The 72,089-nt window shown below is 39.5% G+C and overlaps 1 non-coding gene and 2 gene segments (V, D, J or C); 1 reads left to right on the top strand and 2 right to left on the bottom strand.

The window, feature by feature from the left end:
* Positions 1–15,990: 15,990 nt before the first annotated feature.
* On the bottom strand, positions 15,991–16,490 carry LOC131906343 (immunoglobulin kappa variable 1-39-like). The segment is given in 2 exon segments: positions 15,991–16,313; positions 16,436–16,490. Coding segments are annotated over 2 exon segments (378 nt in total).
* A 5,519-nt stretch (positions 16,491–22,009) lies between these two features.
* Positions 22,010–22,070, top strand: LOC131907545 (small nucleolar RNA SNORD49). Its single transcript, XR_009378449.1, has one exon. It is a non-coding gene; the product is annotated as a small nucleolar RNA SNORD49 (small nucleolar RNA).
* A 9,416-nt stretch (positions 22,071–31,486) lies between these two features.
* On the bottom strand, positions 31,487–32,236 carry LOC131906342 (immunoglobulin kappa variable 2-28-like). The segment is given in 2 exon segments: positions 31,487–31,818; positions 32,188–32,236. Coding segments are annotated over 2 exon segments (381 nt in total).
* Positions 32,237–72,089: the final 39,853 nt, after the last annotated feature.

Genomic DNA, 72,089 nt, shown 5'->3' with positions numbered 1-72,089 from the left:
GAGAACTGTGCAAAAAGCTCTGTGAGCAAGATCTAGGCATTATTCCCAGCACTCCTATTAGAAGTCCTCAGTCAAGGTTTCTCCTGGGGAGTTAGCCTAGCCTTGCAGATTCAGTTGAGGCAGCTCAAGTCCCCTCCTCCTGCACCAAGGCTGAGCAGTGTCTCAGCATAGGCCCTAGGTTCCAAAAAGCCAGCTCATGCACCAAGGACAGGTCCCGGTCTCATGGCCTGGGGGCCTCCTAAACAGGAGGAGGTGGGAATGGGGAATCCATGGCTGATATGCAAAATTAAATTAATTATAAAATAAAAAAAATATTAAAAAAAATAAGTCCTCAGTCACAACACTGAATGTCAACAAACCCTGGAAGTTTCCTGGGCTGCCGGACTGAGGTTCCCACCACTTCACTGCGAACTGGTGACTTTTCCAGACCACCATGAGTGGAGACTGGTTCTGAGGGGTGTTCAGGTCCTGACTGTCTAGGTGGGTCTTCTTCTCCCAGTTCCAGATCAAGTAGTTCCCTGAGTTCAATACAGAATACTCAGTTGTGTTTTTTATCTTAGCCATTCTGACAGGCATAAGACAAACTCAGGAGAGTTTTGATTTGCCATTCCCTGATGGTTTAAGACAGTGAATATATATTTATGTGATTCTTGGTAATTTGAGATTCCTCTCTTGAGAATTCTCTGTTTAGAATTATACCACAGTTTTTAAATTGGATTATTTAGTTTGTTGATGTTTAGTTTGATGAGTTGTTTATATAATTTGGATATCAACCCTCTGTCAGATGTGGGGTTGATGAAGTTGTTTTCCAATTCTGTAACTACTGTTTTGTTCTTTTGACAGTGTCCTTTGCTTTACAGAAGCTTTTCAGTTTCATAACATCATATTTGTTAATTGTCTATCTTAGTGCCTGTGATATTGCCCCTAATTTTAGTGGAATTGCTTTAAGTTCCTCTCCATTTAGTTTGATGTTGGCTATAGGCTTGCTGAAAGTTACCTTTATTATATTTTAGGTATATACGTTGTATCCTATATCTGTCCAATAATTTTATCATGAAGGGGTGCTGGGTTTGTCAAAGGCTTTTTCACCATCTACTGAAATAATTATGTGGATTTTTTCTTTAGTTTGTTTATGTGATGTATTACATTGACAGATTTTCATATGTTGAACCATCCCTGCATCTCTGGGATGAAGCTACTTGATCATGGTGGATCATCTTTTTCATGTGTTCTTGGATTTGGCCTGGGAGTACTTTACTGAGTATTTTTGCATTAATGTTCAGAAGGGAAATTGATCTGTAATTCTTTGTTGAGTCTTTGTGTGGTTTAGGTATCATGGTGACTGTGGCCTCATAAAATGAATTTGGTTATCTTCTTTCTGTTTATATTTTGTTGAATAATTTGAGAAGTACTGGTATTAACAATTCTTTGAAATTCTTGTAGAATTCTTTGCTAAAACCATCTGGGTCTGGGCTTTTTCTGGTTGAGAGGCTTCTAATGATTGCTTCTATTTCCTTGGGAATTACAGGTCTATTTAATTTGTTTATCTGATCTTGATTTAACTCCAGTGAATGGTATCTATTGAGAAAAATGTGCATTTCTTTTAGATTTTCCAATTTTGTGGAGTATAATTTTTTGAAATGTGACCTAATGTTTCTCTGGATTTCCTTAGTGTCTGTGGTTATGTTTCCCTTTTCATTTCTGATTTTGTTAATTTGAATATTCTCTCTCTGCCTTCTAGTTAGTTTGGATAAAAGCTTGCTTTTCTTGTTGATCTTTTCAAAGAACCAACTCTTTGTTCCATTGATTCTCTGTATTGTTCTCTTTGTTTCTATATTATTGACTTTGTCCTTTGAGTTTGATTATCTTCTGACATCTACTCTTCTCGGGTGTGTCTGCTTCTTTTTGTTCTAGATTTTTCAGGAGTGCTGTTAAATCACTAATGTGAGATCTCACTAATTTCTTTATAAATACCCTTATTGCTATAAACATTCATCTTAGCAATGCTTTCATTGTGTCCCATAAGTTTGGGTAGGGTTGCATTAATTTTCATTGAATTCTAGGAAGTCTTTAATTTATGTCTTAGTTCTTCCTTGCCCTAATGGTAATTCAGTAGGGAGTTGTTCAGTTTCCACAGTTTGTAGGCTTTCTGTTGTGTCTGTTGTTGTTTAAATCCAGCTTTAAACCATGGTAGTCTGATAAGATACAGGGGGTTATTTAAGTGTTTTTTTTTTTTTTTTTGTATCTTAGGCATGTGAGACCACCTATAGCTAATGAGTAAGACAAGCAAGAAAAGGTGATATTAAAAACCCAGTGGAGAGAAAGGAAGCAATATCTTGGGTAGCCTGGCACTTTGGTGGTCAGAGATCCATGCTTCTCAGATGCATGACCCTGGACAGGCAGGCATATATTCACCAGCAAAAGTGAATGAGGCAGTGCTCTGGATCTGCAAGCCTGGCTTTTACTCATACAAGAATGGAGCAACACTAATATTCCTGCTGGCTCTACAAAGAACAACAACTCTGTGTTCTGGGGCATAAAGAAAGCCATTGGAGAAGGAGTACACACTACATCCCCAACTGCAGTCTAGGTGATGATTCCACAAATGTTATAGACAAGCAATTGAGTCATTCAGTTGATATGATTGTGTTCAGAAAGCTAAACAAGAAAATACCTTCTCGTATTTGAAAACAATGGTTCTGAATGTAAACACAGTGAGGATGAAGCCTGGACCCTTCTTCTTTGCCTGAGTCAGAGAAAAAAAGTAGCAAAAAGGGCAAAGCTGTTCCTATGTCCAAGAGGGCCTTCCTTGCAGTGGTATGGCCAGGGACTGTAAAAATGGTACAGTGATCTGTACAGTCCAACATAGGTCCCTAGAGGATTAAATAGAAACAGAAATTCATTCTTTTAGCATTTAGGAGGCTTGAAAGTCTAAAATCAATCACTAACAGGTGTTCATTATATTAGTATTTCAGACTTCCTAGTTGGACAAGTCCATGTATGGCTTTCATAGAACTTTCCCTGAAACCTCTGATCAGGGATAGAAAGCTCCTTGTTGCCTCTTTTGTTGAGAACACTAATATTATGGGTTAGTTGACACCTGTAGCATCCAACATAAACTTTATTTCTTTCTTAAATGAATTTTCCCATTGAAGATAAAGATTCACTCTATAAATAAGGAGGCACAAATTAGTCCTCAAGATAAGTTTCTGGGAATCCATAGAAACCAGAGAGTTGTAAATTAAGCCAGAGCTTCTACCCTACACTGGAGTACAAAACATAAAACGAGTCTTTGATAACTGAGATTCCTAAGTATCCTTTCACATGGCTCTGATCAGACTGCAGACCCTGTTCAGTGTCACAAGCTTAAGTGGTGACAACTTGACACTGTCACTTCAGTAGCCTAACATGGCTTCTCTGCTAATCATGGGGTTTGTCTGCCATCTTCAGGTCTTTCAATGGCATGGCCATGTCATAAAATAATTACATTATTCTCCCTTCCCTTTTCTCCCTCCAAATCCTCTCATGTAACTCCTTGTTCATTTTCAAATCCAGGGCCTCTTTTTCATTAATTGTTGTTACATACACACGTGTGTATGTGAATATATAAGTGCAATCTGCACAATCTGTATAATGTTCCCTGTATATATGTTTTTAGACATAACAATTTCAATTTATTGTTAGATATCAATTGGTGTGTTCTTCCCTGGGGAAGACTATTTCTCCCACAGTGAATATTCCTTAATTGCCTGTGATTCTCACCCCACATCATGCAAGCTTCACGTTGCAACAAAGAAAGACCATAACAGAAAACCACGACCAATCAAAATGCAGAATTGTGAAGGAATACATCTACAATACAATCCCCACATTCAAGATTCAGGGATCATTGCATAGAAATTGGTGGAAAGATTATAAGAGCCAGAGGATTACGGAGTTTAATGACAGACGATGCCTCCTAGTAATGTAAGGAGCCACCCACATAAAGTCTCACCAAAACGATTTTTCCTAATCATTGGCAAAAAAGGGTCAATAACAATAGACATGCTAATCTGAATGGGAGAAATCCCATGAGGCTTCAAACATACACTGTTCTGTTTTTGAAAGAGCATTCCTTAGGAACTAGAGGGCAAATTTTCAGGGGTGGGGGTCAGGGAAGTTATCAATGCTTCTTGTGCTATATCTGTCAGTGAAGCCTCATCTGTTTCACCCAGACAACTTTGCAGCAGCCAACTTTGAGAACCACAGTTGCTGAACTAGTTAGGAGATCATTTGAAGTTACCTAGGATTGTAGAAAACACCTGGTGGGTTGGTGGTCTGAACTGAGAATAATCAAAATAAGCTTTTAAACTATCACTGCTCCATAGACTCTCCCTCAGTGAAGGTGTTTCTACGTAAGCTCTGCAATACAACAGCCATTAATCAGAAGTTGCACATTAATCAGAAGTTGCACTATACTTGAAGTATAGCAAGTGAAACTGCAGATTATAGTTTATACTTTAATCAAAATTCAAATTCATATTGTCTTGTGTGGCTAGTGTTAACCTCATGGAAGAACATTTCTTTAGCATAAGTAGTTTCATAAGGTTTACCTCATAGTCACTGCTATTAGGTATTAGGAATCAGCAGAGGGAGCTTCAGGCTCCATCACATTCAGACCAACCGTCATTGAGCTGGGAAGGATGCTGCTCCATCTTGTGGACACTTAATAAACTTTTAGGCCAGCTTATCTTGTTCTCTGAGTGAACCACTGCAAGTGGGCTTTTCTGTCAGTGACCTTTTTTCTTACATTGACCTTTCAGGTGAAGGGGATTATTGCAACAAGGATATCTCAAATAAGGGTCTTTTCTTCTAGAAGGAGGGTCTCCATATCAGAATCTCATGTACAAAATTTGCACTGTGTTAGTATAAGTTGTATAGCAACCCTTTGCTTTAGTCACATCACCAAAATTTTAATATTTTTTTTTAATTTTTCATGTGTTATGCTATTTTATAGCTTCCCTTCTGATTTTGTCTTCAGCACCATTTTATAAAAAATGTGTTCATTTTTTTCTGTTGTATTTATTGGCTTTGCCTGTGTCCTTCTGTTTTGATTTATAATTACATACCATTCTTCCATCGAAGAATATTTGAATAGTTCAGGTCCTAAATTACATGCTGTACAACATGAAGACATGAGTTTGACCCCAAGAACATGAACACATGTAAAAATATTGCAAGCAGAGTAGCAAGTGATTGTAATCTCAGCCCTTGAGAGACAGAGAAAGGCATATCAGGTGCCTCACTGGCCATCCAATCTGGCTTACTCAGAAAGCTCCAGGCAAAGGGGAGTCCCTGTTTCAAAAATAGAAGACAAAAGAAAAATAAGTAAAGTGCTTCTGAGAATAAGCTCTCAATATGCACACACATATTAACAAGACCCTTCACAACCACATGCACATGAATAGAAGACAATTTGAGTGCTGTAAGCCTTTTAAATTATTTTATTACTCTCCTTTTTGTGACTGACACAAATTGTATTCTAGAGTATATCCCATGAGCTCATGAAAAAAATAAATAACTCTACTCTTGCAGATGTCTTACCATTCAGTGCTTCCTGTCCTTTCTATTTTGGAAGGACTCTCTTCCTTCTCCTATTACTTATATTATAGAGAAAATGTAAAAGCAGACAGGTGGTACTTGAGATGAAGAATAGCACACCTACTCACCCATTCTAGATTCTTACCTATAAATTATTCTGAGCTGTTTAGTTGGTTTGTGTTTGGAGGTTTTGTTTTTGTTTTGTTTTGTTTTTTAATGCAAATTTAGAGAATTTGCTATGATGTTCTCCAGAGAAAGAACACATGTGGCAGTTTTTTCACTCCATGCAGAGAGGTTTTTGTTAGGGCTATATCACTGTGAGAGGAAGCTCTACACTTTGTAGACTGGAATGAACACCCACATCCTCAGCCACTACTCTACTGGTTTTCAGTGTTAATTGTATTCCTCACCCACTGCAACTGAACTTGTCTGGGACTCCAGAAAACCAATTCGAAATCTTATAGATCAGGAGCCGAGGAGACTGGCCTGGCCTCTGCACATACCAATTCAAGTAATTGTTTCCGTTATCATGTAGCAGACTCTTACTAAACTCTCAGGAATTGGAAGCTGACTCTCTGGGAGTGACAGGTATGGAGCATGCAGTCTGAGTCATCACAGTATTCCCACTGGCTCCTGAAAAGAAAGGTTATGTACAAACTTAATCATATTTTCAAATGATTTTTCCTTCATTCATTTCATTCTAATCATGTTTGTGATTTTAATTCATAATCTAAAAATGTTCAACATACAATACCCATGTAGAGAGAACATAGAGAATCTTTAGAAATCACCTGGACCATCTGCTTTGATACTTGTCACAAGAGCACCGGTTCTCCTCCCTTCACCCTCTAAACCTCACAAGCCCATTCCTGAAGAGTAAGACTGGCAATCTCACACAAGGACAGAACATGCGTCCACATCAGGAGGACCCCAGAAATCCCCATCCCTTCACATTTCTTCTTTATCCTTGTTTCTCTCCTTACCAGATAATTAGAGCACAAGCAGCCCCAGTACCTGAGCAGGGCACCTCATTTTGAGAACTTGAGATGACAAACCTTGAGTAGTCAATGCAGATAGACTAGCTTTGGTCTTGGACTTGCAAGGATGTCCTCCCTAAGGAGCAATATGCAAATCCTGTCATTGGTATAGCTGTGTGAAAAGTAACAAGAACAGGGAAAATCCCATTCTTTTTTGTTTTAATTAAGAATTTTTTTATTCATTTTACATACCAATCAAAGATCCCTGTCTTCCCTCCTCCCACCTCTCTAGCCTCCCCCTCCTAACCCACCTCCATTTCCTCTTACAAGAAGATAAGGCCTCCCATGGGGAGGTGCATTTAGTAGAGGTGCATGCAAGCCCCAAAGCTGTGTGAGGTGTCCCATAATAGATAATGGGCTCCAAAAAGCCTGCTCATGCACCAGGGATGGATTGTGATGCTACTACCAGGGGGCCCCTTAAGCAGATCAAGCTACACAACTATCTCACCATGCAGAGAGCCTAGTCCAGTCCCACACAGGCTCCACAGCTTTTGATCTAACTTTTATGAGTTCCCATTAGTTTGGTTTGGTTGTTTCTGTAGGTTTCCCCATCATGATCTTGATACCCTTACTCATAGAGTCCCTCCTCTTTCTCTTCTACTGGAGCTTGGCCTGGTGTTTGGATAAGGATCTCTGCATCTGCTTCCATCAGTCACTGGAGAAAGGGTCTATGACGATGGTTAGGGTATTCACCGATCTGATTACTAGGGTAAGCCCGTTCAGGAGCCCTCTCCACTATTGCTAGTAGTCTAAGCTGGGCTCATCTTTAGGGATTCCTGGCAACTTATCTAGCATCCAGGTTCTCCCTATCCCCATGATATCTCCCTCTATCATGGTATCTCTTTCATCACTCTCCCACTCCATCCCTGTTACAGCTCGACCATCCTGTTCCCTTATGTTCTCATCCAACATCCCTTACCCTCCATTGCCCACTCATCACCCCCAGTTTACTCATGGAGATCTCATCTATTTCCCATTCTCAGGATGGTCCATGCATCCCTTTTTGGGTTCTCCTTGTTAGCTAGATTCTCTGGAGCTGTGGGTTGTAGCATAGGAGACTACTTCCTACATACAACACCAGTAGCACAGACACTGAGAGCTATAATTAATAAATGGGATCTCCTGAAACTAAGAAGCTTCTGTAAGGCAAAGGTCACAGTAAGTAAGACAAAATGACAGCGTACAGAATGGGAAAAGATCTTTACCAACCCCACATCTGACGGAGGGCTGATCTCCAAAATATACAAATAATTCAAGAAACTAGACATGAAAATAATGAACAATCTAATTTAGATAGGGCTACAGAGGTAAACAGAGAATTCTCAACCAAAAAAATCTCAAATGGCTGAAAGACATTTAAGGAATTGCTCAATATCCTTAGTCATCAGGGAAATGCAAATCAAAATGACCCTGAGATACTATCTTACACCTGTCAGAATGGCTAGGATAAAAAAACACTGAAGACAGCTTATGTTGGAGAGGATGTAGAGCAAGCGGAGCACTCCTCCACTGTTGGTGGGAGTGCAAATTTATACAGCGACTTTGGAAATCAGTATGGTGTTTTCTCAGAAAATTGGGAATCAATCTTTCTCAAGACCCAGCTATACCACTCTTGGAGATATACCCAAGGAGTGCTAAACCATATCAGAAGAACGCATGCTCAACTATGTTCATAGCATCATTATTCATATTATCCAGAACCTGGAAACAACCTAGATGCCCCTCAACTGAAGAATGGATTAAGAAAATATGGTACATATATACAATGGAGTAGTACTCAGCAGTGAAAAACAATGATATCATGAAATTAGCAGGCAAATGGATGGAACTAGAAAATATTATCCTGAGTGAGGTAACCCAGACTCAGGAGGACAAACATGGTATGTACTCTCTCAGAAGTGAGTACTAGTTGTAAAGCAAAGGATAACCAGACTACAACCCACAGCTCCAGAAAATCCCACTCTTAAGAATTAAGTAACAAGTTTTTACCTGACCCCTAGGAAGCTGCAAGGATGATCCCAGCTGAGAGTGCTAGAAATAGTGGATATGAAGCTTGAACTAGACATGTCCTTTGACAAGACTGGTGCCTAGCCCAGTTGTCATCAGAGAGGCTTCATCCAGCAGCTGATAGAAACAGATACAGACCCACAGCCAAACATTAAGTGGAGCTTCGGAAATTTTTCAGAAAAGGGAGAGAAAGGATTGTGGGAGCCAGATGGGTCAAGGGCCTCACAAGAAAACCCATAGAATCAACTAACATAGTCTCATAAGGCCTCACAGAGACTGACAACCGGGGAGCTTACATGGGACTGACCTAGGCACTTTGCATATATGTTACAGTTGTGTCTTGGTCCTTTTGTGGGACTCTTAACAGTAGGAGCAGGGGCTATCTCTGACTTATTTCCTAGTTTCCGGGATCCTACTGGTCTTAGTGGGTGACGTTCCTGAACTTTAACACATGAGAAGGTAGTTAGTTTTACTGCAACTTGCTATATCATGCTTTGTTGTTTTCCGTAGGAGAGACATGCCCTTTCCTGAACAGAAAGGGAAGAGGAGTGGATTGGGGTTGGGAACAGAGTCAGGTAGTAGGAGATACTAGGAGGAGAGGAGTGAGAGGAAACTGCAGCCACGATGTAAATTAAACAGATTTTAAAAAGAGAGAGAGAGAAAGAGAGAGAAAGAAGCCACATAAAATGTCTATTTGTAGTTAAATGGATACAGTCTGTGTTGCCTACAGCAAAGGGCAGATGGACTCCACTGAAAAAGGCTGGATCTGCATGAATGGAGACACAAAGGATCTGCAAGACTTAGGCATGTCAAGATAGCATCACAAACCTATATTTCATGCAGGTGTGTGTTCTGTTCAGAGTTTTGAAAGAGAAAGGGCAGCTTGCTTGTCTTCTTCCAGGCTCTTCTAGAGAAGACTTAACATCTGCCTCAGTAGTATTAATGCTCAAGGGTTTTACTTATCAACATCAGGTATTTAAGCTAGTTGAAGGAGAATCTATGAATGATAATTAAGACATTAAAATATATAAGGACTAGAAAAACGAAAGTAAGTAAGGTGAATAAGACCTTGTAGCACAAATTTTAAAGGGTCTTATTAATAAAGACATACCTGGAGCCAGGAATTGGGGTGAACACTGAATAACCAGAGAAACAGAACAGGCCACAGCTACCTCACCTTGCCAATTCCTCAGCTGACCTGTGTCCTCAGATTAGAAGCCTCTGAGTCCTTATCCAAATGGATCTCAGCTGAACTGCTTCTCAAAAGCCTGAAAGCTTAAGCAGTCTCTAGTTCCTGGTCCTCATGCCTTATATACCTTTCTGCTTTCTGCCCTCACTTCCTGGGATTAAAGGCTCACTTTGTGAGATTAAAGGCATGAGTCACCATGCCTGGTGGTTTCCAGTGTGGCCTTGAACTCACAGAGATCCAGACGGATTTCTGCCTCTGGAATGCTAGGATTAAAGGCATGTGTGCCACCCTAAAGGCCTCTATATCTAGTGGCTGTTCTGTTCTCTGACCCCAGATAAGTTTATTAGGGTCACACAATATTTTGGGGAACACAATACCACCACAAAACCTTGTCCTTTATAGCTAAACTTAATGACCATCTCTAAGCTGAGATGAAAGAGGAAGAAAATTTTTTTCTATAAAAATCTAAATGTGAAAACTTTTTGCAACAATATACACAATCTATTACTAATGAATATGCTATTGTACAGCTTTATTGTGTGTATAGGCAATATAAATCAAAGTGTTAAGAATTCTCTATGATGGGGACATCAAGGTGGCTCACTTGCCACCAAGCTTCACTACCTGAGTTTGATCATCACAAACTATAATACCAACTATCCCAATTTGTCCTCTGATCATACTTGTACCATGGCAGGCATGTGAACATATGCTTAGACACATACAATAAAGAAATAAATTTCTTTGTTAAATAATGAGTTATGGATAATGAGATGTAATATACTAGAAATAATGACACTGAATGCTACACATACCATTGAAAAAGCAATGCCAAGCCAAAGTACTGGGTGATAATAAGACTATTATGATACCACATATTGTATTCTTCTCAAGATATCAATGAACAAAAATTATTTGATGGCAGTAAATCAAGAACAGAAGGCTTTAGTTTGCAAACATGTGAACAGGTGTTTACAAATCAATAACAACACACTCAAGGAAACAACTGAGCATAAACATTATCTTTGTACTGCTCTCCTTTCAGAGAGAAATGGGGAAATGAAACCCCCATGTCTGCATACCCCTAACATCTTCAGAAAATGTTCAGTTGTAAAACATAAATAAACAAAACCTTTGCAGTATAAATTATGGCAAGTCAATCGGAAATGAATACTGTTGATATTAAGTTGAAATGTTACTAAATAAACAAAAGACAACAGGAAGTTACAATGAAGATTTAGAAGACTACAAAATGTCAATGCAATAAGCTAGAGTACTGTCAAGGATATGGAATTTTTAATACACATTTTAAATGTCTTTAAGATTCAAAGCAAATCTCCAACAAACCATTCGAAAAAATGGCACAGTTGATGTGAGTAGTAAGGAACCTTGCTTCATGCAGCTCAGTGCTCTGGCTGCCTCCTTCAGAGAGGAGAGCTTGTGGTGGTTTAGAAAAAAAAAATGGCCCCCAAAGGGAGTGGCACTATTAGGAGGTGTGGCTTTGCTGGAGTAGGTGTGGTCTTATTGGAGGAAGTTTGTCATTTGGAGGCAGGCTTTGATGTCTCATATATGCTCAAGATATTGCCCAGTGTTTCAGTTCACTTCCTGTTGCCTTCTGATCAAGATGTAGCCAGCACAATGTTTGCCTACACGCTGCCATGCTCTCTGCCATGATGATAATGGACTGAACCTCTGAACTGAATTGTAAGCTGCCACCACAATTAAATCTTTTTCTTTTTTATTGTTTAAAAGATTTTTTTTTTATTTTACATGCCAACCACAATTCCCCCTCCCTCCCCTCCTTTGCTTATCTGCCAACCTCCCCCCCCAACCCCACCTCTCATCCACTCCTCAGAAAGGGTAAGGTCTTTCATGGGGAGTCAACTAAGCCTGGCATACCAAGTTGAGGCAGGACAAGGCCACTCCCCCCTGTATTGAGGCTGAGCAAGGTATCCCTCCATAGGGAATGGGCTGCCAGAAGCCTGTTCATGCACTAGGGATAAATCCTGGATGCACTGCCAGTGGACTCACAAACTGCCTAAGCCAAACAACTAGGGACTAGTTTGGTACCATGCTGGTTCTCCAGCTGTCAGTTCAGAGTCAGTGAGTTCCAAATAGATCAGGTCAACTGTCTCTGTCAGATTCCTCATCATGATCTTGACCCCTTTGCTCATGTAATCTCTTCTCCCTCTCTTTGACTGGACTCTGGGAGCTCCGCACAGTGCTTAGCTGTGGATCTCTGCATCTGCTTCTATCAGTTACTGGATGAAGGTTCTATGTTGAAAATTAGGGTAGTCATCAATCTGATTACAAAGGAAAGCTAGTTCAGGCACCCTCTCCACTATTGCTTAGAGTCTTAGCTGGGGTCAATTTCCCTAGCAACAGGTTTCTCCCTAACCCCATAATGGTTCCCTCTGTCAATATATCTCTTTTCTAGCTCTCCCTCTCTGTCCAAAAAAATGGTACAGGCATAACTGGATGGTGGCATGTAAAAGAATGCAAATAGATCCATATCTATCACCCTGCACAAAACTCAAGTCCAAGTGGATCAAAGATCTCAACATAAATTCAGTTACACTGAATCTGAAAGAAGAGAATGTGGGAAGTAGCCTTGAATGCACTGGCACAGGAGATCACTTCTTAAATATACAACTGGTAGCACAGACGCTGAGAGATATAATTAATAAATGGGACCTACTGAAACTGAGAAGCTCCTATAAGGCAAAGGACATGGTATATAAGACAAAACAACAGCCTACATAATGGGAAAAGATCTTTACTAACCACACATCTGACAGAGGGCTGCTCTCTAAAATACATAAAGAATTCAAGAAACTATAAATCAAAATACCAAATAATTCAATTAACAAAAATGAGCTACAGATCTAAACAGAGAATTCTCAACAGAAGAATCTCAAATGGCCGAAATATACCCAAAGAATTATTCAACATCCTTAACCATCAGGGAGATGCAAGTCAAAATGACTCTGAGATACAATCTTACACCTGTCAGAATGGCTAAGATCAAAAACACTGATGACAGCCTATGCAGGAGAGGATGTAGAGTAAGGGGAACATTCCTCTGTTGCTGTGGGAGTGCAATCTTGTATAGCCACTTTGAAAATCAGTATGGTAGTTTCTCAGAAAACTAGAAATCAATCTACCTCCTGATCCAGCAATACCACTCTTGGGTAAATACCCAAAGGATGCACATTCATACCACAAGGACATTTGTTCAACTATGTTCACAGCAGTATTATTCGAAATAGCCAGAACCTGGAAACAAATTTGATGCCCCTCAGTGGAAGAATGGATGAAGAAAATGTGATACAATTACACAATGGAGTATTACTCAGTGGTAAAAATCAATGATATCACGAAATTTGCAGGAAATGGATGAAACTAGGAAAAAAACAATCCTAAGTGAGGTAAACCAGACCCAGAAAGACAAACATGGTATGTACTCACTCATAAGTGGATACTAGATGTAAAGCAAAAGATAACCAGGCTACAATCCACAACCACAGAGAAGCTAGGTAACAAGGAGGACCATAAGAAAGACACGCATGGAAGGGGTAATTGATAATATCTCCTAAGTAAATTGGGAGCATGGGGAAAAGGGAGAGGAAAAAAGGTGAGACAGGAAGAGAAAATGTTTTTCTTTAGAAGAGTTGCCATAGTCATGGTATCTTTTCACAGCAATAGAAACCCTAAGACAGAGCTATTCCTGTCCCTTTTGTTCCAACAAAGACAGAACTATACTTCAGGTATCAGTCACCCTGCCCCCTCCACAAGAAACCCTCCATCAGGTTGTTAGACATCCTCCAATTTCAGTCTCTTAAGGATGTGTTTCAAGGATATGGTGGCTTTGAAATAGGTAAACATAAGGATTAGTTTAACAAGTTGGAACGGTACTTTGTTTGGGATATGTACATACACCTTACATATTTGGCAGCTAGAAAACCTTTTATGAATGTGCTATGAACAATGCAACTAGAAACCTGCTAGTGACTAAGCAAATATTACTGCATACCCAGTTCTAACAGTGGGATAAATTTCTCCTCCCTTTAAAGACCTGCAAATTTGGACAGATTCTATGCAGTTACTCTTCTTGTGTCAAGGTATGAGACTTGGGCAGCCTGATTTGATTTGGATAAGGGGATCTGTGTCACAGAATAAGTGAATCTTTTATTTTTTTTCTCTCTGGTAATTTGGTAAATGATATACATAAACAATTAATACACATGCATTGAGATTCCCTTTATTTATAATCAACAGCATCACAGGATTTGTGTTTGTTGACTAAAGGAAGGGACACAGTTGCTCTAAAGAACTGAAATAACATTGTCCCATTTCAAATATTATTGTGCTTATAAATTTGTGGGAATTGAGGGTAGAGAGCTGGAGAAAATCTTTGGTCACGTTGAAAAAAATAAGATCACAGGGATGAAAAATGTACTAAAATTTTAATTTCCCAAGTAACAATCTTAGCTTCACTAATTAAAGAAATGTGATCTCTGCATACAGAGATCATAGGGAATTTTCAGCCTTCAGCTTGAGGTTAAGTCGTTGCAGCAAATGAAAGAGACAAAGTATGAAATTTAGGGCAAAAGGAATATATTTCATAAATAGAAAACAAAAGGGAGGTGGACATATGCATTTATATTTGCTAAAATGAAATTTAATGGAATTTAAAAACTGAAACAGAGACAAATAAGTTGTGTACATAACAGAAAAGGAGTGAATTTAACTAGAACATATTTTTAAGTTACTTGACTGTGATGCTGAATAACTTTGAGCAAGGGAGATGAGGATGAACTTTGATTCAGCTTTACCTCAGCTGGTCCTTATGATGATATTTTATTTGTGCTGAAATGTGATTTTATTTGTATGTTAATAAATAAAATTGCCTGGAGATCAGAGGTCAAAGCGAGCCATAAGCATAGTCAGGCAGTGGCAGCACATGCCCTTAATCTGATCACATGGCAGGCAGAGTCTCTGTGTGGTCCAGGACACAGCCAAGCGTGGTGACATGAACCTTTAATCCCAGTACCAACCATAGAGATCTGGAGGTCTATATAGACAGACAGTGACAAGGAAGTCACGTGGTTGGGTTTAGAGCCAATGAGAAGGTAGAACAGAAAGACAATAAAATGATAAGTCAGACAGGAAGAAGTGCTCTCTGGGGAAGAGACAGAGGCGAGGTGCTAAGATAAGGTAGTCGTGGCTCTCTGATCTCTTTGGCTATTTCCTCTGTATTTGGCTCTGTGTTTCTTATTTACTAAGACTGTTTAGAATTTAATCTACAGGTCCTGTTTGCTGAGAGAACCTTACACATCATCATGCTGCAGAAGCAATGTCAATGCTGTAGCAATTTACTTGGCTGGAAATGGGTGGCACTTGAAACACTGGTGGGCCAGAGCCCTTAGCTGCAAATGTTTATCCTGAGTTCTCCAGCATCTCACACAGATGCAGAATGTGCTGTGCTCCTAATCCAACAAAGAACACATTTGGCAGCTGGGCCATTCCAAGAAAAGAGGTTTATATTAGTGTCTGTGTCAATGTGGAAGGACCATGTGTACCTTGAAAGCAGCAATAAACTCCAATATACCCAGGCTCAACCTGGTGATTTTCATTGAAATCTTATGTGAAATGCTGCAGACAGCTGAAAGCATCAGGACCCACTGCTGCAATTTCAAGACACCGCAGAGGATCATGATTAGGCAATCTTCCCTTTCTCTGAGACATGTGATCTGGCTTCTGTGAGAAAAACAGGAATCCTTTCTGCTGTCAACTTCTCTAAGTAATATTTCTCTGCCCTTTAAATACTGGCACTTAGAACTAATTTTCTGTACTTAAAGAATGTGTGCTTGGAACGTCCACAGAAGCTTCTACTGTTTTGATGAGTACCAGGTAGGGATACAACTCAGTCTTCTTGCAGGGAATGACTGTGTACTTTGTTAAGGCAGAAAAGCCATTGATAAACTGGATTCCTGAAGATGAAGAGAGATAAAGATAGGGTACAGAGAGGACTCTTTAGCTTCTACTGCTAAAACAAATGTCTCTCCATGAGTTTTGCTAAAAATCTTGTGACATCTATGACACCGTTTCAATATGTGACTCATGAGGAGGGGCAGCTGGGGTAGCCTAGCCTCTCACTTCTACTTCCATGTGGGTTTATGTTATGACATGTATCACTGTGGGAGGGTTGCTAGCAGCTTGCAGACAGTAATAAGTTGCAGTGTCTTCAGACTCCAGGATGCTGATGGTGAGAGAATAATCTGTCCCAGATCCACTGCCACTGAACCTCGATGGGACACCATCTGGCATCCTGTTTGTATAATAGATCAGGAGCTTAGGAGCTTTTCCTGGCTTCTGCTGGTACCAGTTTAAATAATTGCTAATGCCCTGACTGGCCCGGCAAGTGATGGTGACTCTGTCTCCCAGAGAGGCAGACAGGGAGGCTGGAGACTGAGTCATCTGGATGTCACATCTGGCACCTAGGAATGGAGACATAATAAACAGCCACATAGTTAAGCATGATAAGAAAAGACTTTCCTCAAATTTCAGTCAACAATAATCACCATGTAACAGTGAAATTCCCATTTTAGTCCTTTTTTACCTGGTAACCAGAGCAGCAGGAGCCCGAGGAGCTGAGCAGGGGCCCTCATGTCCATGCTGAGTCCTGACTTCAGTAACAACTGTACGGGGTGTGACTGGTATATGAAGAAGTCCTCAAGGCTGTGCAGTGAGTGCATGCAAATCACTGGGAACCAGTTAGGGTGGGCACAGCTGCAAGACTTGCTCATCTCAGTAACTGAGCACAAGCACAGTGTCCCCAGATGCCCAAGGTCAGACCACACATGTGCCTCCCGAGACTTCATTTCCTTTTTAATGTTTTAAAAGCATAGATGACATTTTTGGAGATTACTTGAAAATTCTACTATACGTAAGCTCAATTTTGAATTATATTTTTCAAGGATATATTGGGGGGATGGATACAAAAGAATTTCCTGCTGTCAGTGAATATACAACAGAGAAAGGACTATTAAATCTTAACTCCAATGAAATAATCCTTGTTGATTAAAAAAAGTAATCTGTATTCTCCTTTTGAAGGTTTGTGAGTTTGGAGCAGTCATTTCTTTAAATTAAAAGGGTATTTTTTAATTTAATTTAATTTTATTTTACAATATAATTTAGTTCTACATATCAGCCACAGATTCCCTTATTCTCCCCCATCCCGCCCTCCTCCCCTTCCCCCCAGCCCGCCCCCCATTCCCACCTTCTCCAGGGCAAAGCCTCCCCCAAGGACTGAGATCAACCTGGTAGACTCAGTCCAGGTAGGTCCAGTCTCCTCCTCCCAGGCTGAGCCAAGCTACCCTGCATAAGCCCCAGGTTTCAAACAGCCAACTCAAGCACTGAGCACAGGACCTGGTCCCACTGCCTGGATGCCTCCCAAACAGATCAAGCCAATCAACTGTCTCACCTATTCAGAGGGCCTGATCCAGTTGGGGGCCCCTCAGCCATTGGTTCATAGTTCATGTGTTTCCATTCATTTGGCTATTTGTCCCTGTGCTTTATCCAACCTTGGTCTCAACAATTCTTGCTCATATAAACCCTCCTTTTTCTTGGACTCCTGGAGCTCCACCTGGGGCCTAGCCATGGATCTCTGCATCCAGTTCCCTCAGTCATTGGGTGGGATTTCTAGCACGAAATGTAACAGTGAAATTCCCATTTTAGTCCTTTTTTACCTCGGTGTTTGGCCATCCTATCACCAGAGTAGGTCAGTTTGGGCTGTCTCTTGACCATTGCCAGTAGTCTGTTGTGGGGGTATCTTTGTGGATTTCCGTGGGCCTCTCTAGCATTTTGCTTCTTTATATTCTCATGTGGTCTTCATTTACTATGGTCTCCTATTCCTTGTTCTCCCTCTCTGTTCTTGATCCAGCTGGGATCTCCCGCTCCCGCAATTTCTCATCCATTTCTCTGTCATTGCGCGATCCTCATATTTTTCATGGGGTCCTGTTTTCCAGGTAGCCTCCCTGGTGATGTGAGTAGCAGTCCAGTCATAAAAGGATAATTTTTTAATCACAACTATTTTTAATTAATTAAAAAAGAAAGACTTAACAGTCTTATCCATGCTTACTAAAGTACAAAATGGGGAAATACAAAGTAGAAGCACATGTAACACCTCAATCTCAACATGTGTCATTTGTCACCTGGTGTTCTGACTCCATGTGAAAATGAAGGTACATTGATACCCAGAGACTAAATGTACCTTCTTCTCATTTTAAGATTCTTCATGTTAGCCCACTTTTCTGCCATTTGATAATATTTCCACAATTCCTCAGCATGAAGGACTGACTAGTGATAACAGACTTGAATAATATAAAAGAAAGCACTGTTACTCAATACATAGCTCTACTGTGTATTAAAAATTGTATTTTTACCTTTTAGTTTTGAACATTATCAATAGATATCATACTTATGCAGGCAGCAGCCTCACTGTCTGCAGTATGTCTCTGTCTCCAAACTAAGATGCAGAAGTTTTTGTGCATCCTCATAACACAAATAATTGAATACCACAAATCTCACACCAGTGTCTCTGTCTTGGCCGTACAGCCTTATTTACCATCATGGGAAGTCAAATCTATGAGGTCTTCAGTACTTTTGTCCTGGAGACAGAGAAACCTTGGGATCTTTAGAAATCCTAACTATGAAAGGACAGGCAGTGTCACTGCCTGAGCCTGACCCAGTTGATTTTCCAGAGTCCTAGACTTGAGTGATGGGTGTGAAAAACACCCAGACATGAATTGGCTTCTTCAAGATACCTGACATCTTCCGCATCAGGAGTACCACACAGCAGCTTTGGGCTGTATTAATAGTATTACTAGCTTCCCTGTCTCTTCACCTCACTCTCTTTCTGCTGATATGTACCAGTTGCATCTGTGTATCTCTTTGATCTTTGAGGCTTGGAAAACAGTTCTGCCTTTTCACATGATAGCCCCAGGATCTGGAGGAAGCCTCATTGAGCACACTTCAGCAGATGATAAGATGAGGATGATAGTTCCTCTCAACCTAAAACAACAAACAAGTCATTATTTTGCAGGACATCTGGGATATGAATTCTTACCACTCCTTTAATGATATGTGCACATATAAAGGGAATTCCAGAAATAATCAACTTTACCAATGGACCTTAGATTGAATTGAATCATTTATGACTCAGTGATGATGATTCTGGGTTATACTGCTATAAGAAAGTGTGTGTTGATGGTACAGTAGTGAGCATAGCTGCATCTAAAACAATCTCAATAACTACTGAGGAAACTAGCATACATAGTGTATAAATATCAGTAGGCCTTGCTGTCTTCTACTCTGTTGCTTAATAAATAAGCCTTCTGATTTGTCCTTCTTCAAAAAGATCAAGTTTTAATAAGATAAAACATTGGTTGAGAAATAATAAATCTCACTGAACCTTCCCATAACTATCTAAGTCTAGTCTAGAACTTATGAATTTCAACTTACAGGTCAAAAGGACTTGTCAGGTATGGTTGAGTTAACGATTTTGAAAAGGAATGGTTATCCTGAAGTATGTAGGTGAGATCAATATAAAAAACACATGCTATTCATGTAGGGAGAGAGGACATTGAGCTATACATAGTGGTGGTTGCAATGGAAAGTTATCAGAGTTGTGGGAGATAGTGAACATTCATTGTTCAGGGCATAATGTAGTATCTAAGAAAAATAAATGTGAGCATTAGATTCCCTCCTCTGAAGTCTGCAAGACACACAAAGTTCTCCTTATTTGAGTGGACTTCGGGAAGCTACTGACCTCCAAAGCTGTTAGAAAATTGTTTTCTGAATCAGTTCTGAAGATATTGGCATTTATTCATATAAAACTAATGGAAAACAGTATCTTTGACTTTTTTTTGTATGTGGCTTTGCTTAATACTCCAACATTTCTAGCTTTCTTATCAGTTGGTATCATTGGGATAAGAGATAAAAGCTTTACTTTAAGATGAGAGAGTTCCAGAATTATTCTTGGCTATAAAATCTTGTTTGCTAGATGTAAATAACTGTGGGGAAAAAATCCTGAAAGACAAGTTTGAAGGAGGACATGTTTCTTTTGTCTCATAGAATCCCAGGTACCTAAACACGTATTATTTTGGGCCTGTGATGAGACAGAGCATGGTGGTAGAGGGCATGTGATGTAGGTCAACATCATTCAAAGAATGAAAGAAAAAAGGAGATTGATAATGACAGTGAAAGATTATATGCCAAGTGCTAGGGACAAAAACCTATACTTCAGAAGCACTCTGAAGTGACTTTCTTCTAACTAAATCCAATCTCTTAGTTTCTTCCTCTTACTAGTGGTACAATCAATTAGGGATTGAGTTTTCAACACAGGCATTAGGGAGAACACTGTAGATTCAATCTCTAACATTCCTTCCCTGACACCTAAACACTAATGCCTGTCTTACAAAGCAAAATGTGTTGAAGTAATTTAAGACGCCCTCACTCCTTACAGCTCCTGCATTTCATAAAAAGTGAAGTCAACCCCCATTTCCCATGTGAAACATAAGACATGACTTTAATTGCAAGGTTGCACAAAATCTTTAAAAGGAGGCTGCTAGGTATTTTGTTAAATTGCTGTAACCATGAAATTTGAGACACTAAGGAGGATATTTATGGATCTAGCCTATGCTACATATGCAGATCTTATAAAGAAAAGAAGGGGGAAAAAGCAAAAAATGAGCTTACAATAGACAATGGAAAATGGTGAACATTCACATTTCTAAAAGAACATATAGGAAAATTTCAAGCAGGAAGTGAATGAAAGCAAGACCATAACTAAGCAGTGTAAGTAAATCTTGGGGCTCTCTGTCTATCACAAACTGGTTCACATGAACACAGACATGCCTCAGTAGTCCTAAAGTGATGTCTTAGTCCTCTGTACCCACATGTTATCTGTCTTGGGTTGGCTTCACATATTGCCTAGAGTTTTCATTAAAGATATTCTATGTTCATGGCATCTCTTTAGCCATAGACAATTTATTGTATCCTTTGCTTCAATCTCAGAAATCTATCCATTGCCCTCAGAAACTGTTGATAGGGACTTCAAACATGCCATATATCCTATGTGGCCACAAAGTCATTAATTTGAGATTGTGGGGGAAGTATTCATGACCCCATAGTTGTTAGATTCTCCATTTCTGCAAAACCAGCACCATGTGGAAGTGACTCTTTGACTAAGCTTCTCACCTTATGACGGACAGAAGGCAAGAGAGTGAATGAGCCAATGAGTGAGGAAAAACTAAATCCTCGGAGGTATGCCCTCAAGTGACAAATCTTTCAAATAAGTCATCCATATCCAGATCCCATGGTTTCCAAAGCAAAATCACCTGGGAAAGAGGATTTCATCTGTGAGTCTGGGGCACACTGAATACCTGGACTGTAACTCTTGAATTAAGTATTTCCATTAAATTAGTGCTTTCTAGGTATGAGAGAATCTAAATATTAATACTGTGGAGACCAGTTTTTTCTTCTTTTTCTTTTTATTATTAATTCTTTGAGAATTTCATATTGTGTCATTTGATTATATTCACTCAAATATTCCCAACTCCTGCCAAACTATCTCTTCTCTATCCACTTTTCTCCCCCTTTTTTTGATGTTTTTTTCCACTTCAGGACACATTATATTTATAGGATCTCCTAATATGAGGAGTCGATGAGTCAGAGATTTTAATGAAAGGAAGCAGCCATACTACAGCAATATGAGGTGTGTGCCTTGCTCTCAATTTTGAACTAGTTTCATTTCGAGTGTGTGAAGAAACAAGAGATTTATGTTTTATGGACTGAAGTAAAGAGGGATTCAACTTATGCTATATAGAAAACAAAATAAGGAGCTTTGACTTACACCTAAATCTGGTTTTGACTTTTCTATTATTCCATAAACTTGAATTACTTACTGGATAAATGTGTTCATAAGCAAAGAACTTATAGGAACCCAGACATGTCTGCATTCAGATTCCATCCCCAGTACCCACTGATTATGTTACTTTTGAGAAAACATTTGTGTGCTTTGATGGAATGACAAACCATAGCAAGGATGTAACCAACTTTTAATAAGATGTTATACCATGTAGACAGAGGATGAGGTACCCTGAGTGAAGGCAGCATGTAGGAGCAAGGTGCCTGCTGTGATGAGATCACTAGTAGGAAGTGTTGTCAGAAGCAATAACTATTCCTGGATGATTGTTGCTTTTTTTAAAGGTCCCTCCTAGACAGAAATCACAGTTCAGACAGTGGCCTGAGGCCACTGATGGTTTAGAAGACAGTACAGAGTCTTACCAGTTAGATCCTTTCAGTTAACTTTGCAAATACAAAGTATAATTTAGAGTTCTCAGGGAAGGCTGCTAGAAGATGATACTGCAGAGTGGTCAAGTCCAGATCTGAGACCAAGAGACCATTTCTACTCATAAAGTATCTTTAAGTTCCTTACCATCTTCAGACCTAGGGCATCTGAATGAGGCCACCTGACATCCTCAAAGGGAAAAAATTGAAAGCAGCGTGCATTCCTTCCTGAGGTCTAAGTCAATTGTAAACACATATGTCCTCCCTTGAATCTCTTCCCACCCTACTGCCCTTCTTCTTGTTTAGGCTCTAACATGGTGGAGCTTCAGTAAAGAAAATGGTTAGATCTCAGGTGAGTCTTTAGCAGTAAGCAAGCCCATTTCCATAGGTGGACCGCAAAGTGAGGTCAGGCAGAAGGAAACATGCAAGAGTCCTGTGGGGTACCTGTATAGGAGTCACACAGGTAAGAGCTTATCAAGATGCTCAAGCCAGAGACCCATGATAAAGACCAATGAAAGAAACCAATGAAGGAAGCCTATGGCAACAAGCCCTACAGAAGAGACTCTCAAGAGAAATCCACTCAGACTCCAACAGATAGAACTGAGAGTCATTCTCTGTCAAGGCTGAGATTTTTGGAATGCATTTGCTACTGCAGCACAGCTTCCTCTATTCTAATCCATACACTGAGTATTGAGAATGGAACTCAGATATGGGAGGAGGTTGCTCCAGATGGAGATGTTACCATGTGCAACCATCCAAATAAGGCACTGATCTATGAGTATAGCAGAATATTATTAGGAGTCATTTTATTGAACATTTATTTTTAAGATGAGTAGTGTTTGGTTTTACCCTAGGCCTGTGGGCTATCTAGTCCTAGTCACTGCTTCCAGCCCTCCAAGCTATGTTAGGCATGAGTTTAATCTCATGGAATGTTCCTTAAGTCATTGGTTGGATATTCTCACAACTTCTTTGCCACTACTGTCCTAGCATATCTTGCAGGCAGGAGAAAGTGTATGTCAAAAGTTTCAAGGCTGGGTTGGTGTATATGTTTCTCTTTGGATAGCCTTCAGAGTACTTTTCTGCACCAAAGACACTAGAGTACAGGGTGAAGGCTCTATGTAAGCACTAGCTTGACATCTCAAGGTTCAATGAATTGTGTAGGTATCCTTGGCCATGGAGCACCTCTGTGAGTTTGTGGAAAGCAGCCCATTATCTTAGCAACAGCCTGAGTTTGGGGGAATTTCCATGTGATCCCCTTGGTCAACAATTCAATTGGATGCAACCCAGTCTCAGTACTGGAAGCTTCATTTGGTGACAAGTAAAGGCCAGTTGGGACTCCTTATCTCCATTATTAGAAGACCTCATTAGGATTGCCCTAATATGTTTTAGGAAGTTTCCACTGCACTTAGTTTGCATACAGTCCCCCAAATGTCACTCAGTTCCAGCTGTCTCTCTCTGCATTTACTTATTCAACCATACCTCCCTTCTTCCTCCCCAACTGATCCTACTGTTCTTGTCTCTACCCTTTCTTAGATCCCCTGAAAAAAATATTCTATCCCTGTTTTCGCCCATTCCTCAACAACAAGGCTCAAGAGAGGAGTTCCTTCCTCTGTAGCACACTGGGTACAGGCTGAACCTCAGCCTTTTGAACCTCCTGTTATAAAAATAGCCCATTTTTAGCCTAAACATCTGTGCAGGATATAAGTGCACAGCTTATGATTCCACATCACTGTAGGCAATTTTGCAATGTTTAAACAATTATATTCCTCTGAGAGTCTTCTGCTCTTGTTCTAGTCTTAAGGACAATGTACCTTTTAGGAATTTCACCTCACAGTGAAGACCTGCCTGTTTCTTGGTGGAAATTAGGACCACAGACACAAGCAAGTATTTCAGTGGGACCAAAATTTACCAACAAGTTATGAGAGCAAGGATTTCAACAAAATTACTTGGTAAAACGGATCCAAGAAAATCAACAAGAAGCCATACTTTGAAAAAAATCTTGAAATCATACCACTTCTCAATCTCTTGTCAATTTACCCTCAAGTGGGGTACCCTCAAAGGTAGAGGTTAAATAATGGATAACAGTTGCCTTTCCAGTAAAAAGTGGCTGCATTAATTAAATCAATTTCTACCTTTTATTTATTTTCCACTTGAATTTTGTGACAAGTTGGTATATCTAATTTGTAGGGTTCCCTGAATTCAGGCCCCCTGTGGGATAACAGCCCTTTGGCGTAATAAAATACTGTAAGATAAAGATATTCATTGAAAAATATTTTAGAACACTCCTTTGGAATATAGATACTTAGGATTCTTGTGGGAATGAAGAAAACATAATCATAATTCCATGAGAATGATTGATTCACTATCATGTCTTCAGTTACTTTTTCCTTTATGCATTTACTCAAGTTTTTAGAATTTAATACTTGGTAATATCAACACCAATGTTATTACCATATACTATTGTTTAATTAAAAATAAATAGTATTATGCACTTAAAATTAAAATGCTGTGGGCCAAGAAAATCAAAAACATTGTAACAAAATGTATAAGGACTAAAAAACAAAATAAATACAAGTATCAGATTTTGATGGCACTGAAGAGCTATTCATGAAATGGAATCCAAATGACATAAACTCCCAAAGGGGAGTGGCTTCTACAAATGACCTGAAGCTCTTCTGTCATGCTGATCTGTATTGAAAATTGAGAGAAAGGGGCTGGAGAGATGACTCAGCAGTCAAGAGCACTGACTGCTCTTCCAGAGGACCCAGGCGGTGGTGGCACATGCTTTTAAGCCCAGCACTTGGGAGGCAGAGGCAGGCGGATCTTTGTGAGTTTGAGGCCAGCCTGTGCTACAGAGCAAGTTCCAGGACTGGCTCCAAAGCTACACAGTGAAACCCTGTCTCAAAAAAAGAGAGAGAGAGAGAGGGAGAGAAAGAGAGAGAGAGAGAGAGAGAGAGAGAGAGAGAGAGAGAGAGAGAGAGAGAGAGAAAGAAAGAAAGAAAGAAAGAAAGAAAGAAAGAAAGAAAGAAAGAAAGAAAGAAAGAAAGAAAGAAAGAAAGAAAAGAAAAGAAAAGAAAAGAAAATTGAGGGATTTACATTTCAAGTAGATTCTGGCTTGATCCAGGCAGAGGAAACCTACTGGGAAATGGCTTTAGCTGAGATTTCACAGTAGCTTGTGCTTCCTTCATGAAGTAGACACATGCTGAGCTCTGAAAACCAAGCTCTTAAAGCTTGATTTTCATTGAGAAATTCTTTGTGGTCTTCTCTGAGAGATATTTTTGAGTAACTAGAGTACAGATTTACAGTGAGTTCTTCAACATTCTTCATATTTAATCTGACCTTACAGGGTGTCTTGCCAAGTGCCCTTTATATATGCCTCTTATAAGTGGTTCTTGAACCTACACTGCATATTCTGAAGCTCCTATTTTCTTAAGTGCACGCCATTATCTGAATGACTATTGCCTCTCAAGTGATGCCAAGTATGTTAAGGAGACACAATCAATCTTAGGTGCTCATATCTACATTCATGTGGTCATCAAGAATGAGTGATTCAGCCTATATCACTGTCTGACACTTTTTCCATAGACATCATGTTATACTACGGATCTTGATATATCACCTCTTCTTTCTGTGTCTGCTGTTATATCAGGTCATAATTTTCACATCAAAATTTTTCATTCTTTCCAGAAAGTAAATTTGTTGCCCAGTGTTTCACAATACAATCTAAAGTCTAATAACACTCCCCCCACTAAAAATATGCAAACCATAGGCTTAATACTACTCAGTGGTAGACTATATGCCTGCTATGGTTTCACTTACTAAAGCCTATCCAGTCTTCTGATTCCTATTTTTGTAGAAAGAAATCCATGTTTTTTTCTCCTATTTTCCACTAATATTTTGATGTGTAATTCTTATTACCATACTGAATTTTGAGACTTGGTTTTTACTTTGTAAACTCTTTCTTGGGAATTAGAGAAAATGTGGACTTTTATAGCAACATGTTGTGGTGGAGAATATTTGATATTCTTTGTCAACTGTTTTTTGCAACTTCTAAACCTAAAATGTCAAAGAACACTTGGAATTTTGAAACCAGGTGATTTATTTTATAGTTTTATCGACAGCCACATACTGTAGAATTACATTTATTAAAAGAAAACAGAATTAGAGATTGTAGACAGTAGAATATAGACTCAATCAGGGAAATTTGGTGTCTCTTCTTCAGCATCAATGTCTTGTTAATAAAATAACTTAAAAAGAGACTTGAAAGAAAGATTATTAGAATTTAAGAGTCAAAGAATATGGTAAGAAAATTATATATCTCAAAAACTGAGAGTAGAAGAGAGATGAAAAAAGGAGAGAAAGAAAAAAATCCAAGCTGATAAAGTTAGTCAGGGAGGTCAACAGCAGCTATATAGCAGAAAGAGGAAAGGAACTTCAATAACAATGAGAAAAGCCAAAGAATAAATGGAAGTATGCTTAGGAAAGAAATAGAAAGAGAAAAGGGGAAAGTTTCATTTTACTTAGATGTTCAGAATAGTTAGTAGAAGCTGTGGAGAGCTTTGCAGGATACTGTATAGTGGGCAGTCTGGGAAGGAAGAATGCATTGTCCCATTAAGAGATTATACATCTTTCTGTATTTCCCTTGTTCATTTCTGTTCTTATCAGCCATCTAGAATATCTGCAGTCCCAGGAACAAGGCAAGGTATCTCAATCTTAGCATTCATACTGAGCAGCCATTGATAGACAACAAGTTTGACTACAAGTGAGCTTTATCTCAGACTTGCATGGATGGATTTCCCTCGAGGAAAAAATACAATTTACAGACATGTATGAGTGTTTGCGAAGAGTCAAATGTAAGTAAAGAGCACCTTTGTGAGAAACATTGTGCTAGATATCTGACTATTTTCAGCACTGGGCAAAAATTACATCAGTGTGAAGTTCTGGATTACTTGTGGGGGTACTGGGTGCAAAAGAGCATGGCTTTTTTGCAATAAGGCAAAGTCATATTGGACAGTCTTTGCAAAGGCCAAAGATCTTCTTGGGACCTTAGTTAATCTTCAGAAATACAAAATGCACATCCCCTCTCATATGTATATTTGAGGTATTTTATTCAATAAAGGCATGGACTGGAGCTTTAGAGGATTTCTGGTATTTGTTGCTCCCAAGATAACCATTCCGGAATATGATCAACAAATCTTTGAAATGGGAATTCGATGACACATATTAAATCTAAATCTGTAAGAACACTCTGGTCTAAAGAAAAGTCGGTAGTATAAAATTTGCCATTAATAGAGGTAAAACAGCATGTAAAGATTTTTTAATTATTATGCATGCACATATTATCCTTGAGTTTATTCCATCCTGTATATCCACCATGCTCCCTTTTCTCTCCCTTCAAGTTAGTCTCTTTCCTAGAAAAATGTGGTAGCAGAATCTAGTGGCAGCTTTACTGCAGCTCTGTCATTATCCTGGATAACATCAAGGGCCTACATGGACATTGATGATGGGAGCTCTGTCACTCTTGTGGATACAGACAGGTATCCTACATGGACATTAAGGATGGGACCTCTCACCTGGGAAGTGATATAATCAGAAAAGGATGCTGCTGTTCTTAAGGTATTGGCACTAGGCAAATCCTGGTCCCCACACTCCTTTTTGCCTGAGAATCACAGAGGTTGACTGTAGGCTCTTACTGTAAACCCTTCCCAATACTGAAAGTCCAGAAACTCTCCCTGGAGTGCCCTCACCATGCCATCTTCATTTCTGTCTGTTCACAGCATTTATAACTCCTATAATAAATATCTTGGTTCCCAGTAATCTAGCTCAGTTTCCTCTTAAAACATGATACCATGCCTAAAGCCTCACAGTTTGTTTCTCTAAGTGGGGGCCCACAGAGGCTCCCTAGTAAAAGGCCTTAGTCAAGGTCAGAAAGTCTGAGCTTACTTTGCCCAACAGGGCTGAATAATGGAATGATTTTGCCAAAGGTGTGGTTACCAGGTGTTTTGAAGTGTCTACACTAGTTGGTACTTTATACCTCGACCTTGAGATGGGGAGGCCTTTTGCACCTCCCCTTGCTGATGTATAAATGCCCATCATAAATAAAGTCAAGGAAGTTGGGTATTGACCCAGGGCCCTCCCGAATCTATCTTATGTCTCTGTCTTTCTCATCATCTCCATCTATATTTCTATCTAATACTTCCTCATTTCTCACTCTTCCCCTCAAGAACCCTTCAAAAGGTCAAAGCTGGATTCCTACACCTCTAAAAAGTTTCACTTTAACAGATGTATTGTACTCACATGTGATTATAGAGTCTAATAAATGCAAATGAGGGGCTGGAGAGATGGCTCAGTGGTTAAGAGCACTAGTTGCTCTTCCAGAGAAGCTAGATTCAGGTCCCAGCATCCACATGACAGCTCACAACTGTCTGTAACTCCAGTTCCAAGGGATCCAACACACTCACAGAGATACACATGCAGGCTAAACACCAATGCATAAGAAATAAAAATAAATAAATAAAAAGAAAAATATATACAAATGAGAGAAATGATGTGATAGTAGTCAATCTGATGCCCACTTCATTCGATTAATATGATTATCTTCAGTTATATCCAGTTTCCTATAAACAACATAACTTCCTTTCCCTTTATGGTTTAAAAATTCATGTCTTTACTTTTATATAAAGAAAAATTAAATTATATAATTTCTAGGAGACTGGATTGTGGTGGTTTGAATAGTTATGACCCCCATAGACTCATGTGTTCTAATGAATGGTCTACAGGGAGTGGCACTATTAGGAGGTATGTACTTGTTGGAGTATGTGTGGTCTTGTTGAAAGAAGTATGTCTTTGCGGGGGTGGGCATTGAAGTCTCACATGTTCAAGCTACACCCAGTGTGGCACACAGCCTCCTTCTATTGCCCGTGGATCAAGATGGAGAACTCTGCAGCACCATATCTTCCAGCATATCACCAAGTCCCACCATGATAATGGAGGAAACCTCTGAAACTGTAAGCCAGAACAAATTTATTTTTTCCTTTATTAGAGTTGTTGTGGTCATGGTGTGTCTTTACAACAATAGAAACCCTAACTAAGATGTGGACTTATCTGGGAAATGTTGCATTATGTAAGACAAACTTTTAGAGTTGTATGCTTAATTTGGAGTAGTTATTGAATTCAGGAAATTATAAATGGACCATTGAAATGGTGAAGAGAAAGAAGGATCCTAAATGGGAGAGATAGAGGCACAGAGAGATAGAGCACAGGGGAAAGGATACGGTAAAAGAGAATAATGGATAGGGAGAGTTAAATGTAGATATGAATGAGAGTATGGAGTTGAGGACAGAGTTGGAGAAGAGAAAACTAACATTAAGAATGTTGTAAAAGGCCATAAATAACCTATTATTTGGTAAGCTCCCTAACTATTCTTACTATTATAAAAGAGTCTAAGTAGTGTTAGCCTATACAGGGCATTAATCTCATCCCAGAAGGTATAGTTGGCCAAATAAAAAACTCTGTTCCTAGGTTTGTGATACCTCCTTTCAAGACGTTGATCAGAGGTACATTGGAGATCCTCCCTAAACAATACAGATGATTGTTATTATTTCTGGTTGCTGTAGTGTTTTGAATGAAAGTGTACCCCATATGGTCAAGTGTTTGAATACTTGGTCCTCAGTTGCTGCCACTGTACATATTAGAGATGTGGGCTTGCTGGAAGAAGGTTGTTATTTGGAGCTAGCTTTGAAAGTTGAAAGCTACATACCATTCCAATTTTGGTCTTTACTCCTAAATGTAGTTCAACACATTAGTCCTCAGCTGTTGCTGCTGATACAATGCCATTGCTCCACTATTATGGATTCTAACCCTCTTGGATCATCAGTCCAAATAAACACTTTCTTCTGTGAATTTCTTGTGGTCACAACTAGAGGTCACAAACTAAGACAGTTTACAAACAGAAATTTATGGTGAGGTGTTATTTCTGTAGACTCTACCCACATTTGTTAAAGGATATGGAAAAATAAAGTTAGTATTAACCATGAAGCAGGGAGACCCCAGTGATAAGTTTTCATAGTACAGAAATATATAGTCTGCTGAGGGGGAAAATATCATCAACAATCTTACTCAGCTGTGAGCCCTGTGAACTGCAATAATAATTTTTATAATGTGACCAAGAGTAGCAGAGATATTATAGATTATACAACAGCCTTCTAAAATTAGGTTTAAGACTTGCACCACAGGAAGAAACAAACATCTGGTACTGACATCTAACCAAAAATCAAAGACTGAGCAGATCAGAGGTCCCAGGAGACAACCTCCTATCATTATTTTGCTAAATGCCTTTAGTGTCAAACTATCCTCTAAATGTATAACTCTCTACACACAGATTAATTTCAGCTATCAGACCTCATTAAAGACGTTTCTTTGCAGTGGATTGTGGCTGACACAGACTCCTAAATGGTCAAAGTGCAGAGAATACATGTTAATGTCACACTCAGCTACAAATGGGACATCTATAGAACATCTCATTTCCAATGCTCAGGGACTGTTACAGAAGAGGAGGCAAAAGACTGTAAGAGCCAGGAGTTGTTTATTGTTCATTTGTTTTTCATATTTTGAGAACTGTCTTCTTCATTAGCTAACTTATGGATTGGGTTGTTAGATTTCTTGTTGATTAATTTGGTTATAATTTTATTACTTTGTCCATTTTAAATCATGATTCCTTGTTGAATGTATAGGAGCCCTTGTTCTGATGACTCAATTGTTCATTTTGAATCTTTCAACATCTTCCTCTGACAAAGTCTCAGATAATCTCTCTTTAAGTTGGATTATATAATATGCCCCAAGTCTGTCCTGGCAACCTGTCCTCAATAAGCCAATTTGAAAGGAAAAATCAGAAAAAGGGAAAGTTATTCAATGTGGCCACACTGGAAAGTGGGACAAATCCATCCAGAGAACTATCTGAGTTTTTTGCAGTGCTGAAATGAGATTAAAGTTTAAACACAAAATATGCACACTGAAGCAGTAGAGTACAGCTCAATCAGTGGTCTTGCCTACCATTAACCATAGCTAAGAGCTCCCTTCTCATCCTGTAAGACACTGTATGACATCTCCTCCCTGCAGAGAAGCTGCTGCCTCTCCTTTTCCCAGCATGAATTCTTATAGAAGTCCCCTTTCCTAGGGGTCAATTGTTCCACTAGCTGAAAGTCAGAGGGAGACAGTGTCTTTTAAGATTATCTTCAATTTACCATGCTGATTTTAACATGCTGCACCCAACAAGGAACTTAAGAGGATGCTTTCTCACTTCAAGCAGGGAGATTTTTGTTCAGGGCTGTATCACTGTGGGAGGAAGTTCTAGAGTTTGCTGACAGTAATAAACACCAATATCCTCAGCCTCCACTCTACTGATTGTCAGTGTGAAATCTGTCCCTGACCCACTGCCACTGAACCTGCCTGAGACTCCTGAGGCAAGGTTGGACATCCGATGTATCAGGAGCTGAGGAGACTGGCCTGGCCTCTGCAGGTTCCAATGTAAGTAAGTGACACCATTACTATGTAGGAGACTCTTACTAGACCTGCAGGAGATGGAAGCTGATTCTCCAAGAGTGACAGAAGTTGAGAGTGCATCCTGGGTCATCACAATATCCCCACTAGCTCCTGAAATAAGAGAAATAAAAGGTTATGCACAAACATACTATTATAATAAAGTAATTTTTCCTTCCTGTGTTTATTTCTTATTTGTTGTGTTCATGATTTTTCTTCATATTCTAAAATTGTTCAACATAAAATACCAACATAAAGATAGTAGAGACTATCTGGAAATCACCTAGACTCTCTCCTTTGGTAGTTGTCAGAGTTGCTACAAGAGCATAGATTCTCCTTCCTTTACCCTCTGAACCTCATAAGCACATTCCTGGAGAATAATACTTGCAATCTTACACATGGACAGAACGTGCATCTGTGTCAGCAGGGCCCCAGAAATCATCAGTCCCTTCACATTCTCCTTCTTCTTGTTTCTCTTCTTACCAAGAATCCAGAGCACAAATAGCCCCAGGAGCTGAGCAGTGAACCTCATTTTGAGAACTTGATATGAAGAGTCCTGAGTAGTCAAGGCAGAAAGAGGGGCTAGCTTTTGTCTTGGACTTACAAAGAGAGGTCCTCCCTAGGGAGCAATATGCAAATTCCCTCGTTGGTACAGCTGCATGAAAAGTAGCAAGCAAAGAGAACACTTACTCTTAGGAGTGAAGTGACATAAAGTATCTCCCGTGTTTGTGGAAAAAGGGATACAGTCCATGCTGCCTATAGCAGAGGGCAGATGGCCTCCACTGAGAAATGCTGGATCTGCATAAATAGAGATATAGCCAATTTACAAGGCCCCAGCATGGCAAGATGACACCAGCAATGTAAAGTCCATGCAGGTTTGTGTCTTGGCAGCATTTGGGAGGAGAATGGGCAGCTTGCCCCTCTTCCTCCAGGGAATTACAGAGACTTAACATCTGCCCCAGTAGTGTTAATGCTCAAGGGATTTATTTATTTTTGTTTTTGTTTTTTTTGTTTTTGTTTTTGGGTTTTTTTTTTTTTGGTTTCTTTTGGTTTTTTGAGACAGGGTTTCTCTGTGTAGCTTTGCGCCTTTCGTGGGACTCACTTGGTAGGCCTCAAACTCACAGAGATTCGCCTGGCTCTGCCTCCTGAGTGCTGGGATTAAAGGCGTGCACCACCACCACCCGGCTGGGATTTATTTATAAACATTGGGGTTTTAAGCTAATTGAAGGGGAGTCTTTGAGTGGACAACATCTCTCTTAAGTCAATCAGTGGCTTTAATATAGACTCCAGTGTTGTCCCTGATTTTGATATGTATAATGCTTTTTCTTGTATGAATGAACTCATGATGCAACTCAAATTCCTCATGGGTGGCAAACACTACACTTAATGATTTCAAGAAAGGAAAGGCTATTCCATTGTACTGACAGACAGGAGGACAATAGAGAATTATGATGCAGAGAACTACAGAAGATGGAAGCTGACTGTCTGGGAGTAATTGGATTGGATTATGAATCCTGGGTAACCAAAATATCCCCAGTGGCCCCTGAAATAAGAGAAATGGAAGGCAACTAACATAATAATGCTTTAAAATAACTTTCCTTTATTTTTTTCCTGTATATTATCTTCATGGCTTTCATTCATTCTCTAAAACTGCTCAAAATAAAACACCTATGTAGAAAGAGCATAAAGACTCTCTAGAAATCACCTGCACCACCTGTGTTGGTACTTGTCAGAGTTGCCACAAAATCACAGGTTCTCCTACCTTCACTCTCTAAACCTCACAGGCTCATTCTTTGAGTACACATCTGGAAGTCTCACACATGGAGAGAAACTGCATCCACATCAGCAAGGCCCCCAAAATCCCCATCCACTCACATTCTCCTTCTTCATCTTTTCTTCTCTTTACCAGGAATCCAGAGTACATGCAGCCTCAGGACCTGGGCAGGGCACCTCATTCTGAGAACTTGATTTGAAAAATCCTGAGTAGTCAAGGCAGAAATGTAAGATGACTTGCTAAATGGTATTATTAATAAAAAAAAAAAAAACAGGAGCCAGATATTGGGGTAAAATCTGAGAGATCAGAGGAATAGAACAAGCCAAGGCACAAGTTCTTATCACTAGGAAATCCTCAACCCAAGAGAGAGCTACTTCCTGTATACTCACAACTGTATACCTTTCTGTGTCCTGCCATCTTACTTCCTCTCTCTGCCCAGCTACACCACCTCATCTTTCCACTCAGCTCTATCACTTCCTGTTTGTCTGTATAGACCTCCAGACCTTCATGGTTGACTAGCACGGGGTTAAAGGCATGTGCCACCATGCCTGGCTCTGTTCCCAGTGTGGCCTTGAACTCACAGAGATCTGGATGGATCTTTGCCTCCTGAATGCTAGGATTAAAGGTATGTGAGAGTACTGCCTGACCTCTATGTTTAATATAGTGGCTGTTTTTGTCATCTGATCCCCAGGTAAGATTTGTTGGAGTGCACAAATAAAATATCACCACACAGAAAGAGTGGCTAGCTTTTGTCCTAGACTTCTAACCAGAGGTACTCCCTAGGGAGCAATATGCAAATACCATGCTTTGTACAGCTGTATGTAAAGTATGAAGGGAGAGAAGCCCACTCTAAAGAATGAAATGGCATAAAGAGTCTCTTGTGTTTGTAGAAAACAGATATGATCCCTGCAACCTGTAGCAAAGGGCAGATGGATTCGAGGGAGAAAGGATGTATATTTATGTATTGAGATACAATCTACAAGGCCCATGAATGCCAAGATAACATCATGGACTGAAGTTTCATGCAGGTGTGTGTTCTAGTCAGAATTTGGGAGTAGAATGGATGGAATGTTCTTCTTTCAGGCTATTCTAAATTTAAACTTAACATCACTAGTACTATTTCTCAAGGGTTTTAATTATCAACATTAGGGATTTAACCTAGTTGAAGTAACTTTTTGAATGATAATTAAATAATCAAATCCTATAAGAACAAGAAAGACAGAAAAACAAACAAGCAAAATAGTTAAGCCTAATGGCCTTTTTTTTTTTTTTTTTTTTTTTTTTTTGGTTTCTCAAGACAGGATTTCTCCTTGTAATATCTTGAATTAGCTCTGTAGACCAGGCTGGCCTTGAACTCACAGAGATCCTCCTGTCTCTGCTTCCCAAGTGTTGGGATTAATGGTGTGCACCACCACTGCCTGGCACTAAAGGCCTTCTTAAGGAAAGGTGAGATGGGCAGTAAATTTTTCCTTAAGAATATAAATAATTGCTGTGGATATCGCTCTGTATGCTATGAATGTGTTGCTCTGATTGGTTAATAAATAAAGTGCTGATTGGCCAGTAGCCAGGCAGGCGGGACAAAAAGAGAGGAGAGTGCTGGTAAGGGGAAGGCTGAGTCAGGAGACACTTCTAGCCGCCACCACAAGAAGCAAGTTGTGAAGGCAGAACTGGAAAAAGGTACCAAGCCACATGGCTAAACATAAATAAGAATTATGGGTTACTTTAAATGTAAGAGCTAGTCAGTGGTAGGCCTGCGCTAATGGCCAAGCAGTTTAATTAATATAAGCCACTGTATGTTTACTTGGGGGACGCTAGTGGGAGAGATTTGTCCTGACTACCCACAGGCCGGGACACAGGAAAACTTTAGCTACAAACAATAAAATTTCTTATAACAATTTAGACAATCTACTACTAACAAATATCTGATTGCTCATCCTCATTTATGTGTACACCATATAAGTCAAAGTATTCAGAATTTCCTAAGATGGAGCCATTGGGTGGCTCCAGTGGTAAAGACACTTATCCCAAGCCTTACCATCTAAGTTTGATCCCCAGAACTCACAAGATCAACTACCCAATATGTCCTCTGAGTATACTGGCACCATGCATCGCATGCATGTGCACATATACATAGACACACACAACAAAGAACTTAATATTTTTTTTAAAGAATGGCCTATGGAGAATGAGATGCATTATACTAGAAATAATTATAATAATTATTCTACTGTTTTCTATGTAGTGTTTTGAGAACTATAAGTCTATTTTTTCACCCTATAAAGAATCTACTTCTCTCAGGGTTATTAGCTTTAATTCCTCTTTGTAGGTACCTTAGATGCTTACTTGAACTGTATGTGAAGCAATTACAAAAAAATGATCACAGTTAAAAAGTGTTTTGTTTATATTAAAATAGCAAGGGTGCAATCCATTTTTTAAACCTGTCACTGTAGTCTTTGCCAGTAATTTTTATTTTCTGTATCTTGATTAAAATAGTTACCAAAGGCAGGGGTTGTTGGGGACCGATTCCGGACAGCGGTGTCCTTACTTTATCAAACCTTACAAAAGCAGGAAGTTCCTGGCCTAACCTCAGGCTGTACAACTTCCTGGAGTACCTGCTAATCAGCCAGCTTCAGGGGCCTGGGACCAAAGTGACCTCACCCTCCCTTAGGAATTTTCCATCCTTCTCTCCATGCTTCCCCTGTTCCCCCTCCCTGCCTGAAGCCCTGTTTATAAGCCTCAACACCCAGTCAATAAACGGAGACCTCGACGCAACTCAGACTGACTTTGTCTTCCTTTACGCGCCTGGTCTCCTTTCTCTCTCGCCCCCATTGATCTTTCAGGAGGTGCCTCCTCGGGTCTCATCAAATAACCTGGCCCGCGGGGCCGGGCAAGTGGCGCCCGAACGTGGGGCTCGAGGAACGGTGACCTGCCGGACGACGGACAATGGACAACGGAAGGGGCCCCAGAGAATCAGGGTAGAGACGCCCGGACTGCATCACTTGTGCAACGCGGGAGAGTCTTGAGGTAAGTATGTCGTCCCATCGATCATGGGCAAAAATTTATCTAAAGAGGCTGTTTTTCTAAAGGAGATGAAAAGGTAATCTTAGGGAGAAAGGAATAAGAGTTAAGAAAAAGGATTTGATAAAATTCTTCCAATATGCGGAGGAGAAATGTCCCTGGTTAGTGATTAATGGACCAGGAATTCACCCTCTGACTTGGAACAAGGTTGGAAAAGATATTAACAAATTACTCAGAGACGGGGAAAATGTCCCCGACGCCTTTTTTAGTTTTTATGGTGTGATTAGAGATGTTCTAAAGGAAGCAGAGGGAGATGGGCGTGTTTCACATTTACTAGCCCTTGCAGAGGATTTTCTCTCAAACTCCCCCTGCCTGACACCCAAGGGTCCAGAGGTTTATTGACATCTACGGTAAGAGCGCTCTCTGTCCTGTCTGTGTCTCTGTCATGTTACTTTTGTTTTGTACCGGTCGATCGATTTGTACTTTGCAGGCTCTCACTGGGGCAGACGTGTCCGGACAGTGAACCTGGTGGCGAAGGGAGACGTCCCAGAGCCCTAAAGCCACCTCAGAGGTGACGATTTGGTTTAGGAGCATCTTTGGGTATCTTCCCCCACGATGGGAGGAAGTGCCACTTTGTATTTTGTCCCGGGAATTTGTCAGAGCCATTTTATGAGTTTTTTTTGTATGTTTTGTTGTGATCATTGTTACTTTACTCTCTCCTTCTCTTCAACAAAAAAAAAAAAAAAAAAAAAAAAAATTTAACTAAACGAAAAAAGGGGAACTGCTGCAGGCCGCAGGAATATATCATAAAAACTCAGCTGGTTATGGCAAAGTCACTACCTGGAGGAATCAGGCAATTCCTCCAGAGGAAGCCAAATCCTAAGGAGTTTTTGGTGTTACTTGGCTTGTTATATATCAGCTGTATTCTGTTATAAAAATCATGTGTGCCTTCATAGTTTTCCCAATTGATTTTTCCCTAAGAAGGGCTAACAATGTGCACTGATTACTCTCTAGACATACACATTCCAGGCATTTGGAGAACAGCCCCAGGAAAGGCTTTCTCTGGAATCAGATATCTCCCCTAGCCATTTTCAAGGACTAAAGGAGACACCACCCAGGTGGTCACCCAACTTCCGAGGACTAACAGTGATAACCACCCACAGGCGAGTCTCCTGACTTAAGGTAAATTCCACAAGGAGACACCGCCCAGGTGGTCACCCAATTTCCGAGGACTAACAGTGATAACCACCCACATACAAGTCTCCTGACTTAAGGTCTAAATTCCACAAGGAGACACCACCTAGGAGAGGTGGATGTTAAGTAATAGCTTTACACAGTTTAGCTCGGACCCTCCCTTTTATATATCGGGACTTCCAGGGCACAGAAAGGAAAAGAAAAAAGAGAATGGAAGAACTAGATGGGTAAGAACTTGAGAGGAACAAACTGAGATGGGGAAGAACTAGATTGAAGGGCTAAAAGAGAGGACTAGAGGAACGAGATGGAAGATGAGGAAGAGCCAGATGGGGAAGAACAAGATGAGAAAGAGCCAGATGAGAGAGAAGGAGATGGGAGAGGAGCTGATAGGGGAAAGAACTAGATAGATGAGAACCTAGAAGGGTCAGAATTATATGAAGGAATTAAGATAGAACCTAGAGGTAGATAAATATAGAGAAATCAGGCAAGAAAGGAGCTAGACATGAGAGCAGAATAGAAGCTGTGTAGAGAGAGAACTGTCACAGAATAATAAAGTGTATGAATAAAAAAAAAAAAAAAAAAAAGGTGCATGTCTGACTGACAGGGATGTGGAAGCCCCTGATGTCTGTTTGATCAAGGACAGAGATCCTCGAGTCTGGATTGTTTTTGGTGTGATTGAGCCTAGAGGGTTACCCCTCCCCCAGAGCACATCAGGCTGTCATTGTTCTTGGAGCTTTGTTGGTTGTTTTGTTGGGGCAAAGTTTTTTCGTGTGCCCTTGGTCTTGTGTGTAATGTATTAATTGTTCTCTTTGTTGACTTGACTGTGACGGACGCTATGGGACAGTTCCCTTCTTCTCTACTAGACCTTTGCCTAGCCCACTGGAAGGATGTGTGAGCCACAAAGGAGGGAACTGAGTTCCCCACCCCCACTCCCTGATTGAACTGAGATAAACAGGTAGCTCCTGCCAGGTGGGGCTTGCATACTGCAGGAGGGGCTTGCTGGCTGTGAATGAGGCCATCCTCTCAGTGCTGATGTTCCAGTTCTTGGATTGTCTGTGTAAATGTTATTTGTTTCTGTCTGCTAACCTCCCTTATTTTCCTAGAGGAAGAGGAGGAGAGAGAGGCATAACAAAGGCCATCTCCGTCCCTCCCTAGCTCTCTTGCTATCAGGACTGCAGCCAGCTGGCTGCTCTCACGAGGGTGGGGGTGCGTGCTCTCTGTACAGGTGGGCAAAGACAGGAGCTCTGGACAGGGCAATGGGGACTGCCTGCAATTGACAAAAACTGTGTGAACACTAAAGAGAGAATCTGACCCTCCCTTCCTTTACTGTGATAACTTCAAGGTCTCTTCTGCTGGCCAGCAGCTTCTCTTGTTAACCCTTCTCTGTCCTGATATTGCTTAAAAAGAAATGTTAAATTACCAGTTCAAGATACTGGGAAAAAAAATTGCTTTTGTTTCCACAGGAAAAATAAAAATTTACATGGTGTGAAACCTCAATAACCCCCCCTTCCTCTATCTCCTACAGACAAAGAGGAGCCTAAACCAGGATTCCTAAGTGTAGATAAGAAGTTAGACCCTGTAGCTTGAATTTTCCTTGCCTGGCCCACAGTCAGGACAAATCTCTTTCACCTGCCAGTCCCACAGCCTCTCAGACCCGACCAAGTAAACAGAGAAACTTATGTTGCTTACAAACTGTATGGCCGTGGCAGGCTTCTTGTTATCTACTTCTTCTATCACGAATTAACCCATTTCTATTAATCTATACCTTGCCACATGGCTCGTGGCTTACCGGTATCTTCACAAGCTGTTTCTCATCATGGCGGCTGGCAGTGTCTCTCTGACTCAGCCTTCCACTTCCCAGCTTTATTCTCCTCCTTGCCCCACCTATACTTCCTGCCTAGCCAACGGCCAATCAGTGTTTTATTGATTAATTAGCAACACATTTGCCATACATCCCACAGCACTTCCCCCCTTTTTTTTTTTCAAAAAGGAAGGTTTTAACCTTAACAAAGTAAAATTACATATAATTTGGGAATTTGGGCGTAGCTTCTCTTACTACTTCCTGCTGGAGGGGGGCGCTGTATCTTATGGGGAAACAAAGAAAATTTTAGAATTATGGAATAGTCCATGAGGCTGTATCGTCTGAGCCAGATGCCTTCAAACCATTCTGGATGTTGGATCATCTGGGCCATGGTGTCATCGGAGACCTTTCAGGGGGTCTTGGCTGGTCAAACCTGATGTATCTTAATCTGGAACAAATCCATAGCCTCTGGCTTTCTGTGGAAACAAAAGCAGAGACTCTTTTCCAAAGCAACATATCTTTATATCCAAATTTTGAAGTCAAGTTACCTTTAAAATATACATTTTGGCATAACTCAACAGCTTTTACAATCAAATGTTTTTCTACAGTTAAAAATCCCAAAGACAACACAATCCAGATTCTCTGTGTAATATTCATCTTCACGTGGCTTATTTTTTATACTACTTTTACTGTCTCTTTAAAGACTTTATTTTTAAAAATTATTTCTTTATATAACTGTATATATTCCTTTTTCTTTCTCTTTCAAGCCTACGTACATTTTTACACACATTGTAAACTATTACATCTGAATCTGTCTTATTGTGAATCTATTGCTTTAAACTGCAGCAGCTGTGGCTGCTGGCTCTGCCCACCTCAGCTTCCCATCATGGCTACATTTACCACAAGCTCTGGGAGCTATCGTGGGTCTATGCTTTTATCCAAGCAGCATGTAGTCCAGAAACCTCTTTTTTTGTTTTGTACTGTCAAAGTCTAAATCCACCATGCAGCTTAATGTGCCACTTGCAGAGGCCTCATTCCCGCCATACTGCAGGTCGAGCGCGCATGCTAGGAACCCACAAGTAGCTCAAACAGGCAGCTGCCGCTCATTTGAGAGAGACAATTAGGAACTGTTTTTAGCTCCGTTTTAGATTCTTTTTTCTCAGTTTTTAGGTGGAAACTCTTGCCACCACGTTGGACGCCATTTGTAGCTTGAATTTTCCTTGCCTGGCCCACAGTCAGGACAAATCTCTTTCACCTGCCAGTCCCACAGCCTCTCAGACCCGACCAAGTAAACACAGAAACTTATGTTGCTTACAAACTGTATGGCCGTGGCAGGCTTCTTGTTATCTACTTCTTCTATCACGAATTAACCCATTTCTATTAATCTATACCTTGCCACATGGCTCGTGGCTTACCGGTATCTTCACAAGCTGTTTCTCATCATGGCGGCTGGCAGTGTCTCTCTGACTCAGCCTTCCACTTCCCAGCTTTATTCTCCTCCTTGCCCCACCTATACTTCCTGCCTAGCCAACGGCCAATCAGTGTTTTATTGATTAATTAGCAACACATTTGCCATACATCCCACAGCAAGACCCCTTTTTCCCAGGTGGCTTTATCAGCTACAGAAACTTAGAAAAACACAGAGTCAGAATATATGAGCATCTGGCAGAGGCTAAGTGGTCATAAAACATCCCAAACTTCTCGAACCCCGGAGACAGCTCGTAAAACTCCTAGACATGGTTGTTTAACAAACAAGAAATAAAGATAATATAAAAAAATTACTGATGTGAACCAGAAGGAAGGCGGGCTGTGAGAGATGAATTATGTAGTCTATGTCTTTAAGAACTAGCCTCACAAAGAAAGGGCGCGCTCCTTCTAATCTCCCTGCTATGTGTGAGAGATTTGGAACGAGCCCCCTGCTGAGGCTTGTAAACTTACTTTATCTGAATAAACCTTGCTTTTTGCATTCTGTAACAATGGGTTTTGGTCATTTGAATTCAGTGGGTTACAAATACTTGCCATCATTTAAGAGAATTGGTTTCAAATTATTGTTGGTTAAGATAAAAAATAATGTTTTTATAAAAAATGACTTGAGATATATATATATAAATGAAACATGTTTCAGATTTCTTTGTCTTGCTATTCTGCTGTTACATTGAGACTCCAAAGGGTCATAGTTGTAAAAATGTCTGTCTACTCTACAGGTATGAATGAAAAATGTGGCCACATGTATGTTTGGTTTTGAATGTCTGAGTTTGTATGTCCTTTGTGTTAAGAAATACAAGTTAATACTAGTCATCTGGCTATTCAGATACTAGTTTAAAGCATAAACTGTTCTATTTAAATAAAAAAAAACTAAGAGGTATATTTGACTAATATATCTATAGGAGAACAAATTGGCCTGGTTATTGTTACCAAACTTAGAGATATTTTTAAGATTGGGCCTAGATTTGTTTGGCTCAGATACATTTAATAGATAATGGTCCTCAAACCTGTCAAAGATCTGTTAAATATGGCATTTACAGTATTTGATAAAAAGCTTACTATAGCAAACAGAGACTCCGAGCTCCCCAGCTCCTAGCAATGACTCCCAAGGTCTCCAAAGAAGATATGAGACAACGACAAGAAGATGCCACCTGAATTGTGGACGATGCTGTCCTGACACCTGTCCTGCTAACACTATGAAGACTATAGGAGCCTGGGATGATGGCAGTCTGGGTAATGGATAGTCTCTGTTGTTTTTTAAATAGACTTAAAAGTCTGCACTCAGGTAAAGTTTATGCTTCTCAGATCTTTGATTACTGGACTAGCTATAGCTTTCTCAGCTTAGTAATTGATTGATCAATGGATTAATTAATTAAAGCTAATAAGTCTCTTTAAAAAGGATAAACAGGTTCTAAATATAGACTTACAGATGCTTTTCATTGGGCCAAGGAAATTTCAGTCCAATCTATATTTGGTTCTCTAGATAAAAAAGACACTATGGATTTCAGGGCAAATTGATAATACTACAATTACTAAGACTATGGGTCTAAAAGTTCCAAATAAGTTTGTAAGTTTTAACTCCTGTTCCTAGTTTATATCTGTCTCAACAGGTTTCCACTTGGCTGACAGATACATCCAAGCATCATTTGCTGGTGACAACCAACTGCAAATGACTATGAGCCCTGAACTTGCTGAAAGCTGATATGGACCAATTCAGCCGATACGCATACCATCTCTTCAGCTGGTCAATAAAACGTTCCCTCTTGTCTTTGACTAACATTCTGGCTTTCCAGGGCCTTGATAACAACGTCCCAATGTCAGCAGGAAGTAATTATAGAAGAGAGAAAACATCGACCCTGTTTCCCCCCCACCCTGGAATGTTAGCTCAAAAGGGAATTTCTTGTCATAGGGAACCTGAGATAAAGTTCCAAGTTCCTTGAGGATAAGGAACTCTGTCAGCCATCACAAGGCTTTTGGCCTTGTGCTTCTGCTAATTACTGTTGGCTCTTATATCACTGTCTTAACTAAATGATGATTCATGTCTGGGTACCATTAAACTGAGGATGCTAGAATTCCAATATCCACCTCTGAACCCATGACACACTTGCAGATGGCAAAAACTAAATAAGGGGAAGCTCGCTTTGCCATTGATAATGGAAAAACTCTTATGCGCTGGTCCAATTAGTCTCCGATATGGAATTCTTTGAGCAGAGAGGCAGATACACCCGAGAGCCTGTGTCTATGACTATTGCCCTCTTGTTAGGTATTGGGGCATCACTGCAGGAATTGGTACAGGAACTACTGCTCTCGTGCAGAGCAACCACCTTATGCAGTTACAAATGGCTATGACTACTGACCTAGAGGCCATAGAAAGATCCATTTCTGCTCTGGAGAAATCTTTAACCACACTCTCTGAGGTTGTGTTACAAAACATAAGAGGTCTGGATTTACTATTTTTAAAGGAGGGGGGATTATGTGCAGCCTTGAAGAAAGAATGCTGCTTTTATGCTGACCATACTGGTATTGTCAGGGAATCGATGGAAAAATTAAGGGAAAAGCTGGCTCAAAGAAAAAGGGAGTTTGAAAATCAGCATGGGTGGTTTGACCTTTGGTCCCTGGGCCTTTCAGTGGTTGTCTCGGTTTATCAAAAATCAGATTGATTCGGCCTTACCACGACACGTCTCGATTCATTATCACAGAGTAGATTCCGAGGAGGCCGGCCAGGAGCCCCATCAAGGACTCAGATTCAGTGTCCTAAGGCCCTAACGTCCCCACGGTCCTGCTAGAGGGTACTCAATGACGGGAATAGTACAGGGCCCACGCCGGAGACAACAGCATACAGAGGTCGCCCGAGACCGGCTCAACACGGCATGCTGCCGAGCGTGGGAAGCCCCCTGTGTAGCCTAAGACAGGGACTCTCTCGGACCACCCCGATCACATGGACTTGATCCATTTTTGAGAAAAGAGGGGGAACTGTTAGGGACCGATTCCGGACAGCGGTGTCCTTACTTTATCAAACCTTACAAAAGCAGGAAGTTCCTGGCCTAACCTCAGGCTGTACAACTTCCTGGAGTACCTGCTAATCAGCCAGCTTCAGGGGCCTGGGACCAAAGTGACCTCACCCTCCCTTAGGAATTTTCCATCCTTCTCTCCATGCTTCCCCTGTTCCCCCTCCCTGCCTGAAGCCCTGTTTATAAGCCTCAACACCCAGTCAATAAACGGAGACCTCGACGCAACTCAGACTGACTTTGTCTTCCTTTACGCGCCTGGTCTCCTTTCTCTCTCGCCCCCATTGATCTTTCAGGAGGTGCCTCCTCGGGTCTCATCAAATAACCTGGCCCGCGGGGCCGGGCAAGGGGTGATGAGTCAGGGCTGTGCTGAGGGGCTAATTTCAGACTTGTATTGGTTTGAAGATAGAGTTCATGGTACTCCCTTCTGAAAAACCCAAGAATCTCACACACCTAATATGCTCCGTGAAGACATAAATTGTAAGAAATATTATAACTGAGATGTTGATTAATTTTTTTCTTTATTTTTTTATTTAAAATTTTTTTATTCATTTTACATACCAACCAGAGATCCCCCTCGAATGCCTCCTCCAGCTCCCTCTACATTCCCCCTGTATCTCCCACCAAACCACCCTTCATCCCCTCCTCCAAAATTGTAAATCCTCCCATGGGGGGATGGTAAAGCCTGATACATTCAGTTAAGGCAGGACCAAGCCCCTCTCTGCTGCATCAAGGGTGAGCAAGGTGTCCAACCATAAGTAATGGGATACAGAAAGACAGCTCATGCACCAGGGATAGATCCTGATCCCATTTCCCTCAAACAGACATAGCTACACAACTGTCTCCCATACATAAGCAGAGGGTCTAGTCTGGTCCCATGCAGGTTTCTCCACTCTCAGTCTGAAGTTAGTGAATTCCTATGAGCTTGGTTCAGTTGTTTCTATAGATTTTCCCATCATGATCTTGACTCTCCTTGCTCATAGAATCCCTCATCACTCTCTTTGACTGGGTTACTAGAGCTCAGCCTGGTGCTTAGTTGTGGATCTCTGCATCTGCTTCTATCAGTTACTGGATGAAGGCTCTAGACCCAAGCATACTACTCTTGAGCATATACCACAAGAACATTCGCTCAACTATGTTCATAGCAGCATTGTTTATAATAGCCAGAACCTGGAAACAACCTAGATGCCCCTCAACCAAAGAATGGAAAAAGAAAATATGCTATGTGTACACAATGTAGTATTATTCTACTTTAAAAGACAATGACATCATGAAATTTGCAAGCAAATGGGTAGAACTAGAAAGTATCATCCTGAGTGAGGTAACCTAGACTCAGAAAGACAGACACTGTATGTACTCATTCATGAGTGGATACTAGGTATAAAGCAAAGGATAATCAGGTTGACTATTTTCTATAATGCCTTTATTTTGTAAAATATCATTTTCTCAAAACATTATTTGAAATATTTGAACATCAGACATTACCACTTTGTAATGATAAAATGAGAATGTCTAATAACATTTATGTGACATTGTATTTTGATGACAAGAAGGTTAGCCTGGCCTACAAGCAAGGGGCATCTCTGCCAAGGAACACATCCCTGCCCCTGATGAGATAGAGAGAGATCCTATCTCCCTCCAATGGCAGCCATCAGCTCCCCTGCTAACCTGTGGGAGAAGGTATGCTTGTGTTTTTCCTTAGAGTGCCACTATACCAAAATGAGTCACAAGAGATATTTGCCTGGCCTGCTTCTACCAATGAAGAGATAACCCAGGATGGGTAATGTATACATTACTCTTTCTTGCTCTCATTGCCCCTCTAAAGGCTGAAGACTTATGGACCCTCACTTTTCCACATTTTGTATGATACCTTTGGAGATAAGGAACATTGGTTTAGCAAGCTGAGAAATAGCAAAATATATTAGGGGCTCATGGTCAGCTAAGTTTCTATATTATTCATTATAGCTAACATAAAATTTTCCAGTTAAATCAGTCAAGGGTAGAGGTTATGGCCTTTGAATCTTTATTTTTGAAAAGGTTTGGCATAATATAAAAAGGCTGTTTGATCCCTCATCAATTCTCAGTTATGTTTTGATTGGTGGGGTGGTTCTTTTAATTGTTCTCCTTTTTAAGTGTCTCCTACAACACATCTAGCAACAAAGGGAGGCCACTAAGGTGACTCTCAGATATCCAGCTCATATCCCTCCATAGGAGGTTATACATGCCTGGCTTTCTGAAATTCAAAAGTCTACTTCCTGACCCTTCCCACACAGGGTGACTCCCCAGAGATGGACACTCTTCAAGGGCCAATAATCAATAATGGGTAAAAGCTTGTTTTGCAAGCCAACATAATACAGGCACAGTCCAGTTGCTGAACTCACCTGAGTCAGGGTCAACAAGGTTCAGAGCAAAGAACTCTGACTCACACTGAGTGCCCACATAATAAAATAAAAGGGTAGTATGTAGTAGAACAGGCTCATAGGGTCAAGGAAATTGGGACTAGTTGCCAAGACATACACATAATGAACTTCCTTATGAGCCAACCTGGAGTCTGCCTGAGGGCCTAGCAACAGGCACTGTCAGAGTTCCTGACTGCTGTAAGAGTTCCTGAATGTGTCCAGCCAGTGAGAGATGACTATACAATGCCATCAGATTGCAACAGAGACTGGGTGCTGGGAAGAGGATATATAAGGCCTTCCCAGTTATTAAATAAATGAGTCTTTTGTTTGCCTTCAACTGACTCCTAGTGTCTGTATTGTTGATGCCACAACTTCTCCCCCTCCTCCCCCAAGGGAGCTGTTAGGATCTAGCAACACAGCTCCAGCCTAACTCATGAAAGTTTTTACTTATCTAATCATCTGAAATACATAGAAAAATCCACAATGAGTGCATCAAAAATTACTTCTGGTGAAAACAATTGTTTTCATTTTCTTGTATTCCATTCATACAGAAAGCACCATAGTCCTTATTCTGAAAAATTCTCCTTTGTTTGTTGTGTACAAATATGCTGTGGCCAGGAAAATAAACTGACCAAGAGTCGTGTGTTCACAGCACACTGGACAGTAAAAGTTTCACCAAGGAGTATGAGAATAAACACTATCTCAAGGTGGGAAACAGAAAAGTCCCTATGATGTATCTCTTATTTTGACCATGGTCAAGAGTGAAGATGGAGTCATGCAAGTGAGCTATACCACAAATTCTCTGTGTTTCAGGTGTTTTATTTAGGGACTATTAAGGTGATAGACTGTTGTAATTCACATGACTTGTACACCTGGCTTGTATATGTATATCATCACAGAAATCTTAGTGACAGTGAGTTCAGGAGCATGATAGGACTAAACATTCTGTTGACTGTCCTGTAGGTCTGTCAACTCACACTTCCCAAATTAGAACTGCACAGGATGAGATTTAAGTAACTTTGAAGATTATTCATGTACATAATTACAATGGATGTTGTTCCTTAAGGGAGTAGGTTTCCTTGAATAAGAAATGAACTTGAAGTGCCCTCTCTCCAGATACTCTACATCTTCAGGTTGGTGGGAAACAATTCCTAAACCAAAAGTCATGTAGAACAGAAGCTGACTGCTTTATCACATCAATAATCTGGAGTAGAGGATATTTTCACCTAGATGCTGCAGAGTTTATTTTTAACACTGTCCTCAACATCTATATTTAACCTGCATATACCTTTCCTCTTATTGTTATAAAATGTTGTCATATATACTTCATAAACAGCCGAAAGGAGTTTTTATTCCCTTTCTCTATATTTAAATTTCTCTTTTTGCTGAAGGTAGCATCTGGCATATCATATCTGATTTCTTCATGTTTCACATACCATTGCAAGAGCACTGGCAGGATATTATTATAATACTCCATATTGTCTTCTACCCAGAGAATATAAATGAGCCAAAATTACCTAAAGACAATAAAGGAAATTTAGACTATTTACTTTGTAAACATTTGAGCAAGTGATTACTCATCAATAAAAAGACCCTAGATGACACAATTGAGCCCAAACAATGTCTTCATAAGTTCTCCTTTCCTAGAGAAACGGGCAAAAATGGCAAACACACACACACACACACACACACACACACACACACGTCTACATACTCCTAACATCTTCAATAAAGGGGTCAATTACAAAACATAAAAAAATAAAACTTTTGGAGAGGAAATTATGTCAGGATAAATGTCCACTGATGGGACTTTAACACTATTGATTGATACCAAGTTGGAATGTTATTAAATGACAATACACAACAGGAAGTTGCAATGAAGCTTGAGATGGCTAAAAGTGTTAATGTACTAACTATAAGCACTGTCAGGGACATTGAATTGTTAATATACTTTTGAAACACCTTAAAAATTTAAAGCCAACCTCCAACAAACCAATCCAAAAGTGGCACAGTTGATATAAGGAACCTTGCATCAGGTAGCTCTGAGGCTGGTTCCTACAAAGAAGGGAGCTGTTCTACCCACTGCTTTTCTATACAAGATAGAATTGCACCTCTCGAACCAGAAGCCTGCTCTCTAGGCCAGCAGCTCTCCCTCATGTTGCACACACACACACACACACACACACACACGCACACACACACACACACACACTGATTTCAGTCTCTTGAGGATATATCTATTTCATGGATGCAATGGCTTTTTAACATGCTAGCATAAGGATCAGCTTCCCAACTATGGACTCCACTTTGAAATATGCCACTCACCTAATGTACGTGGTCTCCTGAGAACTATTCTTGAATGTGCTACAGGCATATACCAGACAATGAAAAATGCAGCTAACAACCTGTTAGCAAATTCCTAGAACTTACTGCATATTAGGTTCTGAATAGTGAGATATAATACCCCTCCACTTAAATACCATCAAACTTGGACAGATTCTATGTAGTCTTATTGTGAATAAATAATGTCACTATTAGAGTTTGTTAGTCTGAATTGGTTTGGAGTTAAAGTACAATAAAGTAATCTGTGTTCAGGAATCAATAATTTTTTTTTTTTTTGGTTTTTCGAGACAGGGTTTCTCTGTGTAGCTTTGCGCCTTTCCTGGAACTCACTTGGTAGCCCAGGCTGGCCTCAAACTCACAGAGATCCGCCTGCCTCTGCCTCCCGAGTGCTGGGATTAAAGGCGTGCACCACCACCACCCGGCATCAATAAATTTTTTAAAATTTTCTCTCTGATATTTGGCCAGTACATACATAAAAATTAATATACTTGTGTTGGGAGAGATTCCCTGTCATTTAATCAACATTAGGACAGAGTTTGCATTTATAAACTAAAGCAATGGGACACTGCAGCCTAATAGGTTTAAACAGTTGTGACATTTCAAATGTTATTGTGCTTCTATAGTAGCTTGAATGGAGAGAAGAGAACTGGAAGAAATATATGTCTGATTCAGTTCAAACAAATCAGGCCATGTGGATGAAAAATGAATTAAAATATTAAATTTCCAAGTGACAATCTTAGCTTCACTAATTATAGATATGTAATATGTGTATACAGAGACTACTCAGAATTTTAATTCTGCAGCTTGGGGTTAAAGCCATTGAGTGAATGAAAAAGACATACAGTACAAAAGTTTGGATAAGAATATATTTTGTGCCGGGCGGTGGTGGCGCACGCCTTTAATCCCAGCACTCGGGAGGCAGAGCCAGGCGGATCTCTGTGAGTTCGAGGCCAGCCTGGGCTACCAAGTGAGTTCCAGGAAAGGCGCAAAGCTACACAGAGAAACCCTGTCTCGAAAAACCAAAAAAAGAAAAAAAAAAAAAGAATATATTTTGTATAAATTGAAAACAAAAGGGAGCTGGATATATACTTATGTACTTGCCAAAATAGGATTTAAAAACCTGAGGAGACAAAAAAAGATTAATATGTAACAGGAAAGGGAGGAATTGAACTAAAGCATGATTTTAAGTTACTTGTCTGTGATGCTGAATAACTTTGAGCAAAGGAGACATATTGAATTGGGACTAACTTTGATTCACATTTACCTGAGATGGTCCTGTTTGCTGAGAGGCTCCCTCACATGTCATCATCCTGTTGTAGAAGCAATGCTTCTACAAGGGCTGTGGCAGTTCACTTGCCTGACCTCTCAGCTGCAAATCCCTATCATAATTCTCCAGCATCTCACACAGATGAAGAATGTGTTGTGCTCCTCATCTAACAAAGTCCACATTTGTCAGCGGGGCCCTTTCAAGCAAAAAGATTTATGTTGGTGTCCGTGTCACTGGGGAAGGATCAAGGGTAGCTTGGGAAAAAAATAAACGCCAATATACTCATACCCCACCCTACTCATATTTGATGTACAATAAGTTCTTATCTGTTGCCACTGAATGAATCTGGGACCACCTGAGGCACACTTGGAAATCTCTTTTGTGAGTAGCTGTGGAGATTGCCCTGGGCTCTGCAAGTGACATCTCAGATAGGTGTCACTATTACTTTTTAAGTGGCTTTGACTTGCCCTGCAGGAGATGGAGGCTGGCTCTCAGAGGGTGACATCAGGGAAATTGGGGTCTGTGTCATCACATTGTCATCACTGGAAGCTGAGACTGAGATAAATGAAAAGTAATACACAAATTTATGAAAAATCTATAATTTCCTTTACTTTGAATGAGATCTCTATGTTTTTAATTTTTGTTTAAAAAACACTAAAATAAAGTAAATTCAAAGCCTTAACAAGACTCTTGATACCACCATATCATGTACACCATCCCATGCCATTGTGTCAGCTAAGTTATTAATCATTAGAGTAATAGGTTAATAGGCAAAGCCTAGACTGTTTAACATTCAAGGAAAACAATTAATGTTTTAAAAATGCCAATATATCTCTCTCAAATAAGAAGGGTCATATTATAATACATAATGTTTTCAGGGAGAGAGAAATGTTTGTCAACCAAGTTGGACACATAGAAATGCTAAAATACATCTGGCAAGTGTCAGTGATTAGTGGAGACACCCAGTACAAAATCTATTCCTCCAAAAGTTTGGTCAGAGGATCTATAATACCACTACTGATTGATTGATTTTTTATTTATTCACTTTCTAAAAATTGATTTTATGGACAGAATGGTTAATCTATAAGAGAAAAATTAAAGTATGTTAAACTATCTAAATTAGACATATAATGTGTAACATATGTTCTAACATGAAATATTTGCTAAAACTGAAAGGGAGACTGTAGATGTAATGGTCTTATTAAATAAGAAACACAGAGCCAAACGCAGAGTTGAAAGTCCAAAAGGTCAGAGCTGTAGCTAAGAGCTGAGACTAAAATCGCCTTCTTTTTTTTTTAATTTTATAATTTAATTTAATTTTACATATCAGTCACGAATTCCCTTGTTCTCCCTCCTCCTGCTCCCCCTTCTCCCCAGCCCACCCCCCATTTCCATCTCCTCCAGGGCAAATACTCCCCTGAGGATTGAGTTCAACCTGGTAGATTCAGTCCAGGCAGGTCCAGTTCCTTCCTCCCAGGCTGAGACAAGTGTCCCTGTATAAGCTCCAGGTTCCAAACAGCCAACTCATGCACTGAGTACAGGGCCCGGTCCCACTACCTGGATGCCTCCCAAACAGATCAAGCTAATCAACTGTCTCACTTATCCAGAGGGCCTGATCCAGTTGGGGGCTCCTCAGCTATTGGTTCATAGTTCATGTGTTTCCATTCATTTGGCTGTTTGTCCCTGTGTTTTATCCAACCTTGGTTCAACAATTTTTGCTCATACAAATGCTCCTCTTTCTCGACAATTGGACTCCTGGAGCTCCACCTGGGGCCTGGCCATGGATCTCTGCATCCGGTTCCCTCAGTCATTGGATGGGTTTTCTAGCACAACAATTAGGGTGTTTGGCCATTCTATCACCAGAGTAGGTCAGTTCGGGCTATCTCTCTACCATTGCCAGTAGTCTATTGTGGGGGTATCTTTGAGGATTTTTGTGGTCCTCTCTAGCACTTTGCTTCTTCCTATTCTCATGTGGTCTTCATTTATCTTGGTCTTTTATTCCTTGTTCTCCCTCTCTGTTCTTGATCCAGCTGGGATCTTCCATTCCTCTAAGCTCTCTTTCCCTCGAAACTTGCCCTCAATTACCCCCACTCACATCTAGGTTGTTCATGTAGATCTCATCCATTTCTCTGTCATTGGGTGATCCCTGTGTCTTTCTTGGGGTCCTGTTTTCTAGGTAGCCTCCCTGGAGTTGTGAGTAGCAGTCTAGTCATCTTTGTTTTACATCTAGTATCCTCCTATGAGTGAGTATATACCATGCTGACAAAGAAGCCAAAACTGTACAATGGAAAAAAGAAAGCATCTTCAACAAATGGTGCTGGCATAACTGGATATCAACATGTAGAAGGCTGCAAATAGATCAATATCTATCACTGTGCACAAAACTTAAGTTTGATCCAAGTGGATCAAAGACCTCAACATAAATCCACCTACTCTGAACCTGCTAGAAGAGAAAGTAGGAAGTAGTCTTGAACGCATTGGCATAGGGTCACTTCCTAAATCGAACACCAGTAGCACAGACACTGAGAGAAACAATCAATCAATGGAACCTCTTGAAACTGAGAAGCTTTTGTACAGCAAAGGATATGGTCAACAAGGCAAAGCGACAGCCTACAGAATGGGAAAAGATCTTCACCAACCCCACATCTGACATAGGACTGATATCCAGAATATATAAAGAACTCAAGAAATTCCACATCAAAATGCCCAACAGTCCAGTTAAGAAATGGGCTATAGAACTAAACAGAGAATTCGCAACAGAGGAAACTCAAATGCCTAAAGGACATTTAAGGAATTGCTCAACATCCCTAATTATCATGGAAATGCAAATCAAAACGACTCTGAGATACCTCCTTACGCTTGTCAGAATGGCTAAGATAAAAAAGATCCATCCATTTGTCTGCAAACCTCATGATGTCATTGTTTTTCTCTGCTGAGTAGTATTCCATTGTGTATATGTACCACATTTTGTTTATCCATTCTTCAGTTGAAGGGCATCTAGGTTGTTTCCATGTTCTGGCTATTACAAATAATGCTGATATGAACATAGCTGAACAAGTGCTCTTGTGGTATGATTGAGCATTCCTTGGGTATATGCCCAAGAGTGGTATAGCTGGATCTTAGGGGAGATGGATTCCCAATTTTCTAAGAAATCGCCATATTGATTTCCAAAGTGGTTGTACAAGCTTGCATTCCCACCAGCAGTGGAGGAGAGTTCCCCTAGCTCCACATCCTCTCCAGCATAAGGTGTCTTCAGTGTTTTTGATCTTAGTCATTCTGACAGGCGTAAGGTGGTATCTCAGAGTTGTTTTGATTTGTATTTCCCTGATGATTAGGGATGTTGAACAATTCCTTAAATATCTTTCAGCCATTTGAGTTTCCTCTGTTGAGAATTCTCTGTTTAGTTCTATAGCCCATTTCTTAATTGGACTGTTGGGCATTTTGATGTCTAATTTCTTGAGTTCCTTATACATTCTGATATCAATCCTCTGTCAGATGTGGAGTTGGTGAAGACCTTTTCCCATTCTGTAGGCTGAGGTTTGCAGGCAAATGGATGGATCTAGAAAAAATCATCCTGAGTGAGGTAACCCAGACTTAGAAAGACAAATGTGGTATGTACTCACTCATAGGAGTATACTAGATGTAAAACAAAGATGATTAGACTACTACTCATAACTCCAAGGAGGCTACCTAGAAAACAGGACCCCAAGAAAGATACAGGGATCGCCCAATGACAAAGAAATGCATGAGATCTACATGAACAACCTGGATGTGAGTGGGAGTAATGAAGGGCAATGGTTGAGGGAAAGAGAGCTTAGGGGAGTGGGAGATCCCAGCTGGTTTAAGAACAGAGAGGGAGAACAAGGAATAAAAGACTATGATAAATGAAGACCACATGAGAATAGGAAGAAGCAAAGTGCTAGAGAGGCCCACAGAAATCCACAAAGATGCCCCCACAATAGACTACTGGCAATGGTCGAATGATAGCCCTAACTGACCTACTCTGGTGATAGGATGGCCAAACACCCTAATTGTTGTGCTAGAAAACCCATCCAATGACTGAGGGAACTGGATGCAGAGATCCATAGCCAGGCCCCAGGTGGAGCTCCCCGAGTCCAATTGGCAAGAAAGAGGAGGGTTTGTATGAGCAAAAATTGTTGAGACCAAGGTTGGATAAAACACAGGGACAAACAGCCAAATGAATGGAAACACATGAACTATGAACCAATAGCTGAGGAGCCCCCAACTGGATCAGGCCCTCTGGATAAGTGAGACAGTTGATTAGCTTGATCTGTTTGGGAGGCATCCAGGCAGTGGGACTGGGTCTTGTACTCAGTGCATGAATTGGCTGTTTGAAACCTGGGGCTCATAAAGGGACACTTGGCTCAGCCTGGGAGGAGGGGACTGGACCTGCCCGGACTGAATCTACCAGGTTGAACTCAATCCTCAGGGGAATCTTTGCCCTGGAGGAGATGGGAATGGGGGGTGGGCTGGGGGGAAGGCAGAAGGGGGGGCAGGAGGGGGGAGAACAAGGGAATTCGTGACTGATATGTAAAATTAAATTAAATTATAAAATTAAAAAAAAATACAAATGAGAGAGAAGTTCCCAGACTTGACTCACTTAGCATCCACAAATGTCTTCAGGCCTGACAACTTCTGTGAGACTGGTCTGAGCACATTTCATTGACACAGCCCCTGCAAGCTGGTGACTCTGTAAAGCATCTTCCAGAAGATCACTCCTGTTTATAACCACAGCCCTGGCTGAGGAGAATAAAAACCTCAAAATCAACATGAGGCAGAATACTGGATTCATGACAGATTCTATGAAATCATTATTTATGTTTCCTTTTGTTCCAGAAGTGAATGTTTAACAGAATGTGGCTTTGATGGAATTGTCCCTGAAAACACCTTGGTTCCAGATCACAAATGGACACCCTCACTGGTTTTCTCAGACTTTTTGGACTTAGGGCCATTTAATTAAACTGTGATGGATGAGCAAAGCCTTATATGAGCAGCTGCCTGATCTGGATGAGTCATATCTGTGGCTTCAGTTTTTCCAATGTATGTTACAGACATCCTTAGCTGAGCTTTATCATAGAAAAAAATAAATACCATACACTGCAAAAGTAGAGCTTGACATCCAAATAGGTCAAACTAAGCCTAGCTGTGAGGAAACATGTGAGGAAGATTCTGGGCCAAGAGCATGCAACAATGTAGAGGGGGAAAATGAGAGATTTGGGACTTTATTAAATTAAATACAAGTAAGTGAAATGACTCATATTTATGAGCCAAGAACATCCTAGCCTACATACCAATGTTTGCATATTTACTCCTGAGAGGCCACGGGTAGCTCTGACTTGCTTTTAAGAGAATTAACTTAGAAAAGTTTGTAGTCGGAGACAGAGACCAGACAACAAGATGGGTTTGCTGGTGCAAAGAGTCAACTTACTGCTACTCACTCAATCCTGCACAAGAAATAACGGAGGCTACAACTCTAACTCAGCATCGTTTTCCTCATGGAAAAAGAAAATGGCCCCCAGAAGGAGTGGCACTACCAGGAGGTGTGGTCTTGTAGTAGGTTGGTTTTGACTAAAGAAACTTGGAAATGATACTGATGAAAGGAGGAACACAAGATTGCTTAGGAGGACGGTGGTGATATATTATGTCCCCCAATATATTGTGCATACTAATAAAGTTATCTGGGGTCAGAAGACAGAACAGCCACTAGATAGACACAGAGGCCAGAAAATCGTATTACTTGGGAGGCAGAGATCCATCCAGATCTCTGTGAGTTCAAAGCCACATTGGAAATAGCCAGGCATGGTGACTCATGCCTTTAATCCCAGGAAGTAATGGCAGAAAGCAGAAAGGTATATAAGGCGTGAAAACAGGAACTAGGCTGGTTAAGTTTTTAGGCTTTTGAGCAGCACAGTTCAGCTGAGAGGCATCCAGTCTGAGGAAACAGGATCAGCTGAGGAATTGGCAAGGTGAGGTAGCTGTGGCTTGATCTGCTTCTCTGATCTTTCAGGGTTGACCCTAGTACAGGCCCTGTGTGTGTTTTTATTAATAAGACCTTTTAAGATTCCTGCTACAGAGGACATATCTCAACAATACTTTTTTTGGTTTTCTTTATGTTCACTTAAAGAGTGTCAGGGAATCAAAGCAAAGAGTAGATATTGTGTGATCAATAACATCAAAAGTCAAAAGTGAAATTAGTAAAATTGATACAAGTCATGAAAGAGCACATAAAGCTATTTTTTTTGAAATTCTGTCATGGATTTTCTTGTTTGTTTGTTTTTTGATGGATAAGTGAATAAAATATATTTGAAACTATAAAATCTAATATGAAGCTGCACATTTTCCATTCTGACTGTATAGAAGTTCATAGGGCTGTATAGACTTTGTTTCTGGTTACTTTTGGTGTGTACTATTATTTATCTGCATTTTTTTGATAAAGTTTATAACTTAAAAAAAGAAAAAGGATGCATAAGCCTTCTTTAACTTTCTGGAATAATTTCAGAAAGTAAGTGACCACCCTGAATCAGAATTTACTCCAGAAAGACATGAAGAACAGAGAGTGAGAAGAAATAAAACAAAAAACAAAACAAAACAAAACCAAAACACCCCCACATAGCCACTTACAAGTTCCTACAGTGATATTGTTCTTTGAATCATAGACAAGAACATGCTATCTGAAGGCAAATCTGTTTGACATTCTGCTCCTCCTGTTTTCTATTCCAGGGGACTCTGTTCCTTATCATGAGTCCCTGAGGGTTAGCCCAGGCAATCCTGCAGCTGGCTCCAGCCCTGCACATCCTTGCTGATTTATATGCACTCTGAGGGTGTTCATGCCATGTACAAAAGTCATTTTACATGAAAGTACAGCATAGACATGAGTGTCCTACTTGAGCATGTGGGGCTTCTACTGCTCTGGTTTTCAGGTAAGGAAGACAGAGGTGAACATTTTTAATCAGTGTGGTGAGTGCTGCCTGGCTTTCCATGGAAGTTATCTTACACTGTATTTAACACCGTTTGTTGCATATTTCCAACCCCAGGTATGAGATGTTGCATCCAGATGACCCAATTACCAACCACTTTGTCTTCAGCTCTTGAATTCAGAATTACTCTCACTTGCCATGTCAGTTAGAACATTAACAGTTGGTTATCTTGGTACCAGCAGAAACCAGGGAGCTCCTATACTATTAATCTGTAGGAAACAACCTGAAAACAGGGGTCACATTGAAAACCAGTGGCAATGGATCTGGGACAGATTTCATTCTTACCATCATCAGCTTACAGCCTGAAGACATTGCCATTTACTACCGTTTACAACATCAGAGCTGTTGATACAGTGATAAAATTCATAACAAAAATCCCCCGATGGTGTAGGGAGTAAGGCTGTAGAACTCTGACCACAAACACTGCTGATAAATTGCAAAAAGAGGAACCCTAATTCAATGCAGATGGGAGAGCAAACTAATATAGTTCATTTTGGAAAACAATTTGGACATTTCTCATAATATTAAAAGTAGTACTATCCTATGACACTGTTACAGCATTTCTTACAAGGACTAAAAAATGTCATATCCTACTATGCACATCTATGCTTATTGCTAATCTCTACATAATAGCTAAGAAATTAAACCTATTGTTTGATGTTGGTTGATAGGTGCCACAGTCGAGAGAGAAGCTCAACAAGATTCTAAGCCTTCATTTTTGAAGGAATAGAGGGGTAAACCTTCTTGGAAAAGACTGACATCCTGCTAGCTCACTCCAGTTACTTTATTCAAGCATATACAAGGTTAATTGGGGCTGGGAAAGGGTATACCTACCAAAGTCATCTTGATCTTGCTGCCCATAAGAGCAGACAACCGACATAAATCTCAGTCCCTTTTGATTATGGCAAGAAATAATTAAAAGTAAGAAACCATGTTCATGGACATCTATGCTGCTTCCTGTAGTGGTTCTCTTAAAGCCAGACATAAAAGCTTTACCTACATATCACTACAGGAAATGGCATAGATGATCATGAACATGATTGGTTAATGAAAATATGGTGAATACACATTAGGGGATTTTATTCACCTCTAAAGAAAAAATGAACTATTGGAAATTCTAAGAAAATGGAAAGATCTGGAAAATATAATATGAAATGATGTGACTCAAGTGACTCAAAATCAGACAAAATTGCATTTGTTCTCATATGTAGATGTTATCCTGTAATGTATACATACAAGCATATGCACACACACAGGCACACTAGCAAACACACTATATCTTTTTTCTTTAAATGTATCTTTAAAAATCAATAGTCATAATATGCTGGACCCTTGAGTCAAGAGTGTTATTTATTTTCTTTTTTAACAAATGTTTTTCTGGTTTAATTAAAATATTTTTATTGTCTTTGAGAATTTCATAATTTGTATTTTGACCCTATTCACCCTTCTCTACTAATACTTCCCAGATCCACCCCCATCTCACACCCACCCTCAATGCCTGAAATAAAATTATTCATTTTTTCTTAGCTATGTTTTCAATTCTTGACTAAGATTAGCTATCTTCTTATATATAATACTTAATTCAGGGTATCGTACTAGGAGACATTTATTCTTCGGCTTGGAATTCTACCATGTTTGCACACTTTAAAGAATTGGATTTATTTATTTTTCCTTATTTCCACTACTAAAACTATCCTTGGAGATTGTAATATTTGTGCTCTCTCCACTGGCTATTTAGACATCTGTGTCCATTTTTCTTATAGACTGATTTATCAAATGAACTGCTACAAATAAAGAGCCTGATAAATTGTTTCACATGATATGTTTGCATCCAGATCATATTATATTTGGTTCTGAATTGTTCCATGGAGAGCGGATGATTATCAATCAAACCAGGAGAGGTACTACCATGTCTATAATTCTGGTGCTGAATTACAGTAGAGAGCTCACCTTCAGGGGAGCTTTCCAGGTTTCTTTACCCCAAATATCTTTATAGACCTGTAGTAGGACTTTATTGTCAGACTTTCTTTGGGGAATGCCAGCTTCCCAATAATGACACAGATACATATTATTAATTATTAAAATTTGATCTTATTTTCAGATTGTTCCCAGCTACCTATTATAACCTGAAATAACCCATTTCTATTCATCTGCATTCAGCCACATGGCTTTTTATCTTTCCTCCATTCTTTATGGTCCAACTCTTTCTATGTCACGCTGGCATCTCCCGTATGACTAGATTCTAATGCCTGAGTTCCTCTCTCTCTCCCCAGAAGTCCCACTTAATGTGCCTTGCCTAGGTATTGGCTGTGAAGCTATTATTAAACCAATCACAACAATACATCTTCACACAGTGTACTAAGATCCCACAACATAAACTTAAGTTTGACTCTGAGAAATGCTTTCAATTAGATGGAGGCACCAGAAGGGGTAGCAGTGGCAGTTTAACTTCACACTTTTGTGTCCCAGCTTGTCTGTATTAATGTGAGAGTTAAGCTTTTTCTTCATTGACAGTAATAAGTTACAACATCTTAGCTGTAGGCTAAGGATAGTGAATGTGAAATCTGTCAGCCCCTGGTCTTTTGCCACTGCCTAGAGGGTACCCAGAAATGGTCTGGGAATCAAAATTGTTTGGGAGCCTTGGAACCTGGTTAGTTGGTTTTTTTTGTTTTGTTTTGTTTTGTTTTTTTGTTTTTTTTCTGGTACCAATATCAGCTTGTGCCAGGGCATTCACTGACTGGCTCTGCAGTTGATGATCATGATTTCCCCTGGAGTCACAAAAAGACTACTTGACCCTAGTTCAGCCTGAGTGGGAAGAAACTAAGAGATAGACATTGTAAAATATTATGCATGTGTGCAATTGTCATTAGAGAGGCAGAGTGACAGAGTCAGAGATACTAGAGAAAAAGAAAGACAGAGACAGAGATAGATAGAAGGTATATAAAAGATACATAAGTAGGTAGATGATGATGATGATGAAGATAGATAGATAGATAGATAGATAGATAGATAGATAGATAGATAGATTTCTTGATTCAGGGTAGCAGAGAGAACGTCTACAACAGTTGCTGGACATCTCCAGTGTCCAATGAGGCCTATTTCAGTCTCCACATCTGCCACAGAAGTCTTTGTTAGTGGTGAATCTTCCCTCACAGACACTGTAGGAAGATACTCAAAGTTCTCACTCTCACTTATACATAGAAGGCACCATATTGTGCTTTCATTCCTCAAAGTGTCATTTCTACATGTGATTCCTTGCATAGCCTAAGACAAAAGAATGTGGATCAACCACAGACTGAGAAAAAGTGAAGTAATCTGCTCAGGCCATAGGCACTCTGATGTCCCACCCTAAAACTGCCTTTCACAGGAATGCAGGTTATACATCATACTGAGAAAACCCACATCCAAGTAGGTAGACAAACTGCCAAATGTTGAAGCTTAGGCCACTGGGACATTTGCAGGATTTCATGATGTTGATTATAATTAAAGAAGGATGACACTGACTGCAGCATTATACATACTGTGAACAAAGTACAACTTACTGTAGCCAGGCTATGGCCCAGGCGTATTTCTAGGAAAAAGTCTCTCATTACAAAAAACATCAATGAAAACTGTAGAACTAACAATTATGACAGATTAAGAAATATCAATATAAGAAGCATTTAAAGGGCAATAAAATTAAATCTAAATGAATAAACCGACTTGGTTACACATCCATAGAAAATAAAATATACATGATTCTTTTAAAAGATATTCACAACAATGCTCTCAATTCTACTTAGAAAAATAAAAGAAGATACGGATAGAAATCTAAGTATTTAAAAAGTTGAATTGGAATTTAATAAATACATATGCATCACTAAAAGGAAGCAATAAAATGAAAAACATTGTTATTAGTATCTTCAATAATAAACTAGAATAATGAGATGACATTCTACTGAAGAAGGGGTAATATCATGGCTATTACAGCTAGAACAAGAAATTGGTGACATTTGAGGTTTAGTCAAACCACTCACCCAGTCAATTGAGTCTAGGCAGAGCTTTCAGCTACAAAAAATTACACAAGTTCCCCAGACCATACCTCTCACACAGATGCACAGTGCTTTCCTTTTCAGTTAATATGCACATTAACAGCTGGGCTGCCTCAAGCAAGGAGATTTTTGTTAGGGTGTGTATCACTGTGGGAGGAACATATGAACCTTGCATGCAGTAATAAACTCCCAAATCCTCAGCCTCCACTCTGCTGATTTTGAGTGTGAAATCTGTCCCTGACCCACTGCCACTGAACCTGTCAGGGATTCCTGAATCCAGTGTAGACACCAAATAGAGTAATCTCTGTGGAGACTGGCCTGGCCTCTGTAGGAACCAATTCAAATAGGTTTTTCCATTACTGTATAAGATGCTCTGACTTGACTGGCAAGAGATGGAGGCTGATTGTCCAATAGTAACAGACAAAGAGAGTGGAGTCTGGGTCATCACAATGTCACCATTGGTTCCTGAAATTAGAATGGTGCAAAGTTATGTGCAGTTTTCCTGAGAAATCTTTGTGAATTATTTCATGTAGTTCATTTCAAAAAATATTCTTGTATTTTGTGATTTAAAAATATTTAAAATGCTTTTTCACAAATCAAGTGAGTTGAAGGTTGTTAAGATCATAGTCTATACCACCCTATCCAAATCAACATCAGAATCTTCATTCTGATGAAGCACATTTCCTGTCTCATCTAGAATTTCTCATTATCATGTAACTAATACTCATATTCCCATCCTGGAGAACATGACTTCCCTCATTACACATGTACAGCACACATGAAGAGCCAGAGCTCACCCTCCATCCCCATTCTCCTGCATCTCATTCTATCCTTACCTAGAATCCAGAACATTAGCAGAAACAGGGACTGGAAAGGGCACATCATTTTGAAGAACGAACTAAGGAGAGTGATCAGTGAAGGCAAGAGAACAGTTGAGCTTTTATCTCAGGACAGCAAAGCAAGGACCTCTCCAGAGATCAATATGCAAATACCCTGGTCAGCATAGCAGTGTATATAGAAGACAGTTCTGTGGATTTCATTTGAAAAATAACCCCTAAAGTCTTCTATATCAGGAGTGAAAGTAATAAGACAAATTGTGGTGACTGATGTGAGACTAGTAGAATGCTGAAAGACTTACAATGTAGTTCAAAGCAGTTGTGAATATGCATTAACAATGCAGTCCTGATGTCTAATTTGAAATTTGATTAAATTTTATCTGTAAACACCCAACTAAACTGTAGAGAACTGGTGTAATGTAATTAAGATGCCCAACTAATTATCTTCAGGGATGAAATGAGCTCCCAGAACCTTGTGCTCACACTCTCTAGTGCACTTGAAGATTACAAGATCCAAGCAAATCATTCAACACTCTCTACAAATTATTTACTGTACTCCTATTCCGTAGTAGAAAATAGACTTTTACTTATAATAAAGCAGACTCATTTAAAGGTTCAATGTGTTTCAAAAAAGAAATGTATACTATAAGCATTCCATAGATACAATACATTCTTAAAGAAATGCTTAATATAAGCATTAACATACATAACATACTGAAACATACACAGTATTTTTATAACATGGAAGTGTTATCTTTCATAAATTTCTCTTAATATTACATATCAGACAAACTGAACTTCTCGCTGTCAATGCAAATTATGCATTTTTCACTTCCTAAACCTCATTTCAATGACATAATATCACACTTGACCTTCCGTGACTTAACATAATTTTCACAGTATAACTGGTTTTTAAATGTTCACTCATATTCTGTGAATAAATAATGTTTCTCTATTGCTTGATCTTCTATTAATGATATTTATTCTTCAATATGACCATTTATTTTTAACTTGAGAAGTTACTGATAAAGGTGCTTTGCAAGTTTTTGCATCAGATTATACATGAACATATGTCTCCATTTATCTTGAGCCACTAAGAAGGAGTATATTTGCCAGCCTTTATGTCAGAGATTAAAAATGTGTTCATTAACTGTATATTGCTTTGTGTAGCAATTTCAATGTTATGTAATCCTTCTCCAAATCACTGTGATATATATTACCTTATAATCACAAGAGACATTTTATCAATTCATTCTTATTTTACTTTTTTTTGTTTCCTTGTATAAGAGACTGAATATGCCAAAGTAGAAATGTAGATGCATTGCTCATACTTTGTTCAAAGCTCTCCTTGCATTTTCACTGTTGATTTTTACTATTTCGCTAAGTCATTGACTGCTTAACCAGAACATCATTTTGTTGCTAGTGCATTCCAGCTTTTTGACAAAACATGGATGCTGTTATTAAATAAAATACAAGATATAAATTGTAGTTGCCCATAGAAAGGTTTTGGTTCCATATGGCAATTATCTCAATCATATTTTCTATGCTAGCAATTATTTTTATAATTATCTTCTTTCTGATATTTGTGGGCCCAAGTGACATTGAAGCCATAAATGCTGCATCAATTAGCTATATGGAAAGACAATCAGCAAATCAGTTTTTTAAATAAATGACAGAAAATGTCCATATCCATAAAAAATAGTTCATATAGGGACAAGTTATTCAGTCCTCAGCTAAAGTAACTTAAAATTATCACAGAGTTGGATGTAAACGAAAACTAGGGCAATCTTTAAATATAATGTGGGGAACTTCTAGTGAGCTTGGGGTTTTGAGATGCCTTGCTACAATCCTAAAGTGATGATCTATGAAAGAAAGTGTGTAACACAGACTTTAATAACATGGAAAATATCGGTGTGTGAAAAATACTGTCAAGAGACTAGGTCATTTTAAAAATCTCTATTTCTTAAAGAACTACTGTCTTTAATTATCAAGGAACTCTTCAGTTCATCAAAGAAGACAATCTTTTTATTTATTTTCACAGAATATATTTATTTTTTAAATCAAAATATAATTACATCATTTCATAAAATGGAACCACAATCTCATCATGCAATTCATCAGAAAGGATTTACACACAATAGTTCAGTATGAGAAAAATGTGATGTAGTATATATTACTGGGGCATTTAAATAAAGCAAGTTATAAACTTCTACTTATCTGGGAGAATGCTAAAAATACAATAAAGTGACAAAACAAAATGATAGAATGCAGGTAGCTATGTTAGAGGAGAAGCACATGGCAAATTAAGTTCAGTTGTCAGCCCATCAGGAAGCAGATGCCTGATGCATGAATCTCAGATAGGCAAGACCCAAACCACAGACTCCAAAATGTCTTTTTCCTCTGCTGTACCTTTACATGTTTGCCGCTGCCATCTTTCCCTGGTGTCTGGCATGGTGTGAATAGATGTGGGGAGATCCCCGCTGCCTGTAATGTAGTGTGCTTATCTCATGGATACATCCTGTTCTACTGGGCATTTTTACCTGTTGATTATTATGATGAATGATTTCTTCTTAAGTTGTACTGCCTGATTGATAATAATAATTTTAGTTTAATTAGAGTTCTGATGATAAAAACAAAACAAGGAAGTGTCATACAGCTAGAACACATGAGTTTCTACTGAGGAGCCATGTAGACTATGGCTTAGGGTAATGATTAAGGAAAACAACTGAGTCCCAGTAGCCCAAGTAGTTTAACTTATTCTAATCTTAATGTTGAGAGATGTGTTCATAGGTTTTGGAGTGTGTCATAGCTGAAACAAAGCTTTGAAAATAATTTCAAGTTAGACTAAGATGTTTTTATTCAATCGCTTTGAGGTAAAAAACCCAAGATGACAATCCGAAGTTTTAGAAAGGCACATAATTGAGTGAGGCACTCTTTACAGTCAGGGAACAAGAAGAATGAAGCCCAGTTATCCTTAGGTGATATGTCTTTTTTGCTAGGATTGAGTGATGACCAAAGGTGATAATTAATTCCTTATACCCATTTCTGCCCTCAAACTCCTGATGTAAAAACCTATAAATGAATAATTATGCACTCAAAAGATTCAAAGTAGAGCTGACTGATTGTTCATTTATTAAAATATAGGCTTGTCATTTCTTTAAGATTTCTAATAAGATTGCCTGAAAGATTTTGTTGGGGTATATAAGCTGATGAAAAAAATAAGGACAGAGAATAGGAAGAATAAAGATAGAGTTAGGAGGAAAACATCAAGAATAAAGATAGAAGTAAAAAGAAAACATCAAGAATAAAGATGGAGTGACAAGGAAGACATTAAGAAGGAGGGAAGGAGCTTACAGGAACACTTAGGAGAGAATACATAAGAAGAATAAAGAAAAAGTCTAAAGGAAACCATCAAAAGAATGTATGAGTGTCTTTCCTCTCACCACCTCAGATAAAAATGTCTTACATAGTACACCAACTTCATGGAATCCATTTGAGCCCTGCACTGCTAGGGGCTGGTCCTCCATGGCAGCAAAAATGGAATGATCATGGGACAGGCTGAATTTCTATTTGCTGCTAATGGAAATGCAAATGGTGGTACCACTGAAATACAATCAGCTGATTTATTACAATGCATGACATGTTTTTACTCTGTTATTCTGAAACTGTTTTACTCACCTAAAGCGATGGTTCTCACCATGTAGGTAGTGATCCCCTTTGGGAGTCAAAAGACCCCTTCCTAGGCACCACATAAGAACATTGGAAATATGAGATATTTTCATTATTATTCATAAAAGTATCACAATTACAGTTATGGAGTATCTACAAAAATACTTTGTGGTTGGGTGTCACCACAGCATGAAGAACTGTTTTAAAGGGTCACAGCATTAGTAAGGTTGGGAACCACTGAAAAAGATTTAAAACCTTATGTCCATACAAAAATTTACATGGAGAGTTTATTGCAGCTTTATTTGTAACTGTCAAAGCCTGGAATTTTAGCATGATACCTTTGTATAGGTGAACAGATAATAAAGCTGCGGTATATTGACCCAAAGAAAATCACTGAGGGCAAAGAAAAAATGTGATACTGACAAGTGAAAATTCATGGAGGAAACATAATAGTATAACCCTGGAGAAGCTAGTCTTATTATTTCATTATCTTATTACTCAAATTAGATGATATTCAGGAAAAAACAAAACTATGGGTGAGAAAACTCACTAGCATTTTCCAGTTATTAAAAGGAAGAAGTGATGCATGAAGTTCATGGTATTTCAGGGATATAGAAAAACTCAGTAAGTTCCCCAATGGAGGATACATCTCAGTGTATATTTTTCAGAGGCGAAGGCATTAGTTATATGATACCACAGCAATGGCCTGAGGAATCATGTTCTCTTGGTGATAAAACAATCATCTAGACAAGTGTGGGTTTACATTTCATAACAAATGCACCACTGGGGTGGGAGATATTCATAATGGGAGAGGTTACCCAAGTTTAAGGATATGAGGGACCCATAAAGCTTTATTAATTCACAATCAAACTTCTCTGCTTCCAAAAGGAATCTAAATGCTTTGGATCTTGACTGTCATCCATAACCAAATACTTGTAAAATCAAACTTTAATTTGCTACTGATTTAATCTCATAACAACAGAACTTGTGTTTACGAAATGATGGACACTTTAGTTCCCACACATATCTTGTTTGTTTTCTCTTCTAGCCTTTTCCCATAAATGAATAACTGTAGTTTTGAAGTTTTTTTTCCCTGATCTGTATTGGTGGATTCATGTAATTCGTAAAAACAAAAATGATTTTACTAATGAAAGGTTGTTCACTCAGCCTAAAAATATGGGAGTCTTAGCACTGACCTTTGTGGGCCTAGAGCAGATTTCTTGATATGGGTTAGGACACTGCTCCAATTGCACTCCGTAAATTCAAAAGAGTGGTGTATCAGCTAATCTCTTCAGCCAAGCTTAACTGCCTACTGTTCTGTGCTGTGGCTTAGTGGGATGAGTGAATGTTACTTATTATGTCAGGAAAGTCATTCTCAGAGATATGATTGTGTAGCTGAAGTGGAATGAAGTCAGTTCAACTTGAAAGGAGCCCTTTGGGTTTTCTACGCTAAATATGGCTATAAATCAAGCCTGGTTGCATCAGAGAAATGCTCTCAACCAATTAAATGTGCCATCACAGGCATCTGGGCAGCTCAGATTCACACTTCTGCATTCCTGGTTGGTTTATGTTATGATCTGTATTACTGTGAGTGGGAAATCATAACTCTGTTGACAATAATAAGTTCCAGCATCTTCTGATTCCAGGTTGTTGATGGTGAGGGTAAAATCTGTCCCTGACCCACTACCACTGAATCTCGAGGGGACTCCAGAGATGGAGTCAGTGGCATACTTGACGAGGAGCCTTGGAGTCTGGTTCACTTTTAGTTGATACCAGTGTATATGTATGGCACTGTCCTCACTGAGATGGCAGTTGATGGTGACTTGCTCCCCTGGAGTCACAGACAGGACATCTGGAGACTGGGTCAGCACAATGTCACCTCTGGAGGCTGAAATCAGACATGGAACATTAATTATAGCATGGCTGTATAGGTAAAAATTATCTCTAACCCACTTGGAAAAGAGGAAAGAATATTTTTGTTTTACCAGTTTTGTATCTAAACGGTAACAATCCCATGTGATGCAGAGTTCCCAATTGAAGAAAAAATAGATATTTAATTAATATCTCTATATTTCCAGTAGTCTTACCTGAAATCCAGAGGAGCAGAAGCCCAATGAGCTCTGGTAGCAACAGCATCACCCTGCTTTCTCTGTGTATACGTTTATTATGTGACAGCACAGAGACTGACTGTTTTATAATGTTCCAAGAATCAGGTAGACAAATTAAAAGAGGTACTGATGTAAATGATGGGAGTATTGTATTGTTTTAAATACTGAGGCTGTCTGGATAGCAGACTTCATGGTCCCTCCTCTCTATATATGTTATGTCTCCCTCTGTTGGTCAGCAGTGAGGTGTTGAAATTTGATAAACATCTGTGGATGTTTTTCCAGATACAGGTTTGAGTATTGAGAACACTTTGTGTTTGTTAGTTTGTTTGTTTTCTTTTCTTTTTTTCTTTTTTTTCTGAGATGGGTTTCTCTGTGTGGCTTTGTGCCTTTCCTGGAATTCACTCTGTAGTCCTCGAACTCACAGAGATCCGCCTGCCTCTGACTCCTGAATGCTGGGATTAAAGGTGTGTGTCACCACTTCCCAGTTGTTTGTTTGTTTTGGTTTTTATTTATTAATTACATTTATTCATTTAGTTTACATACTTATCACGGTTTCCTTGCCTCTTTCCTCCCATTGCCTTCCTATACTTCCCTTCTGTGCCCCCAATATACTCCTCTGTTTCTGTTCAGAAAGGGGCAGGCCTCTATCAACCAAGCATGGCATATCAATTTGAGATAGGACTAAACTCCTCCCTTTGTGTTAAGGCTAGGCAAAGTAAGCCAGTATGAGGAATAGGTTCCCAAGAGCCACCTAAAGCATTGGGGACAGTTCCTGCCGCCTCTGCTAGGAGATCCCCAAGTAGACTGAACTACTACACAACTTTCACTCATATGTAGAGGACCTAGGTTGGTCTCATGAAGGCTGTCAGTCCAGAGTCTGTGAGCTCTTGTGAAACTAAGTTAGTTTTTCTGTGAGTTCCTCCGTGATGTCCTTGACACCTGCCCACCCCAGCTCATACAATCCTTTATCCCTCTTTTCAGCAGGACTCACTGAGCTTGGCCCAATGCTTGAATGTGGATTTCTGCATCGGATGAATGCTCTCTGATATTAATTGGGGTAGGCACCAATCTATGAGTACAGCAGAATATTATTAGGCATTATTACATTGGCTTTTTTCCAGTTGTGTTTGGTTCTATCCTAGGTCTCTGGGACATCCAGCTTCTGGGTCCTTGCACTCCAGGCGGTGTCAAGGGTGGGCTTTCTCTTGTGGGATGGGTCTGAATTGGGACCAGTCATTGGTTGGCAACACTCACAATACTCTAGACACGCTTACTTCCCTCCCCATACTTGCTGCAGGCAGAACTGAAGGTAGATCACACATTCTGTGACTAAATGAGAATCCTAAGCCCTGTTTAGGAAGTCCTGCCTAGTCACAGGAGATGGCCAGTTCAGGCTAAGTATCCACTATTGCTAGGAGTCTTAGCTGGGGTCATCCTGGTAGATTCCTGGATGTTTCCTTACATTGGTTTCTACTTTGTCCCCAGATGATCCATGCATCCCTCCTTGGGCCCTTCTTGTTATCTTGCCTCTCTGGATCTGTGGATTGTAGCCTGGTTATTCTTTACTTTATAGCTGATATCCACTAATAAGTGAATACACTCCATGTTTGTCTTTCTGGGTCTGGGTTACTTCACTCAGGATAATTTTTTTTCTAGTTCCATTCATTTGCCTTCAAATTTCATGATGTCATTGTGTTTAACATCTGAGTATACTCCATTTTGTAAATGTACCACATTGTTGTCTTCATTCATTATTCAGTTGAGGAGCATCTAAGTTGTTTCTAGGTTCTGGCTATTACAAATAAAGCTGCTATGAACATAGCTGTGAAATTGTCCTTGTGGTATGATTGAGTATCCTTTGGGATATAGCTGGGTCTTGAGTTAGGTCAAATCCTATGTAATTATTTCCATAGATAAATTCACATAGAAATAATAATACCTCATATCATTATTTTCAGTCCAGAGCTATATTGACTCTCTTACTGTGTCTCAGTATGATTTAACGAGTCTTTTATTGTCTAACATTCCATAAAGCATCACTCCTCATAACACTTCAGAGATATCATATTAATCAGACACATTAAACCAGAAGTTGCAATGATAAGGCCAGGCGGTGGTAGTGCACGCCTTTAATCCCAGCACTCGGGAGCCAGAGGCAGGCGGATCTTTGTGAGTTCGAGGCCAGCCTGGTCTCCAAAGTGAGTTCCAGGAAAGGCGCAAAGTACACAAAAAAACCTTGTCTCCAAAAAAACAAAAAACCAAGAAAATAAAAGTTGCAATGATATGTATAGCTGATATTTGCATTCTCCAAATAATGGAATGGAAACTTCATAACCATCCACGTGTCTGCCCACTAAGACAAATATTTTTAGAGGAGTATATATCAAAATACTTCTTTGTCTCCTTTCATATTAAAAGACAAATTTTGCATCCTGCATGTCTTACTATAAAGATTGAAGCAAAGGATAGCTTTGAAGTAAGCATTTCTGAATGTACTTTGGAATAAAAGGTAACATTATACTAATTGAAATAATATTGTAATAATCAATTATAAATACTTTACTTTTACATATATATATATATATATATACATATATATATATATATATATATATATATATATATATATATATTTGAAAACAGTCAAGTGATTATGGGGTGATAAAAACAAATGATGATTGACCATCCTGAACTGGACATCAATAAGTGGGCTAATCCCGGGGAGAAGTTGATTCTTCCATCTCTCATCAGTCAATAAATGACTCTAGATCTTTGTTGGGGTAGGAAACACTACAAAAGCATTTCCCCTTCTTCAATAATATGTTCATTCATATTTCTGTTTTCTAGTCTTGTTTTGCAACCATTTCTAGAAGAGACTGTTGCACAACAGACTTTATAGTATTTTGGTTTTACAGTCTTTCTGTCTCCACTTTCATAATGTTCTCTGAGCTATAGATGTGGAAGCTGTGATGCAAATATATTCACTGGGGCACAGTGACCACCCCAGAAACAATATATACACATATAAGAGAAATGGACTTAGCAAGATATATTTGTGCAAATATATATTTGTGCAAATACCATACATATACATATGAAAATAATATTAATAAAATTACTATCAGCAAGAGTGTTGGGAGTGTAGGGTGTGTTCATGGGAGGAAAGGGAGGAAAGTAATGTAATTCTATTTCAGTAAAAACTTCAGTGATATTAGTAAAATGAAATGTGGTGCTTGATGAGAAAAGAACATGTTAAGAACTGTCAATCTTGATGACACCAGATGTTGAATAAGTGCTGTATTACAGATACACTGGAGGGAGTGGAAATAAATACATGTGTATATTGGTGAAATTATTAAGGCCACTCCATGTAGTTAAAAGGAGATTTATTTAATGGCGTAACTTACAAATTAAGGGATAGGTAGGTCGCGGGGTCTGGGGAAGGTGTATCACAGTCCAACGGTGTTCTCTGGAGCTCTGCTTTGTCCACCTCCACCATCCAGGGTCCTGGAACCGAGAGAGTGTCCGCCGATCCAGATCTTGGGTCCCCAGGTGCCTCCGTTGGCCCCGCCTTGTAGGCATGACAGTTGCCGAAGTCTCAATGGGGGTTGGAACTTCCAGAACAAAGCTGGAATGGCTACCCACTACATGTGTATTTAATCACTCTCTATGAATTGAATAACTATGCCTTTACATCATTTTCACCAATTTTACAGAAAAATAGCTTTCATTATAAGAAAGTTAAATGTAGAAGTTAGGAGCTTCCTTTTCTGTGGTCTATTGAATTTGTGTCTCTGGGAGCACAAAACTAAATATAGGATTATCTTTAGTGTTTGTTATGAAAATGTAAGAGTGACAGATTATAAAAATAATTATCAGCCGGGCGGTGGTGGCGCACGCCTTTAATCCCAGCACTCGGGAGGCAGAGCCAGGAGGATCTATGTGAGTTCGAGGCCAGCCTGGGCTACCAAGTGAGTTCCAGGTAAGGCGCAAAGCTACACAGAGAAACCCTGTGTCGAAAAACCAAAAAAAAAAATAATAATAATAATAATAATTATCATAGGAAATATGCAGGGAGAAACTTTAGGAGTTAGAGATGGGTCTCTGGTGTTTGTGGCTAAGGATATTTCACAGGTTAATTTCAACTAACTGGTAAGATATATATAAATTCTGTTTTGGTCTATATCCTTGGAACATTAGAATTGTGTCCCAAGGATATAATTCACAATTATGAAACCGTGGTCATAAGAGGAAAGAATAGTCTTTCTATCTCATAATTGTTTTTTCATTTTGATGAAGGGATGAAAATGATATGCATCTATTCTTTCATATATATATATGTGTGTGTGTGTGTGTGTGTGTGTGTGTATTCATATAGTAATCATACGTCAATGAAATATTTTATCCTTGTTTATTTTTATGTGTTTGTATATACATCTGTGTATGGTGCTTTT

The sequence above is a fragment of the Peromyscus eremicus genome, chromosome 3 (genome assembly GCF_949786415.1).
Source record: "Peromyscus eremicus chromosome 3, PerEre_H2_v1, whole genome shotgun sequence".
In the NCBI taxonomy this organism is placed as follows: Eukaryota; Metazoa; Chordata; class Mammalia; order Rodentia; family Cricetidae; genus Peromyscus; species Peromyscus eremicus.
The sequence above is the reverse complement of the archived record's forward strand: the minus strand, read 5'-3'. Positions and strand labels throughout refer to the sequence as shown.